Source organism: Malania oleifera, chromosome 13 (genome assembly GCF_029873635.1).
Source record: "Malania oleifera isolate guangnan ecotype guangnan chromosome 13, ASM2987363v1, whole genome shotgun sequence".
NCBI classification, from domain to species: domain Eukaryota; kingdom Viridiplantae; phylum Streptophyta; class Magnoliopsida; order Santalales; family Ximeniaceae; genus Malania; species Malania oleifera.
Window position 1 is genome coordinate 66,462,710 of NC_080429.1, and position 72,089 is coordinate 66,534,798.

Sequence of the window (72,089 nt, forward strand, 5' to 3'; positions counted from 1 at the left end):
GTAGCATATCAACATAACATATAAGCATGTAAGTATAACAACATATCATATAAGCATGGAACATATTATTGCATTGTGCTACAATTTTGCTTAAATTGTTCTCATGTTTCTTAAGTGTTTCTTATTCATATGAACTACTTCTCATTTTGCTCAAATATTTTTCATATTGGTTCATATTTTCTTTCATTTGATTTCATATGAACTCCAAAATTTACTTTTCAAATCTTAATGTTTTTTAACTTAAGCCTTGTACAATTCATTCATTGATTAAGGCCAACAATTTTTATTAGTTTTAATATGATAAGTATCAGTAAGCTTTTTAGAACTCATCTTTTCATTTCGACCAGTTCAATATCCTTGTAGAAGATGTGATTAAGTTTCTTTCATAATTTATAAAAGGAATACCTAACATCTATGGAGTACTTGATTTATGAACTAGACTTTTATCTTGGTACCCATATTTTCTTGGGTCCGTATGGTTTAACAAGAGAAGTTTCTTTTTCTTTCCAAACTTGTTTAACTTTCATATCTTTCCTCTTTAATGGACATTCAAACTTTATATGTCCCTTCTTCTTACATAGGTAGCATATAGTGTGAGTATAGGCATTAGAGGAGGTGCTAGCATAGTTTTTGGAGGCTTTTGTGAAGTACCCCATATAGAGGTTCTTTTTCTTTACATTTTCAACTCCATTGTATCCTATGCCTTCTTTATGCAAAGAAATTCTTTGTGCACCTATCATTCTATCAAAGTTTTCTTTTCCTCTCGTGAAATTGTAAATTATTTTTGCTTGATTTTCAATTTTCTTCTTAAGATCATCAATTTTTGAGTCTAGTATGTTTTTACCCTCTTTTGGTAGTTTTTCTTTGTCATGAGATATTTTGCTGATTTTATTCTCTAGTTTAGAAATATATTGATCTTTCTCATTATTAATGGAGGATTGGGATCTTATATCTTCTAATGCTTGCATCACTTTTTCATTCTTACTTTCTAATCTCTTGATTTTTAAATCATTTTCGTTTTCAGCAAGATTTTTAGATTCTAATTCTTTTATCACAGCTTCATTCTTATTTTTCATGGAAGTATGTCGTTTTGTTACTCTAACTAGAATCTTATGAACTTTGAATAATTCACTTTGTAGTTCTTCATAAGATGTCATACTCTCATCATTGCTAGATTCACTACATGATTCATTAAAAGATTTGGATGAGGAACTTTGTTCTTCATCATCATCCCGTGCCATATAGCAAGCAACCTCTTGGTCACTTGATTCATTATCTAAACTACTAGAACTTAGATTATCCCATATAGTGGCCTTCATTGCATTTTTCTTTTTCTTTTTAGAATCTTTCTTAAGTTTTGGATAATTCGATTATAGGTGTCCAACTTTCTTGCAATTATAACATGTTGGAAGTTCTTTCTTTGTTTTGTTTCTTATAAGTTTCCTCCTCATCTGAATTTGAGTTTTGGATTTTTCTTTTGAGTTTATTCTTCCTTCTTAGTATTCTTACAAGTTTCTTGGATATGAAAGCTAGTTCATCTTCTTCATCTTTACTACTAGAGTTTTTGTTTGATGCTTTAAATGCAATCAATAGATTCATGGGGCTTAGTTTTTCCACTCCTTTTATTTATGGCCATTTAATAGGTGAGAAGGGATCCTATGAGTTCATCTAAGGATGTATTTTTAAGATTTCTTCCTTCCGTTATTGTAGTAGCCTTAGGTTCCCAAATTGGTGGAAGTCCTCTAAGTATTTTTATAATCATTTCATAAGTGGAGTACGTTTTTCCGAAAGCATTGAGGGAGTTTATAATATGTGTAAACGTTGTATACATATTTGTTATAGTTTCATCCAGATTCATTTTGAAAGCCTCATACACGCTTGTGAGCATATCTCTAACATCTATAGTTCCTTCGTAGGTTACTTCTAGTTTATCCCAAATTTCCTTTGTTTTTTTACATGCCATAACTCTATTGAATTCATAAATATCAAGTGCACAATATAGGGTGTTTATTGCACTAAAGTTAACTTGCAGCATTTTATGATCTGAATCATTCATCTCTTTTTCATCTTTAGGGACTTCTTTTTCCATCCACAAGTTTGGTAGGGATTAGGTTACCATGTGTAACAACCTTCAAAGCTTTCCAATCCATTGTTTGAAGATAGATTCACATGTGTTGTTTCAAAAACGTATAGCTGAGTCCACAAAAAAATGGGTGGCCTAGTTAAGGATTGACCCTCTCCAAAGGGAGCTACTCCTATATGTGCCATCTAGATCTTTATATAACTACTTGTTAGGATTTGTTATAACCTGGATCTCATACCAATTGAAGGTCAAGGTGTAGTCCCAAGAGGGGGGGGGGTGAATTGGGTTTAAAAATTTTCTTTTAAATCTTTTAATTAAATCTTAAACTCTTTTAATTCTTTCAATGAATTCTTTACTTTTTTGTTGATTTAGCAATCACACAAAAACTTAGTTCTTTTTATTTAATCCTCAACCACACAATTAAACAAAAACTTAATTAACCAATCAATCAACCAAACCAATCAACCACAATATATTCAACCAAGATATAAGATTCAACTCTTATACAAATTTTAACTTTTACAGCCCTATGTATGCTTGTAATCCATGTAGAGAATGAAATTTGATTCAAAGCAAACCATGAATCAATTTCTCGATTAACTCAGAAATTAAATAAACTTCTAGTTAATTTGACTTTGGGTGTTAACCAATCAACGTAATCCCATTGAGGTTTCTGCAAAGATATTGATCAACCAACGTACTCTCTTTCGGTTTCCGTAAGACCAAAAACAAATTAATCTTCAGCTTATTTAATTTCCAATCCACGTAGTTTTTATGATTAAGAAACTTAAATCATCCACGCAATTAATGAATGCTGAAAATTAAAGAGAGTAAGGGAAAGAGAAGGAGACCGAGGTTTTTATGGGGTTTGGCTTATCCCCAGCCTACGTCCTCACCTTAGGCAAACCACCTAAGGATTTCACTATACTTGTTCCTTTCTAGGCATAGAAAAACCATTACAAGCGAATCCCACACTGAAAAACTCCTTCACTAGGCTAGAGCAAAGCCTCTCCAAGTGATATACCATGCTTAGGCACTCCTTCAATAGGCTAGAGCAATCACCTCTCAAAGTGATACCCCATGCTTGGGCAACGATCAAACAACCTGGAATCGTCAAAAACACTACAAGAATACAAGATAATCATAGCATACAAGAACACTCTCTCAAAGTGTAGATTAGTACAATTTCAGCACTATATACTTCAAAATTTAAATATCAAGACGAAATAAGATTAAACTCAAGTATAGAATTCACCAAGATTCCTTCTTAGGATAAGGATCAACAGTAAAAAAGGATTAGGATGGATCAGCACTTTAGTATTCTTCAGCAAAACAGATGAGCAAGGGAGAGCTTTTGAAGAGATTTTAACTTGAAGGCTTGAATGCTGATTATAATGTTTGGTTCTCTAATTGATTGGGTTAAAGGAGTATTTATAGAGTTTTTGGAGTGTGTTTCCTTGTTGCCCTGGTTGCTTGGCATGTCCCCCAACATTTAAATTTGGAAACCTAATTTTTTCAAATTTTTCCATTGAAGTTCGAATTTCAAATCTTCGTGGGTCAGTTGGCTGAGTCACTCAATTGGACCTATTTTTGTATAGATCAGTCGGCTGGCTAGTTAGTTGAGACCATTCTGTCTGTCCAAAAATTAAAAGATTTAATTGTCAATTAGCTGACAAAACACAGTTTAATATGACCAGTTTGCTGGAATGTCAGTCGACGGACGAAACACAGTTCAATATGGTCAGTTGGTTGAAAAAACACAGTTCAAAATGGTCAGTTGGCTGGAAAGTCAATTGGCTAAGAAAACGCAGTTCATTCTGGTCATTCGGCTGGATAGACCATTGTTTCCAAAAATTTCAATTTTTAAGACTTTGAACCCTTGTTATTTGAAAAACTCAAATGTAGCTTCTATAAATCATTTTCTGGGGTTTTCAAAAATTGGCCTCGAAGTCTATATTTCATCCTAAAGAGCTTCAACATATTTCAAGAGATATTCAAATATGAAGTACTTATATAAATACTTCTTAAGACTTTGACATTATAAACACCTAAGTCTTCATGCTTGCTTTGGCTCCATTTTGTCTTCAAGCTTTAGTATACTTTAAGCTTTCTCTTTAATATCCATGCTCTCACAATCTTCAAGATTTAATAGACCATCCAAGAATCCATGCCTTTAAGCTTCGTTTGATCATATTTCTTTAGATTTTAAGCTTTCAATGGATCCTTGTGAACACTTGACCTTGCTTTCTCATAGTTGAGTCGTGAAATGTCATCACTTAACCAAATATGTTAAGCTCCTCTTGTTTGTTATATTCAAAACAAGATTTTAAGCCTTGTAAGACCAACATAAATAATAGGGTTTGGAAGAAATTAGACAAAGGAAAGAGTAGGGAGAAGATGAGGGAGGAGCCCAATGTTGAACCACGTGATCCTCCTTCCTCCAATCCGGTAACTGATACCGAGACACCTACACCCTTCAATGATGGAGCACTTCCCCATTATGTCCCTGCAGTGCCATACCCTGCAACCCTTCATATACCGTCAAATTCTAAGAAGGAAACCAATACTAAGTTCATTATGGACACATTCAGGCAAGTCAAGGTCAATATTTCTCTCTTAAATGCGATCAAGCAAGTGCCTGTGTATGCCAAGTTCCTTAAGGACTTGTGCACCCAAAAGCATAAGTCTAGGGTGCACATGAACAAACAAGTCAGGCTGACTGAGCATGTGAGCTAAATTTTTTTAGGTCACATTCCTCCAAAACTTAAAGACCTTGGTGCTACCACCATCTCATGTGTAATCGGTGATTACACTATTGATAGGGCTCTTTTAGATTTGGGTGTGAGTGTGAGCTTACTTCCATACTCAATGTATAAGCAATTAAACTTAGGAGAGCTTAAGCCCACCTTAATCACATTGAGCTTTGCTGACAGATCTGTAAAAAGGCCATGGGGTGTTGTCGAGGATGCCTAAGCAAAGGTCGAAGAGTTTTATTACCCTGTTGACTTCGTTGTCTTAGATATGGAACCTACCGACCCAACCAAAGATTCAATCCACGTCTTATTAGGAATACCATTCTTAGCTATGGCTAATGCAGACATTTAGTATAGGACTGGGAACATGGATGTATTCTTTGCCAATATGGAGCTTCGACTAAATGTGTTTCACACTTCCCAACATCCACCTGATGACTTCCAATTTATGGATGTTGACCTGATCGACAAAAATGTTAAGGAAGTTGTCCCCTTGATTCTTTGGAAGGATCCCCTTGAGAATATACTTCAGCTTGATAGCCCCTCCATATCTAGCTTGGAGGACCCGTATGAGTAGATCTTTGCCGTTAATGACTTAGTCTCCAGTGTAGAGGGAAGACTTTGGGTAAGTAAGAAGTGGTTTAATGGGGGCATGGTGAAAGAAACTCCCCTTTTCGAACCTAGGTGAGTTCGAAATTAGCATTCATTGTGTCTGGCTATAGATGGTAAACTTAGAACTTCCAGGAGCAATCCAATTGCATTTCTTATTTTCCTTTCTTTTTTGAGTCCATCAGTTGTACATTCTAGAGTAGGTAGAGTCTAGGGTTCACAGAATAGGTCATAGGTTAGTTAAGGTGCGACTAGGGTGTGAACATCACTCATAGGGGCGACCCGGTTGAAGCACTGTAAGTCTATTGACCTTTCCAAGTCCAAAGAAGCTCAACTAAAGCGCAACGAGTGCTACCACTAGCGTGACCTAGTCAAGCACTTGAATTTGTGAGCTTCCAAATTCTCAAGGAGCTCGACTAGGGCGCGACCAGCACTCCACTCTAGTGTGACCTAGTCGAAAAATTGCTTTTTTTTTTTTTATTTAGCTTGGGGTGCAATGAGGGTGTGACTAGAAAAAAGCTGGTGCGACCTGGTTGAAACTATAAAATCATTTAAAACTCCCTTCTTTTCAGTGAAGCCCTAACTCTCCCAAATCCTTTCCCTCTTTGCACCCCTTATCGTACCCATTTCCCCTCGATCGCCCAAGTCTCCTCCACCATTCCAGATCTGTGCCAACCCTCCTGTGACTATGTGATGACCATCCCTAGCCTCTTTACTCCATTTCTTGTGCACCTAGGGTTTGTCCCTTCACCTCCCCTGTGCATGAGGTATTTTCTCCTCCCCTCGTTGTGACCGTAGTCCTTCCTTTTCTCCATTAGCCATCTTCCACTGTCTTTATATACCTCACCACCTTCCCGACCACCTATATCCATTATTCTTTGGCAATGCCACGACAATCAAAGTCTCATGGTGCTGCCCAGCAACCCCGATCATCACGAGCTGCTGCAAACGAAAGAGAGTCAACAACAAGCTGAGGGATGAGTCATCTTTCGGATCAGATCAGAGTCTCACTTCTCAGCCGACAATGAGGGGTCAGGTAGCTCAGTACAAGCAAGCATAGCCTAGAAGGTGGAAGAGGTCACCGATTATCACCTCAAGATGATGTACACATTCTGTCTTAAGGAGACCTGTGCCCATCCGCACAAGCGGTGCTGCGTTGAGATCCTTCAGAAAAGAATGCTCAACCATTATATGACCCCACCGATGATGACATGTCATCCATAATTGGTGTAAGAGTTCTATGCCCATATGTAGCACAACCCAACCATAGGTGTTTGGCTGACTGTAGTGCATGGCATCACATTCGAGCTGACGCTCGCCTTGATTGATCGGGTGTGGTCCCATGAGGAGGCAGATTATACACCGTGGGTGGCCCTCGACTCTTAGGATTTCCACCACATCATCAGTCATTTGTTTCACAACCTATATTACAATGGTGGCCTTATGTAGAGGGGGACATGCATGACAAGGAATCACTTGCCCAACTATTTGCTTCTCTTATACCTCATCTTGTAGTGCAATATCTACGCATTCGACCATCACTTGGAGCGATGCGGTATTCATCTCTAGGTGTTGTATTTTGTAAATCAAGGCACAGTGGTGGATGTCTTGAGGTTGATCTTTGATGAGATAATCACCTTATATGAGTGGCATTTGAAGAACCCTCGCTTGAAGAAGTCACTATCGCTGCCCATGAGAAGCTAGACAATCAGGGAGGCCAAAAGGCCCCTCATTCATTATGCTCAGCAGATAATAGGCATGTTAATGAAGAGGAAGATCAATCTAGGTGAGCCAGACGCACATATACAGATTGACAAGTTCACCATAGAGAAAACATGGGGCCAGAGCTTGAGTTTGGTGGCCACAACTAACCTGAAGGTGAACAGGTAGGCTCCGTTTGAGGGTGTTCCAGGGTTTGAGTTTGAGGTACCACAGTTCTATCCTGAGCTCGATGAGCCTGTACATCCTCTAGTGCCACCCCTACATCGAGCTCTGAAGAAGAAGAAGAGGGCTTCTACTTAGCCCTCCACCTCAGCTGCGCCACCTTTAGAGCCATCACTTCTAGCGACGACACCTCCCTCGCCAACATCCCCCACTGTGCCTCAGGCAAGGGATGACCTAAGCCATCTAGCCAAGATTTTGAGGATTTTAGATCAGAGGTGTAGCACGAGTTGGCGGAGACTAGGATGATGATCACTCAAGGATTTTGTCCAATTGTATAGGCACCCTAAGTCTACTTCCTGAGTTCATTAGAGGCATTTAGTTCCCTAGGATTTGCAGCTCCCTCATTGTCACCTATACTCATTGTGGTGACTATCAGTCCCTCCGAGCTTGTGGAATCTCCATGAGTGTCCTCTCCACTTGCCCAACCTTCACTAGCTCTACGAGCTCCTACTCCTTCGTCCCCTCCACCACAACTCAGCCATCAGTTTCCCACATCGCATATTACCCCACCGGTAAGTCTGACAGTGATGATTGATATTGAGATGAGCAGTGAGGATGAGCCGACGCTCCCTATGGAGGAGGCCTTTATGCTAGCATCTACTTCTGTGGGCAAGGAAAAATCCCCTACCAGTTCATTAGTACCTATGGATATGCCACCCACTAGAGAGCCATCCATAAAGCCAGCTGATACTCTGGAAACTATGATTACAACCACAGTGTCTCCAAAGGACACGCTTGCCCAGTCAGATCCTTCCTTCGCGATGGCCTTCATCTTATCGATAGATATCTCTGTGACTCCAACATCGCTCGAGTCACCAGCTATGTTGGGCAGTTTTTTCTTATGACGATGCTATTGCTTCACACACACCATCAGATGTGGCTTGCCGGTCTAATATGAGCACCCCATCTGAAGCTTTTTGACGATCTGGGGGGTTGGAATTCTGATTATGACATGGGTGGTTCTACTGAGGAGGAGTAGTGCTGGCTGTACATGATCTTTTGATATAAGCTTTCCTTTGTACTTGTATTGTGCTTGTGCACACAATTGTTTCTTTTTTTTTCTTTTACTTGTATTTTTTGTTTCTTTTATATCACCATCACTTAAGTGATGATATTTCAGGATTCAAGTATTGGAACATAAGATCAAATGCTCACAAGGATCATTCAAATCTTATGTTCCAAAGAAAGATGATCAAATGAAACTTAAAGAGTCAAGGCATAGATTCAAAGATGAATTAATAAAGCTTGAAGATCATGAGAGCATGATTGTTAAAGATCTTATCTAATAAAGCTTGAAGATCATGAGAGCATGGATGTTACAAAAGGACTTGCCAAAAAGCTTAAAGTATATTGAAGCATGATGGAGCCAAGGAAAGACAAAGCAAGAGAGCTCAAAGAAAGAAAAGCGCGAAGACTTAAGAGCTTAGAATGTCAAATGTCCTAAGAAGTCTTTATGCAAGTATTTCGTATTTAAATATCTTTGTGAAATATTTTTGAAGCTCTTCTAGGATTAATTATAGACTTAGATACCTTATTTCAAACCTTGGAAAATTTTTTATGAATACTCAAAGCAAAAGAGCAAAGAAACTTTTGAAAACTAAAGTGGAAAACTGGATTTTAGTCTGCCCTGTCGTCTGAGGTGTACCCTCAGAAAGCTGAAGGTGTACTTCAAAAGCCTGGAGTTTTAATTTAGAAGTTTGAAGAATTTCCTCAGAAGACTGAAGATTTAGTTTAGTCATCTGAAGATTTATCTGTTGAAACACAAAACAGACAGAACACCCTCAAAAGACTGAACCTTCAATTCAATCGTCTGAGCTAGGACTTCAGAAGACTGAACCCTTAGTTCAGCCGTCAGACCCTATGTCTAGACTATATTTTTTACTGCTTAAAGGAACTTCAGAAGACTAAACTTGATAGTTCAGTCATATGAACACTGTTAATGGCTAGAAATTTTAAATGTTTTAAATTTCAAATAAAGGTTGCTTGCGCCCCAAATTTTCTAAAAACTTGGAAGATAATCCAAGTTAACTTGGGCATCAAGAAAACACTTTTCTAAGCCTATAAATACATGATTTTGCAAATCAAATAAAAAACCAAGAACAAAAGAATTGAAAAATCTATTTTAGCTAAAAGCTATCTTGCTGCTCTCTCTTGCTCACTCATTGCAATTTCTGATTTGCTGAATTTGTGAGCTTCTGATCCATCCTACTCTGAGTTCCTACTACTAATATTCATTTAGAGAAGGAATTGGAAAATTCTTACTTGAGCTTCAATTGTATTTCATATTGATATTTGAATATTGAAGTGCACAGTATTTTGAATTTGTACTAATCTGCTATTTGTGAGAGTGTTCTTGTATGCAGCACTTGTTTCTTGTTTCTTGACGATTTGAGCAAGTGTGGGGTATCACTTGGAGAGGCAATGCTCTAGCCTATTGAAGGAGTGACCGAGTGTGGGGTATCGCTTAGAGAGGCGCAACTCTAGCCTACTTAAGGAGAGTTTGAGCGTGGGGTATCGCTTGTAAAAGGTTTGTTCTGCTCAGAAAGGAACAACATAGTGGAATCCTTAGGTGGTTTGCCTAAGGCAAGAACGTAGGCTAGGGATAAGCCGATTCTCATAAAAACCTTGGTCTCCTTCTCTTTCCTTTACTCTCTTTAATTTTCAGTATATATAAACTGCATGGATGATTTAAATCTCTTGATCGTAAAAACTACATGGATTGGATTTTAAATAAGTTGAAGATTAATTTGTTTTTGGGCTTGCGGAATTTGAAAGGGAGTACGTTGGTTGATTAATAATTTGCAGAAACCATAAGCGAGTACGTTGATTAATTCAACACCCAGGACTCATTAACTAAAAGTTTATTTAAAGTCTAAGCTTTTGGAAAAGAGTGTTGATTGTGCAGAAAATTGAGAAATGAAATCCATTAACTAGAGGGCTTACATAAATTCTAAGAAAGCAAAAATTCTCAAAAGCTGAAATTCCGTAAGTGCAACAAATTGTGGTTGATTTGGTATTTCTGATTGGATTAATTTGAGTTATTAAATTGATTGATTGTTTGTTTTAGTTTTGATTTACTGGAGTTGTGTTGTGATTGGTTTGTGGATTGATTAAAGTAGTCAAAAACTTGTTGTGTGTTTGATAACTTAACAAGAGGTCAAAGAATTCAAAAAAAAGAATTAAAATAAATTTTAATAATCCAATTCGCCCCCCCTCTTGGGACAACTCCTAACTTTCAATTCATATTAGAGCAAGGTTATAACAAATCCTAATAAGTAGTTATATAAAGATCTATATGGCACACCTAAGAGTAGCTCCCTTTGGAGAGGGTCAGTCCTTAGCTAGGCCTCCCATCTTTTGTAATTTAAATTATACATTTTGGAAACAAAGGATGAGAATTTATCTTCAAACAATGGATTGGAAGGCTTGGAAGGTTGTTACACATGGTGACCTAATTCCTACTAAAACCATAGGTAGAAAAGAAGTACCCAAAGAAGAAAAAGACATGACCGACAACGACCACAGGATGTTGCAAGTAAACTCAAGTGCTAAGAATGCATTATATTGTGCTCTTGATATAAATGAGTTTCATAGGGTCGTGACATGTAAATCTACCAAAGAGATTTGGGACAAATTAGAAGTTAATTATGAAGGTACTATAGATATTAGAGATAATAGAATAGATATGCTCACAAGCGAGTATGAAGCTTTCAAGATGAACCTGGATGAATCTATAACAAATATGTATACAAGGTTCACACATATTATAAGCTACCTCAATGCTTTAGGAAAATCATATTCAACCTATGAGATTATCTGGAAAATACTTAGAGGACTTCCTCCTATATGGGAACCTAAAGTTACAGCAATAACGGAAGGAAGAAATCTCAAAAATACATCCCTAGATGAACTCAGAGGATCCCTTCTTACATATGAAATGTCTATGAATGAAAGAAGTGGAAAAACTAAAGCCCAAGAATTCATAGCCTTCAAAGCTTCAAAAGAAAACTCTAGTAGTGAAGATGAAGAAGATGAACTACCCTTCATATCCAAGAAACTTGCAAGAATACTAAGAAGGAAAAATAAATTCAAAAGAAAAAACCAAAACTCAAGTTCAGATGAGGAAGAAACTAAGAAGAAAGAAACAAAGAAATAACTACCTACATGCTATAATTGCAAGAAAGCTGAACACCTAAAATCAGATTGTCCAAAACTTAAAAAAGATTCTAAATAAAAAAAATAAAAAATAAAAAGGCAATAAAGGCCATTACATGGGATAATCTAAGTTCTATTTGTTCAGAAAGTGAATCAAGTGACCAAGAGGTTGCTTATACTTGCTATATGGCTTGTGACGATGAGGAAAGATCCTCATCCAAATCCTTTAATAGTTCTTGTGAAGATTTAGTGGAAGATTCCGATGATGAAAGTATGCCCTCTTATGAAGAACTTCAAAATGATCTATTCAAGGTGCATAAAATTCTAGTTAATGTGACTAAAAGATACACATCATTAAAAAACAAGAATGAAGGAGTTATGAAAGAGCTGGAATGTTTAAAACTTGTTGAAAATGAAAAAGATTTAAAAATCCAAAGACTGGAGAGACCTTAGGGTTTGGTTGACCGACACCGAATTTTTCGGTGTCATCAAAAGGACCCAGAAATGACCCTAGGACACTCACCTTTGCATTCATAAATATTAGGCACTTGAATAGGGTGAAAGTGTATTGAGTCAAGACCGAAATGCCCACTTTGTGCACTTTCGGTCGACCGACCTTGGCAGTTCATTATGCCCCGATCGACCGAAATGGGTCTAGGTCAACCAATTAACCATAGTTCGGTCGACCGAGCCATGACAGGTCATTTGACCCTAGTCGAACGAACCTCCCAGGAGTGAATAGTTTGACTACCTAGTCGACTGAGTACAAAATGAACTCCAACGTTCTGGTCGACCGAGAGTGTTCGGGAGAAATCCCAACTGTCTAGTCGACCGAATCACTCAGTTCAAATCAGCCTAGTCGATTGAACCTCGGTAAAACTGAAAAATCACCTCGGACATGAACTTCTGGTCGATTGAGTCCCAAGTTCAAAAATAGGCCAATCGACCGAGCCATATGAACTTCAGTCGACCAAAAGTGTTATGGCCGGCTGGGTCTCTCGGGTTGCCCTGAATTTTTTATCACTGTTAAATATTTTAAACGGGGTAAATTGTATTAAAATGGTTTAAAACTTTCTTAATAATACTCAAGAGGTCCCTAATGGTCATAACTTTTCCCATGCTATATATATGTGATCATTTGTGCAAATTAGCATGGGATTAGCAATATTGAGTAAGAGAAATCCTTTGAAATTCCCAAAATCTATAATACTCATTTTTTAGCCTCCTACACTTATTCTTACCAGATCATACTACTCGAACATCCTTGTAAGTGTGATTTAAGTGTGGTTATTCCATAAGGTTTTCTCTCTCAAGTTTATGCTTGATTGATATTATTTTGATTGAGAGCAAGACCTTAAGTGCTTTTAGGAGACTTTATTAATAAGTCTTTCCTAAGAAGACTTCGTTGGAGCTTTTGAGTATTGCATCATCATTGCAATATCTTGAGAAGCTTGTATTTGATTTTGGTTGCAAAAATTCTTTTCAAATCACTTTCAAATATCTAGCGTGTTTTTATCTTGATAAATCTTTGAAGAGATATTTGTTTATGTGATAAAAATCCTTTTTGCAATATTCATTGATTTATATCATTTTGTTGAGTACAAAGATTAAACTCTTTTTGCAAACCAAATATATACATTACTTGAGCATCACACGATTGAGAAAATCTATTGATTGAAATATATATATTGTTTAGCTAATATCTTTGTTTGGGCATTTAGATGAAACATCTAATAAAATAAAGAACATACTGATTTGCACTCTCACGTACTGATTACATCGATAGCAAATATTTATTTGAGAGTTGACATATTGTAAACCACACTGAGCTTACATATTATATCATTGGGTGATGTTTGTGAATGTGCGTAACTGGGTACATATCTGCTTTACTTAAAAGCATAATCACTGTACCATTGTATTGTATTTAAAATTTGTTGTATTTCCAGGCACGGGCCTGAAGAGGGAGACTAGCCCTATGAATAGTCCCGGATTGGCTTAGACCCAGTTAGGAAAGCTAGGTGCACCATCCTATTAAGGTGTAGGTTAAGGTCAGCCCCGCTAATTGACCTGATTGTTAAGGTTGAGGTCAGCCCTGTGCTAATTGATCTGGTTGTAATTGGTGCCGCTCCACCCTTAAGTGAGCCTTTAATGGAATCCTCAGGTTTGTGAGCTAGAGGCGGGGATATAGACACAGTTGGACGAACCCCAATAATATATCGTGTATCTGTTTACATTTCCGCACTTTATATTTACCGCATGTATATGTGGTATGAATGATGTGCATGATTTAAATTCCGCATATTTTATTTATTAGCACATTTGGAATTGTGTACAAAGACCCTAGGTTACCAAATCATATTGACTTCTAACTTGACCTAGGAGAAAAAGTTTAATTTTCCAATTCACCCCCCCCCTCTTGGGAATACACCAATTCTAATAGACATATAAAGTTTGAATGTCCATTAAGGAGTAAAGATGTGAAATTTAAACAAGTTTCGAGAACATCTCTTGTTAAACCATCTGGACCCAAGAAATATGGGTACCAAGATGAAAGACCAAGTTCATAAACAAATAACTCTATGAATTAAGTCATTCCCCTTTAAAAAATTAAGAAAGCTACTTAATCCAAAACAAGGACAGTGAACTAGTTGAAGAGCATATGAATTAATCACATAATTTCATAAGTAGCCTCAAATAAAGAGAACATTAATTAAACATAATTTTAAAGAACAAGGATGCTATATAGGCAATGCCAAAAAGATGCTTAAAGCTTAATTTGATACAGCATAGTAGGAAAGTAATTTAGAAAGGTTTCAGGATAAGTATAGAAAGATTTTTGAAAATTTACAGACCTCAGACGACTGAGCTTGTAAGCTCAGATGACTGAACACTGTAGCACTGAAGGTTCAGATGAGTGAACCTTAGATTTCAGTCTTCTCAAGTGATATTGTCTGTTCAGTTTCCTGATTCTGAAAATCTTCAGAAGACTTAACTAAAATAGTAGTCTTCTAAGGTCAAGGGAACTATATATTTAATACTTTAAAACCTTAACTTTAGAAATGTAAAACCTCAAATATGAATTTAAGAGCTTATTGATAACTATAACATTGAAACAAATACAAAAAAAAAAGGGCATTGTTGGCCAAAATCATAGGATGAATAGTACAAGGCTTAACAAGCAATATGAAATGAAATCAAAAGAAAGAAAACATGAAACAAAATTAAGCTTGTTGAATGATAACTTTGATTAAGAAAAGATACTTGAGCAAAATGAGAGGTAGTTAAGCTGAATGAAAAATATTTAAGAAACATAAGAAACAATTTGAACAATGCACAATGCAATAATGTATGACATGCTTATATGCTACATGCTAAATGCTGATGTTTTTGTGATATGCATATGTGATGAGATACTAATATGAACTATATACTGATATGCTATGCTAAAATGCTGACATGTATGGTTTTTATATTGCCAAAGACCTAATATTGACTTGACTTTTTTGGCTCACTATACATTGAAAATTTGAGCATGAAATTATTGAGCATGATTAAGAAGCTTATGATATGATATTTGTATTGGTATCTATGAAATGCCTTGGTATCTATGAGTACTTGAGAATGACAGCATATTGGTATCCATGAATATACTTGATCATGACAATATATTTTCGTCTATGAGCATGTTATGATCTTGATATGATATGAATTATGAGTATGAGATTAATTCTTAACCATATCATTTTACATGCTAAATAATGAATCACTTTATATATCTCTTGCATTATTGACTAATGGATAAACATAAGCATGTTATGACATAGATGATATTGAAATGATATTGGTATTATTCTTAATATTGGCATCCATAAGTGTTTGCATGAAGTAAATTACTGATTGAAGAATGGCATGATAATTTAAAAGCACAATTGGTATCTTCATGAATACATAGTTTTCAATTGGTAATCTTGACATCCTCATGAATACATAGTCTATAATTCACAATACATAGTATTCTAACATTATTGAATATAAGATACTGTTAATTCAGGGGGAGTTAGACTTGATAAATAACAATGATCTATGATTGATGGAAATCATTGAAAATTATGATGCATGATTTGTTGTATTTTCTCATGCTACTTTTGAGCTTGTTGTAAATTTTTCATGCATGATGAATACAAACTTGTATGGTTGCTCAATGCATTAGCATTTATGCATTTCTCTTGATATATTACTCTTTTTGGTTGATGTCAAAAAGGGGAGAAATTTTGGGCAAAAATTGAGCATTATAGATTAATATATTGGTATTTGATCGTGAATGATATGAATGATGTAATTTTGATATATGAGCATTATATTGAAATAAATATTGAACTTGATCTTGATATTATTAGATGATGCTTATTGTAGGGGAGGGCCTTTTTAAGGCTTACTCAATTTTTTGCTCCTTGTTTGTCATCATCAAAAAGAGGGAGATTGTTGGCTTTACAAGGCTTAAAATCTTGTTTTGATGAAAACAAAGAAGAGCAACTTGACATATTTTGTTAAGTGATGATATTTCAGGATTCAAGTAAGGGAACACAAGGTCAAATTCTCATAAGGATCATTCAAAGCTTATGTTCCAAAGAAAGATGATCAAATGAAGCTTAAAGAGTCAAGGCATAGATTCAAAGATGAATTAATATAGCTTGAAGATCATGAGAGCATGAATGTTAAAGATCTAATCTAATAAAACTTGAAGATCATGAGAGCATAGATGTTACAAAAGTACTTGCTGAAAAGCTTAAAGTATATTGAAGCAAGATGGAGCCAAAGAAAGACAAAGCAAGAGAGTTCAAAGAAAGAAAAACGCGAAGATTTTAGTCTGCCCAGTCGTCTGAGGTGTACACGCAAAAGACTGAAGGTGCATTTCAAAAGTTTGGAGTTTTACTTTAGACGTCTGAAGAATTTCCTCAAAAGATTGAAGATTAAGTTCAGTCGTCTAAAGATTTATCTATTGAAACACAGAACAGGCAAAACACCCTTAGAAGACTGAACCTTCAGTTCAGTTGTCTGAGTTGGGACTTCAGAAGATTGAACAGTTAGTTTAGTCATCTGACCCTGTGTCCAGACTATATTTTTCAATTTTTTAAGGAACTTTAGAAGACTGAACCTAATAGTTCAGTCATCTGAACACTGTTAATGGCTTGAAATTTTAAACGTTTTAAATTTCAAATAAAGGTTGCTTGTGCCCCAAATTTTCTAAAAACTTTTCTAAGCCAAGTAAACTTGGGAATCAAGAAAACACTTTTTTAAGCCTATAAATACATGATTTTGCAAATCAAATAAGAAAACAAGAACAAAAGAATAGAAAATTTTGTTTTAGCTAAAAGCTATCTCGGTGCTCTTTCTTGCTCACTCATTGCAAAATTTGATTTGCTGAATTTCTGAGTTTGTGATCCATCCTATTTTGAGTTCCTATTGCTAATATTCATTTTGAGATAGAATTGGTGAATTCTTACTTGAGCTTCAATTGTATTTCATATTGATATTTGAATACTGAAGTGCATAGTGTTTTGAATTTGTACTAATCTGCTATTTGTGAGAGTGCTCTTGTATGCAACACTTGTTTCTTGTTTCTTGACAATTCTAGGTAGTTGGATCGTTGACCGAGTATGGGGTATCACTTGGAGAGGCACTGCTCTAGCCTATTAAAGGAGTGACTGAGCATGGGGTATCGCTTGGAGAGGTGCAGCAGCCTACTTAAGGAGTGTTTATGCGTGGGGTATCGCTAAAAGGTTTGTTCCGCCCGGAAAGGAACGACATAGTGGAATTTTTAGGTGGTTTGCCTAAGGCGAGGATGTAGGCTGGGGATAAGCCGAACCTCGTAAAAACCTTGGTCTCCTTCTCTTTCCCTTACTTTCTTTAATTTTCAGTATATATAAACTGCGTGGATGATTTAAATTTCTTAATCATAAAAACTGCATGGATTGGCTTTTAAATAAGATGAAGATTAATTTGTTTTTGGGCTTGCGAAAACTGAAAGGGAGTACATTGGTTGATCAATAATTTGAGAAAATAATAAGGGAGTACATTGATTAATTCAACACCCAAGACTCATTAACTAAAAGTTTATTTAAAGTCTAAGCTTTTGGAAAGAGTGTTGATTGTGTAGTACATTGATAAATCAAATCCATTAACCATAGGGCTTACATAAATTCATAGGGCTGCTAACAAAGCAAAAATTCTTAAAAGTTGAAATTCCACAAAAGCTACAAATTGTGGTTGATTGGGTATTTTCTGATTGGATTAATTTGAGTTATTAAATTGATTGATTGTTTGTTTGAGTTTTGATTTACTTGAGTTGTGTTGTGATTAGTTTATGGATTGATTAAAGTAATTAAGAACCTGCTATGTGTTTAATAACTTAACAAGAAGTCAAAGAATTCATAAAAAGAATTAAAAGAAATTTTATTAATCCAATTCACCCCGTCTCTTGGGACAACTCCTTAACTTTCAATTGGTTCTTAGAAGTATGTAAGATGCTTAACCATGCATTTTTTTCCTCACATACGAGAGTGACCTCACCTTCTTGAGCTTTTTTAGAGTATATCGGTGAAGCTGAGTCAAGATAACCGTTCTATAGGTGTTTGAGGGTAACTTGAGTGCAATGAATCATTCACTTTACACATGCCTTGTTATTATGCTTTTTTATGCTTGGATTTATATGATGATATTAACTTTGAATTTTAATTGCTTGTTGATTCTCTATGGGTTATTTTCTTGATGGCTATACACTGTTGAGACATGTGTGAGTGATTTGCTCCAAAGTTGTCTTTGTAATAGAGTTTTTTTATGGAGGAGCCTGATTGTAGTGATGTTATATTCCTGTGTGTGAAATGACATGATTGTGTTACTTATTGATCCTACTTAATGTCCACTAAGGTTGGTGTTTGTGGGTATCACCCACGAAGCCCTCACAAGACTATAACTCATCCAATAGGGTCACCTAGGGGTTTAAAGCTTTGTTGCATATGGTAATTGCAATAATGTTTCCCATTAAAGAGGAGGTAGATAGGAATTTGGTTATATTTTATAGTTTTCTTAGTTTTGCTTTGCTCAAGGACTAGCAAAGTGTAAGTTGGGGGTTGTGATGTGTCCTTAAAATGCACTATTTTAGGCCCCCATTTACCTATGTTTTGTTCTAATTTATCTTGTATTTACCCTCTCTTATCATAATTTGTAGTTATGCATGGTTTGTTCATTTTTCAAGAAAATGAAGTTAAAACCGAGGAGTTAAGCAATGTAAGAAGCCAAGGAAGTAATTGGGAAGCACAAGGCTTAGCCAGGTGCTCAACCAAGTCCTCAAAGCCTTAGTTCATCAAAGCAAACAAGACCTTGCTTAACCATGCAGTGTGACCAACAAACACAAGGGGCGACCAGGTCACAAAAGTAAGACTCTAGAGTGTAGATTGAAGTGGAGATGCTGAGAGATTCGACCAAGGGTGTGACTAGAAGGCCCCTGTGGTGCAATCGAGGAAGCCTACAGATTGAACCATAGAATTCCAAAGAGTGTCGACCAGGGGAAGTCTAGGGTGTGACCTAGTCGACTTTGTTTGAATCTAGAACTTGTTTCGTGAGATTTTTGCAAAAAATTTCTTGATTTGAATTCAAATGCTTGTAAACCCTTTTGGGGATAAAATCAAACTTCGAATAGGTGATTAGGGTTCCCCTTTAGTCCCTCTTTGGTTAGCCACAGACCTAGAGTGTCTTTGAGTGCTATTTAGATTAGGTTTTACAGCTTTCTTTCAGTTCCATGTCTGGTCCATATTTAGATTCTTCAAAGGCCTATGACAACCTTTGAGTTCTGAGTGCTACCGCATAGATTAGTTGGTTCTCGATTGTAATCCCGATCACTAGTGATAGGCCTTCGAGCTTTAATTAATATCGTTTTTAATACTTGTCTCTTTACTCTACTTTGATTTCAATTCTGCAATTTAAATATCATGACTTTACTTTCTAGCATATTTAATCCTCTGATTGTGATGAAATCATAGGGGATAGGATAGCATAGCTAGGGATTTTGTCACTTATACATAATAGACTACGATTCCTATAAAGGGTTCCATGTTCTCTGGATAGAGTATACCCTGATTCTCGATCGTGCTCCAGACGATTGATGCACCTTTGCTACCCTATGCTACTCGAATGGTTCACATGACTACCTAACCTAGTACAGATAGCCGACCGGATATAGTTATTGCGAACGACAGCCTAAGCTGGATTCATAATTTGAGACTTGCTTTCTAGGAGTAGCTTTAATTACAATTTACTTTCATCGCTTGTGTAGTTTAGAAAACAACTCAAAAATCTTATCTTTTTCCTTTTATGCAAAGTATAGTAAACTAGGCTAAAATTGGTATACAACTGCACTAAGTCCCTGAAGATCGACACCCAACTCACTCCTTATTCTACTAAACTTGGGTTTAGTTTGGTTATAAATATCATTTTTAGTAGTTAAGGATACAAGTCGTGGCGAGCCTACCACTAAGTCTTCATGTCCATTGCTTCAATAACTTGTCCAATCTTTGATTATTTCTTCAATATTCTTCATGTTTATCATGACTTGTAGCTTTAAGTCTAAGCTTCATTCAAACTTCTTCTAGTAGAATCACTTGACTTCATAAATCACTTGAGTCCTGAAACTTAACATAAAAACACATTTAGTAAGATTTGTTATCATCAAAATGAGATTAAGCCTTTTTTAGGTAAACACATACCTTATATTTTCTTCCTTCATTTATTTTATTTAGTTATTTATTGCAGAAAAGTTGTTAGAAATTCCAAAAAAAATCAAATGAAGCTATAAAAATCCCAAAAAAATCTAGAAAAATGCAAAAACAAATTTGTTAGCTTTGGTGCATTCCAAAGAGGGGGGGGGGGGTGATGAATTGGGTATTTAAAAATTTGTCCCTAGGTCAACCAATCTAGCAGCAGCATTACACAAACCTAGGGTCTTTCTTTTTAATTATAAACTCAATCAACACATATACTACATATAATGAATCAAACATACAATATATATGTGCTGAAAGTAAAAGTGTGGAAAATAAATTTGGGGAAATATAAAGAACATACACGATATGTTATCGGGGTTCAGCAAACTGTGCCTATGTCCTCACCTCTAGCTCGCAAGTTCGAGGATTCCACTAAAGCTCACTTAACAGGTGGAGCAACACCGATTACAACCAGGTCAATTAGCACAGGGCTGACCTCAACCTTTACAAACTCTCCTTGCAGGGTGGAGAAGGCCCTAACAATCCTTACACACTGGATTGCTGCCCCCTCAGGCTACCCCTGGAAAATACCATATTTTTCACTTCATAACTGGTATAGTGATTATGCTTCTCAAGTAAAGCAGATATGTACCCAATATAATCTATCACATGCACATTTCACCCCCTAATGAGTGAAATATATACACTTGCATATTTAATTCTCTGATTGTGATGAAATAATAGGGGATAGGATAACATAGCTAGGAATTTTTTCACTTGTACATAATAGACTACGATTCCTATAGAGGGTTCCATGTTCTCTGGATAGAGTATACCTCGGTTCTCGATCGTGCTTCGGACGATTGATGCACCTTTGCTACCCTATGCCACTTGAATGGTTCTCATGACTACCTAACCTAGTACAGATAGTTGACCAAATATAGTTATTGCGAATGACCGCCTAAACTGGATTCATAATTTGAGTCTTGATTTCTAGGAGTAGCTTTAATTACAATTTACTTTCATTGCTTGTGTAGTTTAGAAAACAACTCAAAAATCTTATCTTTTTCCTTTTATGCAAAGTATAGTAAACTAGGCTAAAATTGGTAAACAACTGCACTAAGTCCCTGAAGATCGACACCCAACTCACTCCTTGTTCTACTGAACTTGGGTTTAGTTAGGTTATAAATATTATTTTTAGTAGTTAAGGATCCAAGCCGTGGCGAGCCTACCACTAAGTCTTCATGTCCATTGCTTCAATAACTTGTCCAATCTTTGATTATTTCTTCAATATTCTTCATGTTTATCATGACTCATAGCTTTAAGTCTAAGCTTCATTCAAACTTCTTCAAGTAGAATCACTTGACTTCATAAATCACTTGAGCCCTGAAACTTAACTTAAAAACACATTTAGTAACCTTGATTTGTTATCATCAAAATGAGATTAAGCCTTGCTAGGCAAACACACCTTATATTCTCTTCCTTCATTCATTTTATTTAGTTATTTATTGCAGAAAAGATGTTAGAAATTCCAAAAAAATCAAATGAAGCTATAAAAATCCCAAAAAAAAAATCTAGAAAAATGCAAGAAAAAATTTGTTAGCTTTGGTGTATTCCCAAGAGAGGAGGTGAATTGGGTATTTAAAAATTTGTCCGTAGGTCAACTAATCTAGCAGTAGCATTACATAAACCTAGGGTCTTTCTATTTAATTATATACCCAATCAAAACATGTATTACATATAATGAATAAAACATACAATATACATGTGCTAAAAATAAAAATGTGGAAAATAAATTTGTGGAAATATAAAGAACACGAATGATATGTTATCGGGGTTTGGAAAACTGTGCCTATGTCCCCGCCTCTAGCTCGCAAGCCCGAGGATTCCACTAAAGCTTACTTAATGGGTGGAGCAACACCGATTACAACCAGGTCAATTAGCACAAGGCTGACCTTAACCTTTACAAACTCTCTTTGCAGGGCAGATAAGGCCCTAACAATCCTTATGGGCTGGATTACCACCCCCTCAGGCCACGCCTTGAATACAACCATATTTTTCACAGCATAACTGGTACAGTGATTATGCTTCTCAAGTAAAGCATATATGTACCCAATATAATCTATCACATGCACATCAACAGTATAGGTAACGTAAGCTCAATGATGTGAATATATGTGCAAATAACACTCAGCGAGATATGATCACAATAATGTTCAAGAGTGTTCTAAACAAGTTGTATCTTTGAAACAAGTTAATATCAAATCTTAATGTTCAATCAGAGTTTCAAAGATGCTTAATCAAATATTCAAACTAACTCAAAATATTTTCTTTCAATGTAATGAGCTCAAGAGTAGTTTGAAAAATATTATAGCTTGTAGAAAATATTTTTGCACAAAAAAAATCAAAGCTAAGGGAATCTTGCAATGACAATGCAAAGAACCCTAAGCTTGTCAGTTTATCCCAACTAAAGATTTATATATAATATTGAAATCTGTAGGATAAACTTAACTAAACTCCCTAAAAATGAATCACACAATCAAACAAGAATAGTGGGAGTATTAGTAGTATCTAATAAATACAAGAACAATCAATAAACTCTCACAATATCAAGATGTATCAAGGAAATGAATATTTGAGAGTATTTTGGGAAAAATGAGATTTTGAGATAAAGAGGATTTTTGCTAATGATTTTTGCTAATCTCATTTTAATCTTCACAAATGAACTCATATTTATAGACAAGGTAAAAAATATAACCGTTTGGGACCTATTGTGAATTCTTAGAGAATTCCAAAAACACTTAAGAGTCATTTATCCATTTTAACCTATAACCTCGGGCAAAATAAATTTAACCTAAGAAGGTTCGGGTGGTTAAGCCGAGGTTTAGTCGCTTGAACAGACTCAATTTCAAAAATGTTTTAAAATGTTTCAGCAACCCGAAAATCAACTTGGTAGCCCGAACTAAAGTCAATAGCATTTTTTCGTAGGTTCATGTGCCCGGTTCCAAGTTTGGTTAACTGAACTAGCGAATTCGGTCGCCCGAGCCCATTTTGAACGTGATCGTTCAGGCACCTAAGTAGTTGAAAAGGAACCCGACACAAGTTCTAATACCCGACGGAGATACGCTCAATATAGGTTTGGGTGCTGAAACATGAAGTCAAAATGTTGACTTGTTCTATCGCCCAAGTCGTTTTACACGGCTTGGGTTCAGTCGCCTGAACCCACTCAACATTTTCAATTAAGTCCATATTTTTGTCTTATTTAATTCCCCTGATATAATGAGTAATGTTGGGGATTATTTTACGTATAAGTGATGGGACCTAGGGTCTTTGAGGACACCAAAAAAATGCGGCGTCAGTCAAATGAAGGTCGACCAAAAGGTGCCCTAATGATATTCGGTACCCTATGGTTAGTCTATGGTCATGTTGAGCTTACAAAACCTACATGCATGACATGTAGAGATTATTACAGACCGATATAAATTATTACAGACCCAAATAATATAAATTACAACAAGAAATAATCTTCAGGGTTTTCAGGCTTTACTTCGTGTGTCATCAATTGATTTGCTAATATAAACCTGCACACAAACTTGAAAGCTATCAAATACTAGAGTATTTGTCATTATCAAAATCGGGTGTGACCTATAAGGTCAACATTCTCCCCATTTTTAATGATGACAAATAGACCATGCAAAAAGTGGGTATAGCCTTGAAAAGCTCCTCCTCACAATATGCATAATATTAAAGATTTATCAATGCAAACAATTTTTACTACCCAATTTTTGCCTCTCATCATCATCTCCTCCTTTTGGAAACCGCAAAAAGGGTTATGAAATAAATAGCCATAGGCATTGGGTATGATGCATTAATATACAAGATAAGTTTGGGAAATTTTAGAAATTTCAGCAGCATGCCGTTTAAAAATAGGACATTTTCCTAAAAATGCCTATATAGAAATAACTTGTTTGGAGTTTTAAAATTAATAGTTTATTCACAACTACTTAACCCAAACAATCCAATATGATCAAGACATAAAATATAAAGATAATTATCAATTAAATAATATATATGAAAAACATGAATTTCAAATCACAACCAAATTCATAAAGTCTAAAGCAATGATAGGTTTAACAATTAAGCACAAAAACTATATAACTGGTCATTTAAAATTTAAATGACATGAAAACATAATTAGACCATAAATATGCACAAACCATTTCAATTGAAATATATCATAAGACTCGTGGAAGATATGAGTTTAAAACACACGGCATATGATAACAGGTAGAAGGTTTGAGCATAAAACAGCCTAACTAGTTCGTATGCATTTTTATGTGAGTTACCAAACCAGTTATGCAATTTAAAAACATATAGTATATAATAATAATAATAATAATAATAATAATAATAATAATAATAATAATAATAATAATAATAATAATAATAATAATAAGGCAAGTCATAAAGAGTTTAGTTTTGAAATTTGATCTTGCCAAAAGTACATGTAAATAAATATAATAATAATAATAATAATAAATATCCCCCTTATAATGTTTGCAAAATGGTGCTGGGGGTGCTTGCAAAATAATAATAATAATAATAATAATAATTTTAAAGCACTTGCAAACAGAATTTTTCTGGTTTGTCAATGAAACACATGCTAAAATATAACGAGAAAAACACAACCACAATGATCCTAAAGATGTCAGACAATTTAAAGCAAAGATCATATGAAAAAATCAAATGATTGTGGTAAATCAACATATTTTAAATTATGATTTTCAATAATGACTTTTCATTCAGGCACATACCACACTTAATTCAACACGGATCTAAGCTAAAAGATATTGGTGAGCATAACACGATAAGAATTTAGTTTAAGATGCTCCCCCTTTCAAATTGAATCCAAGCTTAGATGAAATAAACTGCTTAGACTTAATAAGGATTAATTTCTTTAAGAATGCCAAGAAGTATAAGCAGACAATTTTTTTAAGTCGTTTAAAACGAATACACTAGATTAAGATTTGTTCATTTTACCATTCGACCAGTATAATCATCCCTATAGATCACACATGCATCATAAAACATACCCTAAGACATGAAATAAAGCACATAACCAAGAACAATCCATATCAAAACATAGAGCTTTAAAAGCGGGATATGATGTTCGGGGTTCTTAGAAGAGCCTCAATATTCAAAAATCAAAGCATGATGCATATAAGTTCTTTATACTCTTTTTCTAGGGATGGAGCGATGCTCCTTAAATACCTGATGATTATGTGAGGATAAAATTTAATTTTCATTGAGTTTTCACTCATCCTTTTTAAAAGATAATCATCTTTGTGCATGGATTTGGTTTAGGAAAATTCTACTGAAATTTTGGTAGCATGCCAACTATAAATTGAACATTTTCCAAATTTTTATGCACCAAGACCTAATAGATTTAAGTAATCAATTCAAAATAATTCAGTTTGAGCACGCGCGAACCTATATCCACTACCAGCATGCAATACTCATCAACTGCATCCGCTATACAGGTGGCATTCTAGACTAAGCATGCAATTAGGTAGCAAGCAACAACTTATAAAATATAATCTATCCAACAAAGAATATAAATGGTAGAGAGTAGAGGATAGATTTGAGTTCAATACAATGATGCCATTCATTAAGGCATATAAACTATGATCATGAGAGCATTTAATATAAATAGTCATAAAAGAGAGATGCTCCTCCTGAGTTATGTACTTATTCCTTTTATCCCTTCTCTTAGTTTCTAATTACTTAGCCAAGTGTTTTAGATTTTTCATGATTATATCTTGGCGGTGAATGCTTTAGGCTTATCAGACCAAAAAGTCATAATGAATATTTGTTAAGATGATAAGCCAATGTCTGCCTCTTTTCTTATGAATTTCAATGCATATGAGAGGCACAAGCTGAAATGACTCTCGATTTAAAAAAAAAAACATGCATAGGTCTACTTGAATTTCATACATTCATCTAGATTGAGACCAAGGCGATTATATCAGCTATTCAACTCATCTCTAAGTATATAAAGCTCTAAAGGATATGACTTAATGATTTGAGAGCTTGTGAAGGGAAGATAAATAAATACTCTTTGAAATTTTAAATCACTAATGGGTACAAAAGAGTATTTAGGATAGAAAGGACATTTTTCAAACTATTTCTGTGATGGTAATCATGTCTAGGCTTGGGCAAAGAGCATATAGGAGATGTGAATGTTGTGAACAATGCTCTTTATAGAATGCAAAGTATCCTATAAATATGATCACAATTTAAAGAAAGGATACGACATACAGGATAGGTGATTCTTTATCGAATGTGATCATGGTGTGTAAAGAGTTTATATGGAGGAGATAGGCGAACCAAGATTAGAGGAATTTTAATGTTTAAGGTTCAAAGGGATAATTCAAGTTTAACTAAATGAAAAGCTTAAATAAATTAATGGATGACCTCTAATTTGATTAACAAAAAAAAAATTTAAATAAGCACTCATAGAATAGGGATATTTGAAAATTAGTGCTTATGATCTGAGTGATGACTTAGATTTTGATTTAGGCTTTTCATATTCAAAAATGAGTTTAGGGTATAATGATATATTATATAAGATGGATCCCTAAAACTCAATCTTGTGCTATGGACAACAGTGGCTTAACTTAAGGTGTTATACTTAAGCATGAGTTAAGCATTTGAAATTAATTACCTAGCAAAGATGCCATGTCTGTTTGGAAGTGGATGTAGATACTAGGTTTATATATTTTAACCCCAAACCACTCCCCAAGCCTATAGTCATCACAACCCCTAAACCTAGAAATTAAGGGAATATTAAAATATTTATACAGTTTCTATTGGAATCTGATCTTCCTTAGACACTATAGGGTTTGCTTTCATGATTACCCACATCATTTCTTTTTCTAACCCTATGGCACTTCTGGATGAGAAAATAAATCGGTTGTGCCCTTGTCTTTTATAATGTAACTAGGTTTTGTAAATATGTGAAAGGATATGCTTACAATTCTTATGATTACTTGTTGAGGCATGATAGTGGGAACTATATGATAATCCTAAATCCTTTTTGAAAATATATTTTTTTTAATCTCTAAGGATTTATTATGATTATTCTTCTCATTTATAACTTTGAGTGTAGCTCTAGAATTATCATCAATTTCTTCTTCTAAGCAGATAATTTTTAAGATCTTCTTAATCTTTCTTTTTTTCTAAGATGACATAATAATCTTTTATTTTTCCTAAACGCTTTGCCATGCTTTTATTTTCCTTTTCAAAATAGATTTCTGCTTAGATAACTTCGCTAGAAATTTATTCATTTTCAATAAAAAATTATCTAGCTTTTGATGTGAAGGCATGCTTTCATTCATCACTTCAGCACATGATTCAATATAAGATATATCATAGTTGTTATATAAATCATTGCATGCAATTTCAACAGGACTATCACAAAGAGTATGAGATGATTCAACATACGATACTGGAATATTTTTCATGAGAATCATTGCATACATTATTAATAGTATTATCAACAGATGATACAACATATGACACGACATAGCATTCAGCACAAGAATCATCAATCGAGCTAGAGTAAGAATCATATACCTCATCACTGATTACTAGCTCATGATTTACCTCCTTTTCCTAGGTCTTTCCATATTTTTTTTCCAGCTCAACCTAGATCTCCTGTGCACTACCACATGCCATAATCTCATGTAGAATATCAGTATCTAAAGCACAGTACAGTAGATCCATGGCATATAAATTTGCATGCATAAAATTAATATCATTTTCTACTAGCATACAGATTCCCTTTTCAATCACCTGCTAGGCCCTCGAATTCATAGATTTTACAAATATGCTCACTTTAATTTTCTGGTGGGTGTAGTTTACACCACAAAACAATGGAGGACTGGAAGATGACTGTCCCTCACCGAATGGAGATACACCAATGTAATCCATCTCAATCTTTTAGCAAAAATATTTTGAGTTAGTTTGAATATTTGACTAAACATCTTTGAAACTCTAATTGAACATTAAGATTTGATATTAACTTGTTTGAAAGATATAGCTTGTTTAGAACACTCTTGAACATTATTGTGAGCCATCTCATATTTCGGGCACCCGAACCTAAAATTAGCTCAAGAGTAGTTTGAAAAATATTATAGCTTGTAGAAAATATTTTTGCACAACAAAATCGAAGTTAAAGGAATCTTGCAATGACAATTCAAAGATCCCTAAGCTTATCAGTTTATCCCAACACAAGATTTATAATATTGAAATCTGTGGGATAAACGTAACTAAACTCCCTAAAAATGAATCACACAATCAAACAAGAATAGTGGGAGTATTAGTAGTATCTAATAAACACAAGAACAATCAATAAACTCTCACAATATCAAGATGTATCAAGGGAATGAATATTTTAGAATATTTTGGGAAAAATGAGATTTTGAGATAGATAGGATTTTTACTAATGATTTATGCTAATCCTATTTTAATCTTCACAAATGAACCCATATTTATAGACAAGGTAAAAAATATAACCGTTTGGGACCTATTGAGAATTCTTAGAAAAGTTCAAAAACACTTAAGAGTCATTTATCCATTTTAAGCTATATTAACCTCGGGTAAAATAAATTTAACCTGAGAAGGTTTAGGTGGCTAAACTGAGGTTCGGTCGCCTGAACAGACCCATTTTCAAAAAATGTTTTAAAATGTTTCGGCAGCCCAAAAATCAGCTCAGTAGGCCGAACCAAAGTCAGTAGCATTTGTTCGTAGGTTTGGGTTCCCGGTTCCAAGTTCGGTTAACCGAACCAGCCAATTCGGTCACCTGAGCCCATTTTGAACGTGATCATTTAGGTTCCCAAGTTGTTGAAAAGGAACCTGACACAGGTTCAGGTACCCGAGGGAGATACGCTCAATATAGGTTCGGGTGCCCGAAATATGAAGTTAACATGTTGACTTGTTCGGTCGCCTGAGCCGTTTTACACGGCTTGGGTTCGGTCACCTGAACCCACTCAACCTTTTCATTTAAGTCCATATTTTTGCCTTATTTAATTCCCCTGATATAATGAGTAATGTTGGGGACTATTTTACATGTAAGTGCTGGGACCTAGGGTCTTTATGTGGTCTTTGAGGACACTAAAAAAATGTGGCAATGACATTCGCTACCCTATGGTCAGTCTATGGTCATGTTGAGTTTAAAAAACCTACATGCATGACATATAGAGATTATTATAGAACGATATAAATTATTACATACCCAAATAATATAAATTACAACAAGAAATAAACTTTAGGGTCTTCAGGCTTTACTTCGTGTGCCATCAATTGATTTTCTAATATAATCCTGCACACAAACTCGAAAGCTATCAAATACTAGAGTATTTGTCATTATCAAAACCGGGTGTGACCTATAAGAGCAACAAATTTTAAACTAGAGAAGTATAAAAAAAATGTTCTTAGATTAAGCCTTGTTTGGCAAACACAAACCTTATATTTTCTTCTTTCATTTATTTTATTTAGTTATTTATCACAAAAAAGATGTTAGAAATTCCAAAAAAATCAAATGAAGCTATAAAAATCCCAAAAAAAAAATCTAGAAAAATGCAGGAAAAATTTTAAACTAGAGAAGTATAAAAAAAAAAATTCTTAGATATCTTTTTTAGGGTTTGATTTCATGCAATTTGGTTTCTTTTTTTGGTACTTGCATTTTATGCCTTCTCGTCCGCTTTTATGTGGCCAATTATGATGTCCTAGTTTTCTCTCTTATTTTCAAATTACCAAAATCAAAGCTTCCTAAAAAAATCATACTTCAAATTTTCATTAACATTTAAAGCCAAAATCACATCTCACTTACCTTTTGAACTTCAATCTAGAATATTTTTCAAAACTACATTCAACCTTTTCTTTTCATTTTTAAATGTCGAATTCAAGTTTTAAAAATCAAAATTTTCATTTTCATTTGGAATTCAAAGGTCTTGTTATTTTCCATTTCTTATCTTTTCCTTTCTAAATGAAATAAGCCTATGTATATTGAAAGCATCAGGTTGTCCCTTCTATCTCGAATCACGCCACCATTGGTATTTGATTTGGGCGATCAAGTGGAATATACATCTTTCATCTTATTTTTGAGTCATTTCCTTTAAAATATTTAGGCTAAAAAAGGAAGTTTTGTGGGCTACCCCTTCCATCTGGAAACCACACCATTGTTAGTATTTGGTTTGGGCACACAAGGGACCATTCCATCCCTCTATTGTTTTCTTTTCCATTTTAATTTAGCTTCCTAGGACAAACATTTGGTCAATGATGAAAACATTCTTAGAACAGATGTTGTAAGGTGCCTAAAACGTTACTTATGCATAACTAGAGTCCCAAACCCATCTTTTGTTATGTAGGTCATTAGGTTTTCTTCGTTTTCTCCTTTCCTCAAAAGATGAAGTGGTAACTCCACTTTGTCACATTCTTATCCCTCCATTCCATCCTCACCAAATTGCACATGGATGGAAATCGATGTTGATGGAAAAAATCAAGGGACCAAAGGAACAATAAAATGAACATGTTGTTAAAATGTGCCAAGAACAATAATATAAATTTCCATAAAAGCATAAGAACAATAATAATTTCATTTTACTATAGTAATTGGTGATATTGAATAATATTAATTTTTCTTTATGTAAACTAAGCATTAATAACATTGGCAGTTGATTGATTGGAGTGCTTAAGTTAAGTAGGGTAATATATTAATTTTTTTGGAAGCTCACATTAAAATGCTTTGAGACTGTATGTATTTAATGGACATAATAAGTGTATTTTAATGTGCATTTAATAATTATAAAATTAAAGTTAATATTCAACCCAAAGGAAGAAAGAACTGAAATAATTAAATTGCTAAAACTAATTTTTGAGAGTTGGAAAGTAGTGCTCTATTAATGGCCAAAACATATTTTTGTTTTTTTTAATATTTAAAACATTAAAAAGTTGAAATTTTTTGTTTCTTTTCAATTAATGGAAGCACAGAGAAACACGTCATGGTGGACTTTTTCTAGCTATGTGAAAGGTAGTCATCAAACTGGGTGTGTCAAATATCAATTGATTAAGGTCTCCCCTTACTCCCCCACCCTCTATAAATAGAGTTTCAAGGCCACCTAGGGTTTCTCATCAGTCATGGGGAATCCTAAGCATATCCATAGACATGTATTGGGATGGATGTGAAGAGAGTCTTTTTTTTTCTCTTCCTATTTTAAAATCACCTAGCTTTCATGATTATATGGTAGTGTTTTGATCAATTTAGGGTTTTAGGTGAGAGGAAGGATACTAAGAAGGTTTGGTGATAAATGAAGATAGTTTGAGGGGAATGTTGCCTGGTTCGAGACATTCATTAAGCAATATTTGTGAATGTGTCGGACCAGGCTTCATCCCTCCCAAACATGCTCATGCCATCGCTAGCATATTTGCAGCTTACGCCATAAAAAATATTGAGTTATGCTCTCTCTCTCTCTCTCTCTCTCTCTCTCTCTCTCTCTCTCTCTCTCTCTTTTCGAGTATTTGCTCTCTCTTTATCTCTCTTTCTCTAAGCACACATGCTTACACTCACAAGACTGATTCTTAGGACCTGTGTTTAATAACCCCTAATAAATAAGCATTATCAGTCCCATAGTTTTGTTTTATAATGCTTACATACTGTTACTACTTGTTGAAGGCGTGTTTTCTTTTCTTATTAGAATGGTTCCATAATTTGTGAAAGTGTTATTGCTTTTTTTTTTTCTTAATTTTTTGTGTGATTATTTCAAGTGGAGAGGATAGAAGGATGCTAGCTGGTAGTTAGACTTAGCAAGTCCTTGTGTCTATTTATCAACAAATTGTTTTTTCTAGTTTTAATTTGTGGACAACGTGTTTTCCCTTTTCTCCATCTTTTATTTTTCGCAAATCCTAGTTTTTTTTTCCATGCATTTTTAATCCCTATCATTATACTTCCTAATTATTGAAGTATATAATAATGTTTATTTTGGTTGGTTATAGGGAAAAATAATTTTTTATTCAATTATAAAAATAATACTATATTTTTTTCCAAAAGTGGTAAAAAATAGGTCTCTCAACCCTAATTTTTAAATATTTTAAGGATAATGGCACCTTGCCTCTAGTTCTCTCCTCAATCTTGAATAGGATGAAAACAAGAAAATAAGTAAAATAGAGAAAGAAAAATCATTAATGAAACTCACTAAGACTAGTATAAATTTCTGAGTCGATAACATGTTATTTTGTTTTTTTTTTTTTTGTAGGAGCTTAACTTTCAAAATAGTTATAATAATAGTAAAAAAAAACAACAACAATAGTAAGTTTAGTTGAGAAGTGAGTGACATTTCTTATTGGTGGTAAAATGGTACTCAAACATCTCACCAACAACTAGTTTGATGGTTGGTGGTAATGGAATTTCATCATACAATTATGAAATGTTGCATCAAAATTATAGGTGGCATGCCCAAGACAATGACAGTTGTGGCATAGACAAAAAATTTTGCAATAATTTAATTGGTTAAACATATAATTGTTGGCTGGTTATATTAAAAATGCCATGTTAAATATATGTTATGTTGGGCCTAATAAATAAATAGATAACAAGCTTCATTAAGAAAAAAAATAAATGAGTCTTGGACTTATAACAAGATTGGCTAGCCTATTGGCCTATTAGCTTAACCTCTATACACAAGGACACACAACAAAACATGGGAGCTCTTGGAATTAATCCACCGTAATCTTGACCTATAAAAGCCTTAAATCCTAATTCAATAGTCCCAACAAAGTACCTAAGTATCCTCTTAACTACTAACAAATGAGACTTCTTAAGTGCAGCCTGAAATTTAGTACACATACACACACTAAACATAATATTAGGTCTGCTAGCTATAAGATACAAGAGACTATCAATCATGCCACGATAAATTTTGACATCAACATGAATGCCTTGCTCATCGTTGTCAGGTTTAGTGGAAGAGCTCATAGGAGTTCCTAGAATTTTACCGTCTTCCATATTAAATTTCTCGAGCAAGTCCTAACATATTTTGATTGGCATATGAAAGTCTCATGTTTGGCTTGTTTAATATTGATTCCTAGGAAGAAGCTTAGTTCACTCATCATGCTCATTTCAAATTCGTTTTGCATGCATTTGGCAAACTCATTACACAATTCATCATTTGTAGCTCCAAAGATAATATCATCAACATATATCTGTACAAGGAGCATATGATCATTTTTAGATTTAATGAAAACTGTAGTGTAAATTTTATGCCTCTGGTAAATCCATTTTCTAGAAGAAAACCACGAAGCCTCTCATACCAAGCTTTAAGAGCTTGTTTCAATCCATAAAAGGCTTTAGACAACCGATATACGTGATTAGGATATTTATGATTTTCAAAACCTAGTGGTTGTTCTATGTAGACTTCCTTATTTATATAGCCATTCAAAAAGGCACTTTTGACATCCATTTGATATAATTTAAAATTTTTAAAAGCGGCATATGCAAGTAACATGCGAATCGCTTCCATCCTAGCCACAAGAGCATATGTTTCCTCAAAGTTTATTCCTTCGTCCTGATTATACCCCTAGGCTACTAACCTACTTTTGTTTCTAGTCACTACATTTTCACTCTTTTTGATTCTATAAACCCATTTGGTTCCAATAATAGTGTGATCATCAGGCCTAGGAACTAGGGTCCAAACTTTATTTCTTTCAAATTGATTTAGCTCTTCCTGCAAAGATAGTACCCATGATTCATCCTCTATGGCTTCCTTAATATTTTTAGGTTCTTACTGAGATAAGAATGCAAAATGACTAACCAAGTTTCTTAAGGAAGAACGTGTGACAACACCATGTGAGGGTTCACCTATGATTTGATCTAAAGTGTGATATACTTCCTTGAGCTTCAATTTGAATATTCATATTGTTATTTACTTTGAAGTATATAGTTATGAATTGTTGTACTAATCAGCTCTTTTAGGAGCAAATTCTCTGTACACAAATATTTGATTTGTATCTTGTAGATTGACGATTCCAAGGGTTGTTTGGATCGTTGGCTAAGCAAGGGGATATTGCTTAGAGAGGCGGGCTCTAGCCTATGTAAGGAGTGACTGGACGAGGGGATATCGTTTGGAGAAGGCGGGCTCTAGCCTTAACCAAGGAGTATGGTAAAGGTTTGTTCCACCCGTCAACAGAACAGGTTTAGTGAATCCTTTGGTGGTTTTGCCAAAGGCGAGGATGTAAGCTATGTTGAAGCCGAACCTCGTAAAAATCCCCGTCTTACCCTCTCTTTCCCTATTCTTTATTTTCAGTTCATATACAACTGCGTGGATGTTTAAAATATCTAAATTATACATACTACGTTTATTTGGAAATCAAGTAAACTTAAAGTCCAATTTTGATTTGGGTTGCGAAAACCGAATGGGAGTACATTGGTTACACCATATCTTGCGGAAACCATACGGGAGTACGTTACTTGGTTAACATCCCAGAGATAAATTTACCAAGAGTTTATTTGAGTTCTAAATATTTGGAAAGAGTGATTGAATTCATCTATACAGGGCTTTACATCAGCAAGCATAAAATCGCATTCACTACAGGGCTTGGTTCAAATTTGGCTAATATCCATTTTGAGTTTTTATATTACATAAGTGCTGTGTATTGGCTTGGTTGTTTGCTTTCTAATTATATATGATTGGTTTGGTTGAATGATTGGATGTTTGTATGGTTAAGGATTAAATAAAGAAACTAAGTTCTTGAGTGCTTAGGAAATTAAACAAACAAGTCACGATTTGGTTAAATGAAATAAAATAAGTTTAAGAATTTTAAAAAGGAATTAAAAAAAACTTTTAGAATCCAATTCACCCCCCCTCTTGGGAAGCTATTCCTAATTTCATAAAGGATGGCTTCTAATAAATTTACAGTCTCTAGGTAGTTCCTGAACCTCATTTTCAACTTTATTATTTTTAATGGATTTGTCATTAATCTCTGAATTCTTATCTATATTATTTTCAATGGAGAGCATCTCTAATCCTTTTATAATTTCAGTATCATCTTCATCATCTCTTTTGGAAAAAGGATTAGACTCATCAAAGACAACATGGATGGATTCAATAATAGATAATGTTCTTTTATTAAATACTCTGTAAGCCTTGTTGTGAAGTGAATAACCTAGAAAAATTCCTTCATCATATTTTGAGTCAAACTTTTCTAGGTGCTTATTATCCCTATGTACGAAGCATTTATAGCCAAAGACATGAAAACAAGAGATGTTTGGTCTATGGCCATTCCATAATTCATAGGGAGTTTTATTTAGAGAGGGCCTGATTAATATTTTGTTCATTACGTAACAGGCAGTGCTCACTGCATCGGCCCAGAAATATTTGGATAATTTGTGTTCATTAAGGATTGTTCTATCCATTTCTTGCAAGGACCTATTCTTTCTTTCAATAACACCGTTTTCTGTGGTAAGAAATAGTACCCGTGTGAACCTAGAATAGTCATCCACAATCACAAATGCATATAATTTTCCTCCAAGACTTAGAGTTTGATTAGGACCAAATAAGTCTATGTGCAGCATTTCAAGTGGTCTAGTAGTAGATATGATTTTCTTCTTCTTAAAACTTGACCTCATTTTCTTACCCATTTGACATGCATCACAAATTTTATTTTTCACAAAATGTGTTTTTGGTAAGCCTTTAACTAAGTCATTTTTCACAAGTTTTGACAGAAGATCCATGCTAGCATGCCATAGATGCCTATGCCACAACCAACTTGCTTCATTTATAGCAGAAAAACATGCTACAGGTTGTGAAGCTAAGTTATCAAAACAAGTGATGTAACATTTTTGTGATGATTAGTAGTAAAAAGAATTTTGTTATCAGATTTGTTTTCAACAATGCATTTGTCATTTTAAAAGGACACTATAACCTTTATCACACAATTGACTTATACTCAGTACGTTATGTTTTAAACCATCAACTAATAAGACATTATCAATAACTAGGGAAGGTTCCTTACCAACCTTACCTACTCTGATGATTTTGCCCTTTGTGTTGTCCCCGAAGATCATGAACCCTCCTTCCTTTGGAACAATGGACGCAAACTTGGCCTTATCGCCAATCATATGTTGTGAACAGCCGCTGTCCATGTATTACTTGTCCTTGGTTGAGGACAACCTCAGACACACCTACAAAATCATTTAAGTAACTGATATTGGTTTGAAGATAGGAGTTTCTTCCACCATTTCCTTATTAAACCACTTCTCACTTACCCAAAGTTGTCCCTTTAAGCTTGAGACTGGGTCATAAATGGCAATGATCTTCTTATATTGGTCTTTTAGGCCAGATATGGAGGGGTTATTAGGCTGAAGTACATCCTCTAGAGGGTCCCTTCACAAAATCAAGGGAGCCACTTCCTCAACACGTTCATCAATTATGTCAACATGGATAGCTTGGACAACATCGAGTGGATGTTGGGAAGTGTGAAGTACATTTAGCTAGAGTTGTATGTTTCCAAAAAACACATCTATGATCCCAATCCTACATTGAAAGTACACATTAGTTGTAGCTAAGAATGGTTGTCCTAATAGGATAGGATTCGGATCCTTGGTTGGGCCAAAAGGTTCCATATCCAAGACAACAAAGTCAATAGAATAATAGAACTCTTCGACTTTGACCAAGACATCCTCTATCACACCCTGAGGCTTTTTCACTGATCCGTCAGCAAAGCTCAATATGACGGGGGTGGACTTCTACTATTTTAAATTGAACTATTGGTAGACTGAGTACAGAAGTAGGTTCACACTTGCTCCCAAATCTAAAAGAGCCTTATCAATGGTGTAATCACCGATTACACCGGAGATGGTGGTAGCTCTGATTTTGGAGGAATGTGACCTAAAATAATTGAGATCACATGCTCATTCAACCTAACTTATTTGTTCATGTGCATCCTTGACTTATGCTTTTGTGTGCACAAGTCCTTAAGGAACTTGGCATACACAGGTACTTAAAATCTCAGGGTCTATAGGCACTAACTCAGGATCCAAAGAGCGCAAACCCAACATATACACATGCAAAACACAATCAAGACTTCAGAGTATCAAATAAAAATAAAATTAAAAAAAAAACAAAGAAAAACAAAGCTCGCAGTACTTAAAACTAGAAATTGGCTTACTACCGTAACAGAGTCTCCAGCAACGACACAAAAATTTAGTTGGCTCGCCAAGGCTGGGTCTTTAAATACCAAAGATAAAATTTATAACTGAACTAATCCCAAGTTTAGTAGAACAATGAGTAAATTGTGTATCGATCCTCAGGGACTCTAGTGTAGTTATTTACCACTTCTAGTGTAATTTACTACACTTTGTGTAAAAAGGAAAAATGTGAGATTTTGAAATTGTTTTTCTATCAATTACGAAAGTAGGAAAACTATATTAACACTAATCCTAGAAAGCAAATCTCATATTACGAATCAAGCTTAGGTTGTCATTTGCAATAGCTATGTTCGGTTAGCTATTCGTATTAGGCTAAACAGTTAAGTGAACCATTCGAGTGGCATAGGGTAACGAAGGTGCACCAATCTTCTGGTGTATGATCAGGAACCAGGGTATACCCTATCCAATGATCATGAGAACACCTATACATGAGTCATAGCTTATTATGTATAAGTGACCGAATCCTGAGCTATGCTATCCTTTATCCTAGGGTCTCATCACAATAAGAAAGATAAAAGTGCATGGAAATTAAATACATGGAATTTAAAGTGCAGGTATTTAAATCAAAGTAGTACAAGAACATGTATTGAAAAATGGCCTTAATTGTAACTCAATAGCCCGTCACTAGCAATTGAGAATACAACCAAGAGCCAGCTAATCTATGCGGCAGCACCTAGAACTTGAAGGTTGTCACAGGATTTCAAAGAATCCAAGCATGAACCAGTACAAGGAATTGAAATGAAATCAGTAAATCTACTTAAAGTAGCACCTAACGACTCTCTTTATCTGTCACTAACCAAAGAGGGGCCAAAGGGGAACACTAAGCATATAGATGAAGCTAGGTTTTATAACCAAAAGGGTTTACAATGATTCAAATTCAAATCAGGAAAGTTTTCTAGAAAATATCGTGAAGCAGTTACTTGGGCTCGCGTTTGTCGACTAGGTCACACCCACATTTTCCCTATTTGAACCATGGTTAAGACTCTTAGGAATTATAGGGTTCAGGCTTTCTCGAACTAGTTGCGCCTATAGGTACTCTTAGTCGAGCTACTGGTCGAGACCCTCGGGATCTCTAGCTCAGTTAATCTCAGGTTCTTGACTTGGTCACTCCTCGGGGTCTCCTAGTCAAGTTGTTGGTTGAACCTTGCAACATCTTATTTTCAATCTGAGCCTTGGAGTCTTCCTTTCATAACTTGGTCACCCCTTGTGTTAGCTGGTCGCACCACATAATCGAACAAGGCCTTTTGTGCTTTAATGAATTAAGGCTTTGGGGCTTTGTTAAGCATGTGATTGACTCTTTTTCTTCTCAATTACTCCCTTGGCTTCTTATATTGCTTAACTCCTCAGTTTTAACCTGATTTTCCTAAAACATGAACAAACCTTGCATAACACCGAACTATGATAAGAAAGGGTAAATACATGATAAATGAGGACAAGACATAGGTAAATGAGGGCCTAAAATAATGCATTTTAGGGACACATCACATTGCATGTGGAGTCCCCTCGTACATATATAATTTAGAATTGCATATATTGTTAATTCAGGTGTAATCCCAAGAGGGGGTGAATTGGGTTTATTTAACTTCTCTAAGATTATTTACCACTTAATTCCTATTTATATATTTAACAAATTAATTGTAGGGATTTGAAATTAATTCAAATTATTATCCAAATAAATTCAATTTTACCCAATTAATTATCCAGTGCATGTGCGGTTATTCAACATACACACATGCGAGATAGATAATGAAATGCGTTGCGAAAATTAAAATGAGTAAGGGAAGAGAGAAGGAAAACACAATTTTTATAAGGTTCAGCCAACCCGGCCTACGTCCTCGCCTTAAGCAACCCACTCAAGGATTCCACTAAATCCCTACTCCTTTAACCGAGACGGAGCTTCCCTTACATCCGCTTCTTACAAAAGGCACACCTTGCTCCTCACCCGGTTCACAACCCGATCCGTGATTACAATATAGAATTTCAAATCTGCAAAACAACTCAATGTTGCTTCTAACAAAGTTAGTGAGTATAATGGAAAGTCTAACTCATATCCATATGATAAAACTTGAAGCTCAATATGTATGTAATGATGTAATCGTTCTATGAATGATATGCTTCACAAAATTTTCTTTTGATCAAATCTCCCAAAATAATTATATAAGTAAGTGCTTTGGAGAAGTTAGGGTTTTAAATAATCTTTGGTTTAAAAGAATATGACTATTTCACTTCAAATATTGAATCCAACCAAATGAGCTCAATACAAATATGTAATTCAGTTTTTCTCCAAAAATCTAGATCGATAAGTTTTATTCCAAATATCCAAAACACAATATGATCTTTGTATATGTATATGTATACATATATATATATATATATATATGATATGTGTTCCAAAGATCAAAAACCTAATATAATATTTTTCAGAAAATATCCCTCAATAATTTATATAGTTATGAGCTCTAAGGATATTTAATCTAGTGGTTTTGTAATATCGAAAATATCGAGTCTTTAAATGAATACACACTTGAATCAAAAATATTTAACCATTGGTAAAACTTATCTCAAGTAGTGATCTTTTCAAAACAATCTATATGTATATAAGTACACTCACGATCAATCTCTTAAATAATATTCAATGATAGATTTTGGGATGAAAAAACTCTTTGAGAATAAGTAGTAACAAACAGATCGATTTACCAAACCTCAATAACAAGTTGAATGCACAACAATCGCTAGAATGCTCTTTCAAAGATCAATGTAGCCTTAACTCAGAATTGACATATAAGCTTTGAAACCCCAAGTAAGAATTCAAAAGTGTGTTCAATGCACTCCCAAGTTGTGCTAAAAGTTCAATACACTCAATCTTATGCCAAAAGTTGGGGCACTAGGGTTTAGAGGTTGATTATATAGGAAACCTTGGCCTTAGGATAAGTCCTAACTGTTGGATCAACTTGATTAAAAAATAACTCGTAATTTTTTTTACTAAATATTAAATTTTTAATCTTCTCGCAGGTTCAGACGATTGAGGATTAGAGTTCAGACGACTAAAGTTCCTAAGGTTCAGACTTCTGAAGTTGCGAGTTCAGATGAATGAAGTCAAGGTTCTGTCTTCTGATGTGTTTCTGTCTGTTTCTGTGTTTCTCAAATAAATCTTCAGATGACTGAACTTAATCTTTGGTTTTTTGAATAAATTCTTCAGACAAATGAGCTTAAACTTCACTCTCCTGAAGTTGGATCTTCAGATCACTGAGCATAGACTTCGGTCTTCTAAAGTTGATACTTTAGACTTCTAGGTAGGGACTTCGGTCTTCTGAACATTATACTTTCTTGTTTTTTTTATTTTAGTTTCAAAAATCTATTTTGCTCTCTTTCTTTGCTCTTTTATAAAATATTTTCTAGGGTTTTAAAAATGTCTTTAAGTCCATAAATATCCCCTAAAAATTTGCATGAGATGCATGAGTCCTAAGGTCAGTCTAGGGTATATTTTGAGCTTCAAATTAAATCATGTGAAATATGTAAATACATTCAATTCTAAATACTCATTCCCATGACAATCTTGAACTTGCCGCTTGCATCTTCATTATTCAACTCTTTTAGTTCCATGGATTGTGCCAAGATGTATATACTTTAGTCTTCATGGCTTCCTTGACTTTCTAGCCTTCCGTGCATGCTAAATATTGTTCCTATTCACAATCTTAATGCATAGATCAAATACCAAGTGAGTTGTTATTATTGAAATAGGATTAGACTCATAGAGTCAACAATCTCCCCTTTTTGATGATGACAAATACACGAGAAAAAATATAAAATGGGTTACGCCTAACAAGGCTCCCCCTCAAATAATGCACAAACAAATATGCAACAATATGAAATATGCTCATACACAATTAATTTTGCAACCTATTTTTGCTATAACCTGATAATCTTCTCCCCCTTTTGACATCAACAAAAAGGTGTATAACAAAACATGAGCAGACATAACCTTATATTCTTCTCCCCCTTTAAATCTTAAGGTCAACCGTTAGATTTTTAAAAATTGTAATGTGAAATGTGTCTCTTTGTGTTAAATCACTTTACCTCTCCCCCTTGTTAATGCAGAAAGTTGTGTTGTTGATTTAAATTGCATTGTGAACATACATAGTGTGACAAATTTCATAGACATGGATAAGCAAAAACAATCACTAAAGTTTAAAGATTATGTGAGAATTAACATGTGTAAGTTAATATGCTCTCATCATGATATGAGTTTAATACCAAATGTGAACAAATGTGATACCAAATGGGAACAAATGAGCCAAATTTGAAATTTTTAACCAATTGTGAATATTAAGTGATGTTGCTCCCCCTGAATTATGTCATCTAATATAATTTTAGGCAACCTCTCGACTATGCATCAAGCCTAATTCACGCCTAATTAGGATAATCCTATCCTCCACAAGTGGTTTCGTGAATATGTATGCCCATTGTTCATCTGTGCATACAAACTCAAGTGTCACATCTCCTTTTTGCACATGATCAGGAAGAAAATGATGTCTTATTTCTATATATTTTGTTCGTGAATATAATATAGGATTCTTTGATACGTTTATTGCAATCGTATTGTCACATCTTATAGGAATTGTGCCATAGCTTAATCCAAAATCCGTTAGTTGTTGCTTCATGTATAGTGTTTTAGCACAACAACTTCCCGCTGCTATGTATTCTGCCTCAACTATGGAAAGAGCAACTAAATTTTGCTTCTTGGAAAACCAAGAGACTAACAAATGTTCTAAGAAATGACATGTACCACTCGTACTCTTCCTATCCACTTTGCTACCAGTGAAATTAGTATCCGAATAGCTGATAATCTCAATAGATGTATACTTAGGATACCATAACCCAAGTTCCATGGTTCCTATCAGGTATCTAAGTATTCATATGACAGCTAACAAATGTGACTCTTTTGGTGCAGCTTGAAATCTTGCGCACAAACATACACTGAACATTATGTCAGGCTTGCTGGAAGTCAGATATAGTAAGCTACTGATCATTCCATGATAGAGCTTGACATCTACTAGCATACCTTGTTCATCTTTGTCTAATTTCAAAGAAGAACTCATATGTGTCCTTAGTATTTTTATATCTTCCATATTAAAATTTTTTAGGAGATCTCTAATGTACTTCGATTGATTTATAAAAATTCCATGTTTCGCTTATTTGATCTGAAGTCCTAGGAAGAAATTTAGTTCACCCATCATGCTCATCTCAAATTCATTTTGCATAGTGTTTGCAAACTCATTGCACAAGTCTTTATTTGTAGCTCCAAATATGATATCATCTACGTATACTTGAACTAGGAGCATGTCATCTTTCTTAGACTTTATGAAAAGTGTTGTGTCTATCCTCCCTCTGATAAATCCATTGTCCAGTAGAAAGCTGCTTAGCCTCTCATACCAAGCTCTAGGAGCTTGCTTTAAACTGTACAAGGCTTTTGTTAGTCTATAAACGTGATCTGGATTCTTATGGTTTTCAAATTCTAGGGGTTGTTCTACATCTACCTCTTCACTTATGTAGCCATTTAAAAATACACTTTTGACATCCATTTGATATAGCTTGAAATCCTTAAAAGCAGCATAGGCTTAAAGCATTCGAATGACTTCCATTCTAGCTACACGTGCAAAGGTTTCTTCAAAATTTATTCCTTCTTCCTGGTTATATCCCCGAGCTACTAGTTTTTCCTTATTTCTAACAACTATCCCATGTTCATCTTTCTTGTTCTTATATATCCATTTTGTTCCAATAATTATCTTATCCTCAGGTCTAGGAACTAATGTCCATACTTTGTTTCTCTTAAACTGGTTTAACTCTTATTACTTGGACATCACCCACGATTCATCCTTAATTGCTTCACACACATTCCTAGGTTCTTCTTGAGATAAAAAGGCAAAATGATTAATCATATTCCTAAGCGAGGATCGTGTGGCTATTGCATGTAATGGTTCACCTATTATTTGATCAATAGGATGAATCTTTATGTACTTCCATTCTCTAGGTAGTTCATTAACCTCATTTTCAATTTTATTAGTTTCAGAAGATGGTTCCTTAATTTTACTTCTCTTTTCTGAATCATTTTTAATGGATAATTTTTCAAATTCCTTATTTATCTCAATTTCATCTTCATCGGTCCTTTTAGACAAGGGATTTGACTCATTAAATACTACATGAATGGATTCTATAATGGTTAATGTTCGTTTATTATATACTCTGTAAGCTTTACTATCTAAGGCATACCCTAGGAAGATACCTTCATTTGATTTCACATCAAACTTTCCTAAATGTTCATTGTCTCTAAGCACTAAACATTTATAGTCAAATACATTAAAATATGACATGTTTGGTCTATGGCCATTCCATAATTCGTAAGGAGTCTTATTTAGAGATGGTCTAATCATAACTCCATTTAGAACATAGCAGGTGGTATTTACTGCCTCAGCCCATAAGTACTTAGGTAGTTTGTGTTCATTAAGCATAGTTTCTGACCATTTCTTGTATAGTTCTATTCTTCCTTTCAACGACACCATTCTGCTAGGGTGTTCTAGGAGTTGAAAAATTATGAGCTATTCCTAATGAATTGCAGTAGTCTTCCATGCTTTGATTTTTAAATTCTCTACCCCTATCACTTCGGATATTAGTAACAATATAACCCTTTTCATTTTGAATTTTATTACGCAGATTTATGAATTCTTCACTTACTTCATCCTTTTGACCTAAAAATAGTACCCATGTATATCTTGAATAATCATCAACTATGACGAATGCGTATGATTTTCTTCCTGAACTTTGAATTGGGTTTGGACTAAATAAATCTAAGTGTAGCATATGAAGTGGCCCAATAGTAGAGATTACTTTCTTCTTCTTCAAGCTTGTTCTTGCTTGTTTTCCTAGTTGGCATGCATCACGAATTTTATCTTTCATGAATTTAGTCTTAGGCAATCCCTTAACTAATTCTTCCTTAACAAGTTTAGATATTAAAACTATGTTTGCATGTCCTAGTCTCCTATGCCAAATCCAACTAATCTCATTTATAGTAGGAAAATAAGTAACATGTGGAGAAGCAAGGTTGTCAAGGCTAGTGGTGTATACATTTTCATGACGATCAGTAGTAAACACTATTTTGTTTTCAGATTTATTCTCTACAGTGCATTTGTCATGTTCAAATGAGACTTTATAACCTTTGTCACATAGTTGACTTATACTCAATAAGTTATGTTTCAATCCATCAACTAATAACACATTATCAATGACAAGTGAAGGTTCCTTACCAACCTTACCAAGTCCAATGATTTTACCTTTCGAGCTATCCCCAAATGTAACGAATCCTTCATCTTTGGATATGATAGATGCGAATTTAGCTTTATCTTATGTCATATGTTGTGAGCATCCACTATCCTTATACCACTTGTCCTTCGAGGAGGACAATCTCAAGCACATCTGCAGGACATAATCAGATAACTACTTTTGGTACCCAGATTTTCTTGGGTCCATGGGGGTTAGTACTAGATTCTCCTTTGAATTTCCAGGCTTTCTTAATTTTGACATCTTTATTTTTGAAAGGGCAGCCAAATTTTATGTGACCCAAACTTTTACATTTAAAACATGTAATATTTCTATGATAGTCTTTAGTTGGAACATATGATTTTGACTCTTATACAAAATATCCCATGTAGAGATGTCTCTATTTTAGATTCTCCTTCTCATTAAAACCAAGACCTTCCTTCTCTAGGGAATTTCGTTGAGCTCCAAGGAGTTTTTCAAAATTATTTTGACCTTCTGTAAATTTACAAATAATATTAGATTTGTCTTTCAAATTCTTTTCTAACTCCTTAATTTTCAAATCCTTGTCTTTCATAAGAGATGCATGAGATTCATTTTGACTTTCAACTAACTTTGAAAATTCGTTGAATTTTAATTTCAAACCATAATTTTTCTTATTCATTTTTTCAAGCATTTTAAGGGCATACAAATATTCCTAATGCAATTCATCATAAGAAAGCATGTTATTTTCATTTTTTGAATCACTTGAATAATAAAATGAAGCAGAACAAAAGGATTGTATCTCGTGGTCATCATGAGCCATCAGACATAGATTCGCAATCTCGTCATCACTGGATTCAAATTCTGAACTATTGGTACTATGAGTGTCCCAGCCCACCTTTAGAGTCTTCTTCTTCTTCTTCTTCTTCTTCTTCTTCTTCTTCTTCTTAGACACTTTCTTCAGCTGGGGACAATCCGGCTTGATGTATCCAAATTCTTTACAGTTATAAAACATGAGAGGATCATATTTTTGTTTTCTTCTGCTTGACTCTCCCTTTTCTATTTTTGAGCCCTTGAATTTTCTAGTGTATTTCTTGTTCTTTCTCATAAACTCTCCAAATTTCTTAGTGATGAGTGCCATATTTTTATCCGATTATGAATCACTTCCCTCACTGGAGTAGTGAGATAATGCCTTAAGTCAGTTAGCTTTCTTTGCTTTAATTTGCTCATTCTTCCACTCATTTATTGCAAGCTCATATGTGATGAGCGATCCAATTAGTTCATCAACAAACATCTCCTTGAGATTTCTGCCTTCTGCTATTGTAGCAGCTTTAGCTCCCAAAACTGGTGGTAGTCCCCTGAGTATTTTCCTGATCAACTCATAAGTAGGGTAATATTTACCAAGAGCATTCAAAGAATTCACGATGTGTGTGAATCTAGTGTAAATAGATTGAATAGATTCATCAGCAGTCATTTTAAATGCTTCATACTCACTAGTGAGCATGTTTATCCTACTATCTTTTACTTCCTTAGTACCTTCATATGTAATTTCTAATTTTTCCCAAATCTCTTTAGCAGAGTTACATACCATTACCCTATTAAACTCATTTACATTTAGTGCACAAAATAACATATTTAGTGTAGTAGCATTTATTTGCACTGATTTCCAGTCCTCTTCAGTATACTTATCTTCAATTTTAGGTACATTAACCTTATCAACTAATTTCATAGGGATCATCGTTTCCTTTGGAAGCAATTTTCCACACTTTCCAATCTACATTTAACAGATATATACTAATCCTTCTTTTCTAGTAGGTGTAATTTACACCACAGAAAATAGGTGGTCTAATGGACGAGTGTCCCTCACCAAATGCAGTTGCACCGATGTGTGCCATGTGATTTTTTTACAAAATGAATAGTTAAGTTTATGTAAACTTGCTCTGATACCAAATGTTAATTCCGGTGTAATCCCAAAAGGGGCAGTGAATTGGGTTTATTTAACTTCTTTAAGATTATTTACAACTTAATCCCTATTTATATATTTAACAAATTAATTGCAGGGATTTGAAATTGATTCAAATTATTATCTAAATAAACTTGATTTTACCCAATTAATTATCCAGTGCGTGTGGGGTTATTTAACGTACACACATGTGAGATAGATAATGAAATGCATTGCAGAAATTAAAAGGAGTAAGGGAAGAGAGAAGGAAAACACAATTTTTACGATGTTTAGCCAACCCGGCCTACGTCCTCGCCTTGAGCAACCCACTCAAGGATTCCACTAAATCCCTACTCTTTTAATCAGAAAGGAGCTTCCCTTACATCCACTGCTTACAAGAGGCACAACTTCCTCCTTACTCGGTTCACAACCCGATCCGTGATTACAATATAGAATTTCAAATCTGCAAAACAACTTAATGTTGCTTCTAACAAAGCTAGTGAGTACAATGGAAAACTTAACACATATCCATATGATAAAACTCTCAGTATGATGTAATGATGTAATCGTTATATGAATGATATGCTTCGCAAAATTTTCCTTTGACCAAATCTCCCAAAATAATTATATAAGTTCTTTAGAGAAGTTAGGGTTTTAAATAATCTTTGGTTAAAGAGAATATGACTATTCCACTTCAAATATTGAATCCAACTAAATGAGCTCAATACAAATATGTAATTCAGTTTTTCTCCAAAAATTTAGATCGATAAGTTTTATTCCAAATATCCAAAACACAATATGATCTTTGTATATGTATATGTATACATATATATATATATATATATATATATATGATATGTGTTCCAAAGATCAAAAACCTAATATAATATTTTTCAGAAAATATCCCTCAATAATATATATAGTTATGAGCTCTAAGGATATTTAATCTGGTGGTTTTGTAATATCGAAAATATCGAGTCTTTAAATGAATACACACTTGAATCAAAAATATTTAACCATTGGCAAAACTTATCTCAAGTAGTGATCTTTTCAAAACAATCTATATGTATATAAGTACACTCACGATCAATCTCTCAAATAATATTCAATGATAGATTTTGGGATGAAAAAACTCTTTGAGAATAAGTAGTAACAAATAGATCGATTTACCAAACCTCAATACCAAGTTGAATGCACAATAATCGCTAGAATTCCCTTTTGAAGATCAATGTAGCCTTAGCTCAGATTTGACGTATAAACTTTGAAATCCCAAGCAAGAATTCAGCAGTGTGTTCAATGCTCTCCCAAGTTGTGCTAAATGTTCAATACACTCAATCTTATGCCAGAATTTGGGGCACTAGGGTTTAAAGGTTGATTATATAGGCAACCTTGGCCTTGGGATAAGTCCTAACTGTTGGATCAACTTGATTAATAAATAACTCGGGTGTTCTCTTGCTAAAGATTAAATTTTTAATCTTCCCATAGGTTCAGACGACTGGGGATTAGAGCTCAGATGACTGAAGTTCCTTAAAACTTCAAAAAATTGAACTGGACACAGGGTCTGACGTCTGAAGTTGGGTTTCAGACTTCTGAAGTTTCACGTTCAAACGACTGAAGTCAAGGTTCAGTCTTCTGATGTGCTTCTGCCTGTTTCTGTGTTTCTCTAATAAATCTTCATACAACTGAACTTAATCTTCGGTCTTCTAAAGAAATTCTTCAGACGAATGAGCTTAAACTTCACTCTTTAGAAGTTAGATCTTCAAATGACTGAGCATAGACTTCATTCCTCTGAAGTTGATACTTCAGACTTCTGGGTAGGGACTTCGATTTTCTAAATAGTACACTTTCTTGGTTTTTTCATTTTAGTTTCAAAAATCTATTTTGCTCTCTTTCTTTGCTCTTTTATAAAATATTTTCCAAGGTTTTAAGAAAAGTATCTAAGTCCATAAATATCCCCTAAACATTTGCATGAGATGCATGAGTCCTAAGGTTAGTCTAGGGTATATTTTGAACTTCGAATTAAATCATATGAAATATGTAAATACATTCAGTTCTAAATACTTATTCCCATGACAATCTTGAACTTGCCACTTGCATCTTCATTCTTCAACTCTTTTAGTTCCATGGATTGTGCTAAGATGTATATACTTCAATCTTCATGGCTTCCATGACTTTCTAGCCTTCCGTGCATGCTAAATTTTATTCCTGTTCACAATCTCAATGTAAAGATCAAATTCCAAGTGATTTGTCATTATTGAAATAGGATTGGACTCATAGAGTCAACATATATTAATATAGGTACAAAAAATAAATAGTAAAATACATTTAAACAATAAAAAAGATCATATTTTGTTTATGCTTTTATTCATTATATGCATGTGTTCATTGCAGCATAGACTCGTTCAAGAATTATTACCATGCATACATGTCTTATCGTAAATGTAAGACAAATCAATTAATATTCAATTTATTATTAGTCATACTATCTTGATTAATAATCAATGGAACATGTTAATTATTTTTTTCATTTACGATTAGTGTTGTTTGTATTTCAACCATTCTTGAATTGACTAATGTGTGGACATTTTAGGAATTTGTATTTACATTGTTGCCATCATTCATGTTTTTTTCATTCTTTTTACGTATTTCGAGAGCGTCTCCAATTGTGTTCTTTGGGTTCATAGTGGGGTGTCGTGACAAATTTTTAATGAAAAAAGTAACATGTTCACTTCCCCCATCTCGTGTACTTGGAGAACCATGGGGAGATACTGCCAAAATTTATAATGAGTATGATTAAGGAATTTGAGCAACTGACTATAATGTAAATGCATTATTCCTTAATGGGATAGGATCTCTACCCTTTATACAAAAGGTGGTTGGTTTTAGAATTCACAGTGCATGCCTCATGAACATTACGAAATATAATCAAAATCATTTACTTGAATATGTTATAGGCTAATTAATGAACATGGATAAGAGTTAGATAAAGGCTTGGGGTAGTTTTATGCTAGAACACATAAAAGCGGTTCATGATTTCATAGAGTTCGTGCATCCTCGTGTTGACAAATCCAATAGAATAAGGTTTCCTTTGAAGAAATTCCAAAACCTAACATTTCGACACATTAATTTGGTTGGAAAACATTTACTAGACTATGTAATGGACAATAGCTAGGTAAGATGGGTGTTTCACGGTGAAGATTACAAAATTCAAAGCGATGGTGATGAAGATGAAAATGAGGGGGCCAATATTGGAGGTGGTGATACATGTTCGGATGGGTTAATCGAAATGTTAGGTGACTTGCAAAAGGGGAATGTAGTGTACACAGAGGATGGCAATGTGCCGTATATTGGTCTTGAATCTAGTTTAGTAGGTAGCATACCTTGCGATGCAAATCAATTAAATCAACTTGATAAACCATTTGCTAATCTTGTGAGGGATACAAGGGTGTTGATAGCTTCGCCAAGGCTTGGGTCCTTAACCACCAAAGATAAAATTTATAGAACCCTAACTTCTCCCAAATTCGGTAAAATAGTGAGTAAGTCGAGTGTCGATCCTTAGGGACTCAATGCACCAAAATCAATCTAATTTACTATGCAAGAAACAATCAAAAAAGGTTGAATGTTGGATTTTGCTCTTTAGAGCTACGAAAGCAAATTAACTAAGGTTGAAGTCTTTATGGAAAAGTAATTCCCCAATTATAAATCCACCCTAAGCCGTTAATTTGCAATAACTAAGGTTCAATCAATTAGCTGTAATGGGGCTTCAAAAGTTCATCCTAATATGAATGCATAGAATTAACCTTAAATAAATACAAGTAATCCGCTTGAGTAGTATAGTGTATCCAGGTTCACACCAATCGTTCAAAGCACAATTGGGAGAACTGGGTATACCCTATATAGCAAACACGGATTCCTTTCCATTAATCCCATTGCATGAACATAGATTAGGCTTGGTCCCTAAGCACTTTGATTATGAAAATTAATTCAGAAAATTTTAAATAGCATCATGCAACCAAACCCTATTATGAACAATCAACTAAGCCCTAGCTTTGCAAATCTAACTTAGGGTTTCATCAAAATTGGAGAATATGAGAAATTAGCTAGTCATTATGCAAACAATCAAACACAAAGACAAGATAATAAACAATAATGTAAACATGCCTTTCATTCAAAATCAGAATCTTCACACAAAACAAATGAAAACTACTTTTAAAACTTTTGCAATCCTAAAAATTAAATTCAATACGCGGCTTGACAGCTTGATAGCCTCCAAAACCCACCCCCATTATCTTCTAGAAGTTTAATTTTACACCCATTAGGGCTTATACACGCTCAAATTCAAATCAGGAAACAATCAGCAACAAAATCGTGACTAGATCTCCAAATCAACTGGCGTCAGCCTAGTCGCATTGCCAAGGTCTCCCAATCACACCCTGGTCGATACATTCTAGAATGCCTTCAATTATTTCTATGTTCAGTCAATGGCATTATCGACCAGGTCATGCTTCGAAGGTCTGTTGGTCGTGCCCTAGTTGAAGGTCTCTGTGAACCTGCTATTTCCTAACACTTTGGAATCTTCTAGTTCAATCTGGTCGCCCTTTACCTAGTTGAGCTGTGATTTTCACTTGGTCAATCCTTGTGCTTCCAAATTGTTGCATTAGCTCCTTGCACTATGTAACTCTTCAATTTAAACATCACATATACCACGTGTAACTCTGAACAATGGTAATTATGGAGTAAATAGAAACATCACATAGGTAAATGGGGGACCGAATAAGCATATTTAGGAACATATCACAATCCCAAACTTACACTTTGCTAGTCCTCGAGCAAAGAAAACTAAGAAAAACCTACAAAAGAGAAATAAATTCCTAACTACCTCCTCTTTCACGAAAAATAAGATTACATTTACCTCATGCAATAATGCTTTAAACCCCTAGGCGGCCCTAGTGGACGAGTTGTAGTCTCATGAGGGTTTTTAGGAAAATTCCCAAAAACTCCTATCCCAATGAATAGCAATCAAGCTCAAGCAAGTAACACAGACATACCCTTTCAAATTCGAACATATAACACCATCACAAACATGCCCCTTTACCAATACCTCCGCTATAATGACAACTCAAAGAAAATCACCCATACATACCTCAATAAGATATAGCCATTTAGATATCATAAATCTCAAATAATCAATCAACAATTCATATCCAGAGTTAATTCCATCATATAAATATTAGCATAAACAAGCATAATTAGAAGGCAAGTGTAAATTGAATGAATCATTTCACTTGGATAATCCTCATACACTATACTTGCAAAAACACTCATGAAAATGGGGTTACTCCCGTATGTGAGGAAAAACATGCATGATCAAACATCTTACATGCATCGAAGAAACAACAAAGAAAATTGAGCGAACTAGTCTCAAAGAGAACGGAATCCAACCTAATATCGAGGTGTCGGGTCCTTCACCCTAACGCTTTCTCACCTATTCGCCACTTCCTACCAAGATCACCTTAGATTGATAATTTATAAACCACACATAAATCCATTCATAGGCATCAGAACACCCGAAGAAATTTGATACTTGCAAGAATGTTGTGTACATAACCATTCTCCTTTCATCAAATTTCCATTATTCAATTTGTTTTTGGAGCAGGAATCGATATATTTTCTCATCATTTTCTTCTTTTCTTTCATTTCTACTCATCAGTTTCGTTTTCTTCTCTCTCTCTCTCTCTCTCTCTCTCTCTCTCTCTCTCTCTCTCTCTCTCTCTCTTTTTCATTGCTAGCAGGGACAAATAATACAACTTTTTAATTTCATCGTGATACCGATAGAGAAGCAAGCTCGGAAAGAAAGTTCATGAATTATTTTCATCTCCAAGGTTGGCTTAATATTCACATCTTGAGTAGGCTACAAGACCTAGGTTTATATCTCCCCATTGGACATCACCTCTAGGCTAGCAAGTGCAAATATAGATACTAGCTTTAAAAGAGTATCCTGAGAAGAATGGTTGGGTTTTGTAAACTCAGAGTTCATGTAAATAACTCCAAAAAAAAAAAAAAAAACAAAGGCTAAAAAATCTTCACAAAGGTGTCTTAGTCACCATAATTGTTCTCTCAGTGCTCACAAGGAAATCTAAGCGAAATGAATCATGTGTAATTGTGACTAAGCCTTGTAATATACCATGTAAATACAAAAACTTATATAACGTCATTAAAACTTATGAACTCACAATTAATTCTCATCGAGTTTCCCAAAATTAATACTGACTACACCTCATTAAAGTATGCATGAACAATTCACTTCTTTGTTAGCAGTCATAATAAAGCCATTAAAAGATATGTTGGCCTTACAAGGTTTAAAATCTTGTTTTGATGATAAAAAATAAGATGAACCTAACATATTTGGTTAAGTGATGTTATTTCAGGACTCAAGTATGTGAATATAAAGTCAAATGCTCATAAGGATCATTCAAAGCCTATACTTCAAAGAAAGATGATCAAATGAAGCTTAAAGAGTCAAAACATGGATTCAAAGATGATCTAATAAAGCTTGAAGATTATGAGAACATGGATGTTAAAGAGGACTTGCTCAAAACTTAAAGTATATTAAAGCTTGAAGACAAGATGAAGCTAAAGAAAGACAAAGCAAGAGAGCTCAAAGAAAGACAAGCATGAAGACTTAAGTGTTTAGAATGTCAAAACGTCATAAGAAGTCTTTATGTAAGTACTTTGTATTTAAACATTCATATTTAAATATCTTATGGAAATATGATGAAAGCTCTTCTAGGGTTAATTATGGACTTAGAGACCTGATTTCCAAACCTAGAAAATGTTTTATAAAAAATCAAAGCAAGAGAGCACAAATGATTTTAAAAACTAAAATGAAAATTTTGAAGTTGGTCTGCCCAGATGATTGAGGTGTACCCTCAGAAGTCTGAAGATGCAACCTCAGATGACTGAAGGTTTACTTTAGAAGTCTGAAGAATTAGTTTAGTCAACTAAAGATTTATTTGTTGAAACAAAGAACAGGCAGAATACCCTCAAAACCCTCAGTTTAGTTCTCTGAACTAGGACTTCAGAAGACTGATCCTGAAGTTTAGTTGTTTAACCCTGTGTCCAAACTATATTTTTCAATGCTTTAAGGAACATCAGGAGACTGAACTTGATTGTTCAGTCATATGAACACTGTTAACGGTAAAAAGTTTTAAATGTTTTGAAACTCAAATAATGGTTGCTTTTGCCCCAAATTTTCTAAAAACTTGGAAGATACTCCAAGTAAACTTAGGTAACACGAAATCACTTTTAGAAGCCTATAAATAGATTGTTTTGAAAATCAAATTACATACAATTAGAAAGAAAGAATTGAAAAATCTAAGGAAAGCTATCTTGCAATCAAAGCTGTCTCTTGCTCAACACTTTGTGCAACTGAATTGCTGAATTTCTAAAATGCCGATCATCACACTACTAAGTTCTGAGTTGCCAATTCTTATCTAGAAGGAACTTGGTGAATTCTTTCTTGAGCTTCATTGTATTTCATATTGATATTTTATTGAAGTACATAGTGATTGAATTTGTACTAATCTGCTCTATGTGAGAGTGTTATTGTATACAACTTTTGTTTCTTGTTTCTTGATGATTCCAGGTTGTTGGATCGTTGACCAAGTGTGAGGTATCGCTTGGAGAGATTTTGCTCTAGCCTATTGAAGGAGTGACCAAGTGTGGGGTATCACTTGGAGAGGCGTTGCTCTATCCTACTTAAGGAGTGTTTGAGTGTGGGGTATCGCTTGTAAAAGGTTTGTTCCGCTCGGAAACGAACGGTATAGTGGAATCCTTTGGTGGTATTGGCCAAAGGCGAGGACGTAAGCTGGGGATAAGCCGAACCTCGTAAAAACTCTTGTCTCTCTCTCTTTCCCTTACTATTTAAATTCCAACATACTTAAAAACTGCGTGGATGTTTTAAATTTCATGATCATAAATACTACGTAATTTGGAAATTAAATAAACTGAAATTTAATTTTTTTTTGGGATTGCGGAAATCGAAAGGGAGTACGTTGGTTGATCAATAATTTGCATAAACCATAAGGAAGTACGTTGATTGATTCAATACCCAAGACATATTAACTGAAAGTTTATTCAAAGTCTAAATTCTTGAAAAAAGTGTTGGATTATATATTGAGCATAATATTAAAAAATTAAATCCATTAATATAGGCCTTGAATTAAATCCATTAATACAAGGCTTTTTATCAGCAAGCATACATTCTCAATCTTTACCTTGAGTGTTGAATCTTGCAGAGCATTCATATTCAAAACCTACCATTGAATCAATCTTGATAGTGCTGCAGTTTATACGTTAACTTGTGCTTGGTAAATTGATTGGTTGATTGGTTGACTAAGTTTAGTTTAATTGTATGGTTGTAGATTGAATAAGAAACTAAGTTCTTTGCTAAGTGTTTGATAATTTAACAAAAGGCCAAAGAATTCATAAAAAGAAATTTTAATAATCCAATTCACCCCCCCTATTGGGACAACTCCTTAACTTTCAAGATACAACATGAATTTGTAACAAGAATACTATAAAACTATGTAAAGGAAATAGGTTGTGTTAACATGAGTTACCGTATATAGTATTCTTTGGAATTTCAAATTATTGTCATGTATGTGCCATATATTCAATGTGTAGTGCTTTCCTAACCCGACAAACCCCAACTTAAGACTTCAATATCCCCACTGAAGTAAAGATAAACGACACTAGGAAGGTAGGGGAGGGAAGCATTACACAATAAAGAGAGAAAAACAAGTGTACCTGCACATGAAGATGCCCAATATAAAACCAGAATATAGTAAAGAAATATTGGTACACAGGGCAAAAAGACAAAAATAAAGTCACCATGAACTTGCATAGCCGTCAAGCAAGTACATCCTATTATGAAATACAAGGAAAGCCAAAGTACAACTAGAATGATAGTAATCGTGACAATAAGCAAGCAGGAAATATAAAAACAACAGTTTAATATAGAACAACACAAATACAATGAATGAGAAGACAGGGGGTCACAACGCAGTCAAAACTCATCCTTGGTAGACTCACCAGTTCCATCATCACAGTCGTCAATCCCTTAATCCCCAGAATCATCAGAATTCGCACTATCAATGGCCACACCATCCTCAAACTGGCCATCATATGAGACATCGGATGATTCCGCTGCCAAGTCGCTCACAGTGCAGCTAAGAGGGGTAGGTGGTAGTGGAGTTGGTGTGGGCCGCAGAATAGAGCGGTGGAGGGGAGGTGCAAGGGTGTGCAATGGAGTAGTTGTAACGACAGCAGTAGGCACAAGGATAGATGTTGTTGACACTGATATTGCAAGGGGCACCAGTGGGCACGCTGCGGCATCAATTAGAATAATCAGCATGGTTGTGAGAGACTCTATCGTACAAGGGTCGGGGATGACACTCACCACCTTAGGATGCTCAATGGCCACAACCAGGGCATTTGAAGAAGAAATCCACCTCAGTGGGCTGCGTAAAATCAAAGGTGACTCAGCCCCTCACGTTGAAGTGGCAGCCGGTGTGGCAGCTCCCTTATGAAGAACTGTCGTATTGCTCACACTGGATATGTCAAGATCACCCATAATAGGGCTCGTAAAGAGGTAGTCCGTGGAACTAGAGATGAAGGGGTTGTAAAATATGTGGTCCCTCGGCTAGTTAGAAAAGCTCAGGGCTCAGTCATCACACCTGGGGTTTGCGGATCTACGAAATCCAAAAAGGCAAAAGTCTCGGCCACTCGTGGGAAATGGATGCGGAGAAAATTAGTGAGAACTCAAAAGCCCAGTCTCTTCTCGGCTTGGGACTCTGAAAGCTCTTGCTGCACGTTTGAAGTAAAGCACTGGAAATCCTAATGGAGCTAACCCAAGCTATCCCTTGCTAGGGTACAGTAGTGGAGGCTGACCCCAACCTAATCCTTTCGGGCTAGATCAAGCCCCCTCAGGCCACACCTGGAATACAACCAATGATATAAAATTTACATACAAATAAATGCTTCTTACACAAGTTGATATGTACTACAATACGCACAATATAATCAATGCACCTCAAGAATATATGAACTATAAGCTCAGTGTTCTATGTGTGCAATCAACACTTAGTATAGTGATTATCTCAAGTCAAGCACATAAGTGTTTATACAAGCTAATCCTTGAAACTAAGCAATGATAAACTCTTAATATTAGTTTATGGTTTTAAAGATTCAAACTAATAGAAATCTAGAATATCTCCAAAATAATTTTCTCAATAACAATACATAATGAGATATTCAAATTTGAGCTTGTAAAATATTTTTTGCACACCAAAAATTATAAGCCCCAATGAGTCTTGCAATGAAAATGCAATAACCCACTTAGCTATAAGATTTTTCCCACACAAAGATTTATCAAATAAAATCGGGGGCAAAATCAAGCTAAACTCTCAATATGAAAATCACAAGCAAAGCAAGTGAGGGTTTCTTAGCAATTTAAAAGATGATTAATTAAATACTGATAAAGTAAGATTTCTTAAAGGAATGAAGGTATTTAAGTGTTATGGACTTAGTAGGAGAAAATAGGATTTGAAAGTTTTCAGAGAATTTTGGCTTAATCCTATTTGTTAATCTTGCCTTAATTTTGCAAATGAAGAGATATATATAGGCATAGGCAAAATTATGACCAATGGGAACCCCAAGGGCATTATTAATTTTTTTCTAAAAACCATTAAGAAAATTAACCCTGTTTACTTAATTTTAACCTCGATAAAATTAATTTAACCTGAAAGATTCGATTGCCCGGTCTGAGATTCGGGTGCCCGAATAGACTCATCTAAAAAATCAATTTATAAAGGTTCGGGTGCCCAAAATCAAAGTCGGTTGGTTAAACCAAAGTTAGTAGCATTCTGTCCGAGGTTTGGGTGCTCGGTCATATGTTTGGTGGCCCCAACTTGCCAATTCGGTTGCCCAAGGGTATTTTAAACGCAAAGGTTCGGGCGCCCGGGTTGGTGAAAAGGTGTTAGGTCTGGGATTCAGTTGCTCGTGGACGATGCGGTCAAATATGTTCAGCACTCGAATCCAAGTCAACATGTTGACTTGTCCACGGTTCGGGCACCCGAGGCATTTTGAACAACACAGGTTCGGTCGCCTGACCTCTCTCAAGATTTTCAATTAAGTCCAATTTTTTGCTTTAATTAATTCCCCTGAATTTGTAAGTGATATGGCAACTATTTGTGCATTTGTTTAGGGACCTAAGGTATTTTCTAAGGCCTTAGGAGAACCTTCTCGAGGAGTAACTACTAGATCATCATTGAAAAACTTATGTAATCACTATGTGTTCTTATCACAAGAAGAACCTAAAAACATAGAATAAGTTTTAAGTGAAGATTCTTGGATAATAGCTATGTAAGAAGAGTTGAATCAGTTGGAAATAAATAGTGTATGTGTTGACTTTATGATTCCAATCCGGTTTTGATAATGACAAATCACTTGGTATTCGATCTGTGCATTGAGATTGTGAACAGGAACAATATTTAGCATGCACAGAAGGATATAAAGTCATGAAAGCCATGAAGACTAAAGTATATATATCTTGGCAAAATCCTTGGAACTAAAAGAGTTGAAGAATGAAGATGCAAGTGGTAAGTTCAAGATCGTCATGGGAATGGGTTTTTAAAATTGAATGTATTTACATATTTCATATGATTTAATTTGTGGCTCAAAATATACCCTAGACTGACCTTAGGACTCATGCATCTCCTGAACATCTTTAGGGGATATTTATGAACTTAAAGAGTTTTTTTTTTTTAAAACCCCGAAAAATATTTTATGAAAGAGCAAAGAAAAGGAGCAAAAACAGATTTTTGAAAATAAAAAGGAAAATCCAAAACATGTTCAGTTCAGAAGACCGAACTCTCTAACCAGTCATCTGAAGATTCAACTTCAGAAGATCGAAGTTAAGCTTAGTCGTCTGAAGAATTTCTTCAGAAGATTGAAGATTAAGTTCAGTCATATGAAGAATTATTGGAGAAACACAGAAATATGCAAAAGCACACCAGAAGACTGAACCCTAACTTCAATCATTTGAACCTGCAACATCAGAAGTATGATCCCAAACTTTAGACATTTGACCTTGTGTCCAAGTTAATTTTTTGAAACTCTAAGGAACTTCAGTCGTATAAGCTCTAATCCTCTGTCGTTTGAACTTATAGGAAGATTAAAATTTTGATTTTTAATGAGAGAACACGGAGTTATTTTCTCAATCAAGTTGATCAAACGGTTAGAAATCATCCTAAGGGCTAGGTCACCTATACAATCAACATCTAAACCTTAGTGCTCCGAAGAGAATGAACCCTTGACATACAATTAAGGATATTGTATGTTTAGCACAACTTGGGAGAACTTTGAACACACTGCTAAAGTTTTTGCTTGGGATTTCAAAGTTTATACATCAAATTTGAGCTAAGGCTATCTTGGTCTTCAAAAGGCAATCAGGCAATCGTTGTGCTTTCATTTTGGATATTGAGGTTTGGTAAATCGATTTGCTTGTTAAGAGTTTGCATATTAGTTGAGAGATTGATCTTGAGGGTGCTTATATTAAATTGTTTTGAAAAAATCACTATTTGAGAAAAGTTTTCGCCATTGGTTAAACAGTTTTGATTCAAGTGTGTATTCAGTTAAACACTCAATATTTTCGATATTACAAAACCACTTGATTAAATATCCTTAGTGTTCATAACTATATATATTATTGAGGAATATTTTCTGAAAAATATTATATTAGGTTTTTTTATCTTTCGAACTCATATCATATATATACACATCTTTGCATATTACAAAATCATATTGTGTTTGGATACTTGGAAGAAAACTTATTGATTTAGATCTTTATAATATTCAAGACAAATTTTTTAAGATCACATTTGGTATTTGTGCATCAAATAAGTTGAACTAGAATCCTAATTTCTCCAAAGCTTTTACTTATATCGTTACTTGGGAGATTTGACCAAAGGGAATTTGTGTTAAAGCATATCAATTCATATAATGATTATATCGTTACATACATACTGAGCTTCAAGTTTCATCATATGGATATGTGTTAGGATTTCAATTGTACTCACTAGTTTTGTTAGAAGCAAATCTTGAGTTGTTTTGCAGATTTGAAATTCTATATTGTAAATCACGGTTCGAGTTGTGAACTCGGTGAGGAGGCAGTTGTGCCTCTTGTAAGTAGCGGGTGTAAGGGAAGCTCCGTACCCGTTAAAGGAGCAGGGAATTAGTGGAATTCTTGAGTGGGTTGCTCAAGGTGAGGACGTAGGTCGAGTTGGCTAAAGCTCGTAAAAACTATATTTGCCTTCTCTCTTCCTTTACTCCTTTTATTTTCCACATCACATTTCATTATGTATATTTGCATGTGTGTATATAGAATAACCCCACAAGCACTTAATTGGGTAAAAGGAATTCATTGATATAATAATTTAAATCAGCCTCAAACTCCTGCAATTAATTAGTTAATTATTGGAATAGGGATTAAGTGGTAAATATTATTAAAGATTTTAAAATACCCAATTCACCCCCCCCCCTCTTGGGATTACACCTGATTTAACATTTGGTATCAGAGCGGGTTTCCACAGACTTAATTGTTCATTTGTAAAAAGATCACATGGCACACATTGGTGTAACTCCATTTGGTGAGGGACACTCGTCCATTACACCACCTATTTTCTATGGTGTAAATTACACCTACTAGAAAAGAAGGATTAGTATATATCTGTTAAATGTAGATTGGAAAGTGTGGAAAATTGTTTCCAAAGGAAACCATGTCCCTATGAAAGTAGTTGATAAGGTTAATGTACCTAAAATTGAAGATGAGTATACTGAAGAGGACTGGAAATCAGTGCAAATAAATGCTACTACAATAAATCTATTATTATGTGCACTAGATGTAAATGAGTTTAATAGGGTAATGGTATGTAACTCTACTAAAGAGATTTGGGAAAAATTAGAAGTTACAGATGAAGGTACTAAGGAAGTAAAAGATAGTATGATAGACATGCTCACCAGTGAGTATGAAGCATTTAAAATGACTGCTGATGAATCTGTTCAATCCATGTACACTAGATTCACACACATCATGAATTCTTTAAATGCTCTTGGTAAATCTTACCCTACTCATGAGTTGTTCAGGAAAATACTCAGGAGACTACCTCCAGTCTGGGAAGCTAAAGCTACTGCAATAGCAGAAGGGAGAAATCTCAAGGAGATGTCGATTGACGAACTAATTGGATCGCTTATCACCTATGAGCTTGCAATAAATGAGAGGAAGAATGAACAAATTGAAGCAAAGAAAACCACAGCACTTAAGGCAATATCTCATTGCTCCAGTGAGGGAAGTGATTCAGAATCGGATGACAACATGGCACTCATCACTAAGAAATTTGGAGAATTCATGAGAAAGAACAAGAAATACACCAAAAAATTCAAGGGGTCAAAAGCAGAAAAGGGAGAGTCTAGCAGAAGGAAGCGAAAAAATGATCCTCCCATGTGTTATAATTGTAGAGAATTTGGACACATCAAGCTGGATTGTCCCTAGCTAAATAAAGGGTCTAAGAAGAAGAAGAAGAAGAAGGCTCTAAATGTTCGTTGGGACAAACACAATACCAATAGTTCAGAATTTGAATCCAGTGATGACGAGATGGCGAATCTATGTCTGATGGCACATGATGACCATGAGGTACAATCCTTTTGTTTTGCTTCATCTTACTATTCAAGTGATTCAGAAAATGAAAATAGCATGCTTTCGTATGATGAATTGCATCACGGATATTTGTACTCCCTTAAAATTCTTGAGAGAATGAATAAGAAAAATACTGGTTTGAAATTAAAATTGAAAGAATTTTCAATGTTAGTTGAATTTCAAAATGACTCTTATGCATCTCTTATGAAAGACAAGGATTTGAAAATTAAGGAGTTAGAAAAGAATTTGAAAGATAAAACTAAGATTATTTGTAAATTTACTAAAGGTCAAAATAATTTTGAAAAACTCCTAGGAGCTCAAAGAAATTCCCTAGAGAAAGAAGGTCGTGGTTTTAATGGAAAGGAGAATCTAAAACAGAAATATCTCTACATGGGATATTTTGTAAGAGAGTCAAAATCATATGTTCCAACTAAAGACTATCATAGAAATATTGCATGTTTTAAATGTAAGAGGTTGGGTCACATAAAATTTGATTGTCTTTTCAAAAATAAAGATATCAAACCTAAGAAAGTCTGGAAAGTCAAAGGAGAATCTAGTACTAACCCCCATGGACCTAAGAAAATCTAGGTACCAAAAGTAGTTATCTGATTATGTCCTGTAGATATGCTTGAGATTGTCCTCCTCGAAGGACAAGTGGTATATGGATAGCACATGCTCACGACACATGACAGGAGATAAAGATAAATTCGCATCTATAATATCCAAAGATGAAGGATTCGTTACATTTTCCGATAATTCTAAAGGTAAAATCATTGGAGTTGGTAAAGTTGGTAAGGAACTTTCACTTGTCATTGATAATGTGTTGTTAGTTGATGGATTAAAACATTACTTATTGAGTATAAGTCAACTATGTGATAAAGGTTATAAAGTCTCATTTGAACATGACAATTGCATTGTAGAGAACAAATCTGAAAATAAAATATTGTTTACTTTTGATCGTCATGAAAATGTATACACCACTAGCCTTGATAACCTTGCTTCTCAACATGTTACTTGTTTTTCTGCTATAAATGAGATTAGTTGGATTTGGCATAGGAGACTAGGATATGCAAACATGGACTTAATATCTAAACTTGTTAAGGAATAATTAGTTAAGGGATTGCTTAAGACTAAATTCGTGAAAGATAAAATCTATAATGCATGCCAACTAGGAAAACAAGCAAGAACGAGCTACACTTAGATTTATTTTTCGTAAATCCAACTCAGAGTTTAGGAGGAAAATCATACGCATTCGTCATAGTTGATGATTATTCATGATACACATGGGTACTATTTTCAGGTCACAAAGATGAAGTGTGTGAACAATTCATAAATCTGCGTAAGAAAATTCAAAATAAAAAGGGTTATACTGTCACTAAAATCCGAAGTGATAGGGGTAGAGAATTTAAAAATTAAAGCATGGAAGACTACTGCAATTCATTAGGAATAGCTCATAATTTTTTTGCTCCTAGAACACCATAGGGAATGGTGTAGTTGAAAGGAAGAATAGGTCTTTACAAAAACTAGTCATGTCACGACCTGCTCATTTTTCCACATATTTTTTTTTTATAATAATATCACTAGCACATTTCCCATATTCCAGTTCAGCAGGTCACAATCGACCTGGACCCATGGGTACCAGGGATATATCAGAACATACAGCAGAAGCCCTAGCAGCAGAAAACATACAATAATGACCATCTCAATACCCTATATCACAATATACCAGAGTTACTATACTCACTGTATTTCCATATATACATCTCAAAAATAAAATCTAGGAACATACCCCACAAAAATCTAACTGTCCCCACCAAAACTTACCCTTCAACAAGGGCAACAACTGCTTTAGATCAGCAGGGCTTTTCCCGCTCTCCTATTTGGGGCTCTTGAAAAGTTTGTAAGATTTAAGGGTGAGACACCTCTCAGTAAGGGAAATAAACAAATACTAGTGTGTGGCAACATGAGTATTCTGTGTTATACATATATATCATATATAACATATTCAATACTGTTTATCAAATATGGGAAAACATATATATAAATCAACACATGGCAGAACATACTGCATTTTCATAACATATCTCATCTCATATCATAAGAATAACATAAAAACATTCCTGGTAGGTTAACTGGTTGTTGTCATGTATTACCCCCACATGACTGGGTTGTGTGGCCTGAAGGCGGGACCTGACAATGGTTGGCCGACCACTGCTAAGTCAAACAATAGTCTGTAGGTCTGATGGGTCTGCCAAACCTAGTCCGTACACCAGGGGTGATAACAACACACTTCTTGAAAATAACTACATTGACAACCAATCTCACACCACTCCGTACAGCGGCGTTAACACAAATATCATGATCATGAAGACCATGGACACATAGCAACGGTACCGTGCAAGTGCTAGCCTAGACCAAGCTAATCAGGTTCTGATATCATATAGCATATACTAAAACTGTGATACATAGATATTTCATTTCATTTATTCTCACATCAATCATATCATTTTGCATATATACGTGTACCATTAAAAATCATCGGCCTATACGCTAGTATTACACATTTTATCATAGCTCGGCCCGTACGCCAGCAAAACATAGCACAGCCCATACGTTGGCAAATCACAGTCACATAGCACAGCCCGTACGCCGGCAAACATAGCACAGCCCATACACTGGCAAATCATATCCACATAGCATGGCCTGTACGCGGGCAAATCATATAAAATCTCAGCTCGTATGCCAGTTTTTCCATCATAAAAAATCCATATCATCCACATTCCCAGAAAATAGTATTTCACAACATTTTTACTCATGCCACACAAATGGATTTTCACATATTCAACGTACGATTATTTTCACAATATTTTACAAATATAAATCATACATATATATTTATTTATTTATTTTTCCTGAAACTAGATGCTATATATACATATACATATACATATACATGCATTTTCTCAAAATGAAACTAGCTTAGTTTATCCCCTTACATGATTCCTGGAAAGCCCCTAATAAAACTGCCTCGCACCCGTAGGGTTCCTAACTCAACACCCTAAAAATGAAAACTCCCAGTATTAAAGTTCTGTATTTTCGTACATACAACATTTTCTATAACTATTACTAAGTCAAATTTGGCTTAAAAGTCTTACCTCAACTTAGGGATGATTCCCTACTTTCCCAATTCAACACCCCTGAAAATTCCCAATATTAAAATTCAGTATTTCTAAGTGTATAACACTTTTTACAACTGTTTCAAATCAAATATTGACTAAAAAGCCTTACCCTGGATTTGGGATGGTTTCCACCTTGCTTTCACCGACGATCCGCTTCGGCAGATTTGGAGAGAACTTCCCCAAGAGCGTCGTGGTGATTTCGGATTGTCGATCCAAAGAAGATCTGGCCCGAAATCAACGAAAGAAAGGGAGAGAACCAAAGGGAAGAGAGAGAGAGAGAGAGAGAAGAGGTAGCTTCATTTGTAAGTTAAAATCTGGATTTTTCTATTTATAGACAGGGGATTTTGTTGACGAGACACGTCACCTCGTCAACGAGTCCTTCATTAAATTCATCGACGAGACCCTGTATATGTCGATGAAATTTAGGCTGCCCCAGAACCTCTCTCAGTATTTTCTTGTTGATGAAGCCCTTTGTTCGTCAACGAATTTTCTTCTGCACTCGTCAACGAGGCCCTGTATTCGTCGACGAGTCCTAGAAATTTCCTTGAAATTATGGTTATCCCCCAAAATGCAATGTCGTCGACGAAGTCTACGGCCTCCTTCTGTTTCTGTTTCTATTTCTCTCCCTCTTATTATTAAAATCATATTATTCTTCTAGTCACTACAGGTCAGAACTATGCTTAAGGAACATAAACTACCTAAGTACTTTTGGGCTGAGGCAGTAAATATCGCGTGCTATGTTCTAAATAGAGTTTTGATTAGACTGTCTCTAAATAAGACTCCGTACGAATTATGAAATGGCCATAGACAAGACATGTCATATTTTCATGTCTTTGGTCGTAAATGTTTTGTGCTTAAAGACAATGAACATTTAGGAAAGTTTGATGTGAAATCATATGAAGGTATCTTCCTAGGGCATGCCTTAAATAGTAAAGCCTATAGAATATATAGAAAACGAACATTGACAATTATAGAATCCACTTATGTAGTGTTCGATGAGTCAAAACCCTTCTATAAAAGGACTAATGAAGATGAAATTGAGATAAATAAGGAATTTGAAAAAATGTCCATTAAAGATGATTCAAAAAAGTAAAATGAAATTAAGGAACCATCCACTGAAACTAATCAAATTGAAAATGAGGTTAATGAACTACCTAGAGAATGGAAGTACATAAAGAATCATCCCATTGAGCAAATAATAGGTGAACCATTACATGGAGTAGCCACTCGATCCTTGCTTAGGATTATGATTAGTCATTTTTCTTTTCTATCTTAAGAAGAACCTGGGAATGTGAGTGAAGCAATTGAGGATGAATCGTGGTTGTTGTCCACGCAAGATGAGTTAAACTAGTTTAATAGAAACAAAGTATGGACATTAGTTCCTTGACCTAATGATAAAATAATTATTGGAACAAAGTGGATATATAAGAATAAGAAAGATGAACATGGGATACTTGTTAAAAATAAGGCAAAACTAGTAGCTCAGGGATATAACCAAGAAGAAGGAATAGATTTTGAAGAAACCTTTGCACCTGTAGCTAGAATGGAAGCCATTCGAATGCTTTTAGGCTATGTTGCTTTTAAAGATTTCAAGTTATATCAAATGGATGTCAAAAGAGCATTTTTAAAAAAACTACATAAGTGAAGAGGTATATGTAGAACAACCCCCGGGCTTTGAAAACCATAAGAATCCAGATCATGTTTATTGACTAATAAAAGCCTTGTATGGTTTAAAGCAAGCTCCTAGAGCTTGGTATGAGAGACTAAGAGGCTTTCTTTTGGACAACTGATTTATCAAAGGGAGGATAGACACAACACTTTCCATAGAGTCTAAGAAAGATGACTTGCTCCTAGTTCAAGTATATGCAGATGATATCATATTTGGAGCTACAAATAAAGACTTGTGCAATGAGTTTTCTAGTACTAGGCAAAATGAATTTGAGTTGAGCATGATGAGTGAACTAAATTTCTTCCTAGGACTTCAAATCAAACAAATGAAACATGGAATCTTTATAAATCAATCAAAGTACATTAGAGATCTGCTCAAAAAGTTTAACATGGAAGATAGAAAAAATGCAAGGAACACCTATGAGCTCTACTTTGAAATTAGACAAAGATGAACAAGGTACACTAGTAGATGTCAAGCTCTATTGTGGAATGATTGGTAGCCTACTATATCTGACAGCCAGTAGACTTGATATAATGTTTAGCGTATGTTTGTGCACAATATTTTTGGCTGCACCATAAATTCACATTTGTTAGTTGTAAAACGAATACTTAGATACCTAATAGGAACCGTAGAACTTGGGTTATGGTATCCTATGTTTACATCTTTTGAGATTATTAGCTATTTAGATGCCGATTTTTCTGGTAGCAAAGTGGATAAGAAGAGCACGAGTGGTACATGTCATTTCTTAAGATATTCATTAGTCTCTTTATTTTCCAAGAAGCAGAATTCAGTAGCTCTTTCCATAGCTGAGGCAGAATACGTATCGGTAGGAAGCTGTTATGCTTAAACACTATACATGAAGCAACGACTGACGGATTTTGGATTAAGACATGACACAATTCCTATAAGATGCGACAATACGAGTGCAATAAACATCTCAAAGAATCCTATATTACATTCACGAACTAAACATATAGAAATAAAACATCATTTTCTTTATGATCATGTGCAAAAAGGAGATGTGACGCTTGAGTTTGTATGCACAAATGAACAATGAGCAGATATATTCACGAAACCACTTGTATAGGATAGGTTTTTCCAAATTAGGCGTGAATTAGGCCTGATGCATAGTCGAGAGGTTGCCTAGAATTATATTAGATGACATAATTCAGGAGGAGCACCGTCACTTAAAATTTACAATTGGTTAAAAAATTTCAAATTCGACTAATTTGTTCTCATTCGGTATCACATTTGTTCACGTTTGGTATTAAAATCATATCATGATAAGAGTTTATTGACTTAAACATGTTAATCATCACATAATCTTTGAAATTTTCCACACTGTGTATGTTCACATTGTAATTTACATTCAACAACACAAATTTCTGCATTAGCAATGGGGAGAAGTAAATTGAATTAACACAGGGAGACACATTTCACAGTACAAATTTTCAAATATGATGGTTGAATAAGTTCAAAACTCTAAGATTTAACAAGAGAGAAGATTATAAGATTATGTCCACTCATGTATTATTATACACCTTTTTGTTGATGTCAAAAGGGGGAGAAAAAACAGGCTATAGAAAATATGGGCAAAAATGGTTGGAAAAACTAATTGTGTATGAACATGAACATATTTCATTTGGCATGAGCATATTTCATTTGTTGAATATTTATGCATTATTTGAGGGGGAGCCTTGTTAGGCGTAACACATTCTATATTTTTTCTCGTGTATTTGTCATCATCAAAAAAGGGGAGATTGTTGACTCTATGAGTCCAATCCTATTTTAATAATGACAAATCATTTGGTATTTGATATATGCATTCAGATTGTGAATAGCAACAATATTTAGCATGCACAGAAGGATAGAAAGTCATGGAAGTCATGAAGACTAAAGTATATACATCTTGGCAAAATCCATGGAACTAAAAGAGTTGAAGAATGAAGATGCAAGTGGCAAGTTCAAGATCGTCTTGGGAATGGGTATTTAGAACTGATTGTATTTACATATTTCATATGATTTAACTTGAGGCTCAAAATATACCCTAGACTAACCTTAGGACTCATGAATCTCATGAACATCTTTAGGGGATATTTATGGACTTAGAGAGTTTTTTTTTTTTAAAAAAACCCGGAAAATATTTTATAAAAGGGCAAAGAAACAGATTTTTGAAAATAAAAAGGAAAATCCAAAAAATGGTCAGTTCAAAAGACCAAACTCCCTGACTAGTCATCTAAAGATTCAACTTCAGAAGACCAAAGTTAAGCTTAGTCGTCTGAAGAATTTCTTCAGAAGACCAAAGATTAAGTTCAGTCAACTTAAGAATTATTGGAGAAACACAGAAATATGCAAAAGCACACCAGAAGACTGAACCCTGACTTCAATCATCTGAACCTGCAACATCAGAAGTCTGAACCCAAACTTCAGACATCTAAACCTGTGTCCAAGTTAATTTTTCGAAGCTCTAAGGAATTTCAGTCCTATAAGCTCTAATCCTCTGTTGTCTGAACTTACAGGAAGATTAAAATTTTGATTTTTAATGAGAGAACACGTGAGTTATTTTCACATTCAAGTTGATCCAACGGTTAGAAATCATCCTAAGGGCTAGGTAACCTATATAATCAACATCTAAACCCTAGTGCCCCGAAGAGAACGAACCCTTGGCATACAATTAAGGATATTGTATGGTTAGCACAACTTGGAAGAACTTTGAACACACTGCTAAAGTTTTTGCTTGGGATTTCAAAGTTTATACGTCAAATTTGAGCTAAGGCTATCTTGGTCTTCAAAAGGCAATCTAACAATTGTTGTGCTTTCATTTTGGTATTGAGGTTTGTTAAATCGAATTGCTTGTTAATATTCACTCTTATAGAGCTTTTCATCTAAATCGATTTGCTTGTTAATATTTATTCTCAAAGAGTTTTTCATCTCAAAATCCATTACTGAATATTAGTTGAGAAATTGATCTTGAGGGTGCTTATATGAAATTGTTTTGAAAAAATCACTATTTGAGAAAAGTTTTCGCCATCGGTTAAACAGTTTTGATTCAAGTCTGTATTCAGTTAAACACTCAATATTTTTGATATTACAAAACCACTTGATTAAATATCCTTAGTGTTCATAACTATATATATTATTGAGGAATATTTTCTTAAAAATATTATATTAGGTTTGTTTATCTTTGGAACTCATATCATATATATACACATCTTTGCATATTACAAAAATCATATTGTGTTTGGATACTTGGAAGAAAACTTATTGATTTAGATCTTTATAATATTCGAGACAAATTTTTTAAGATCACATTTGGTATTTGTGCATCTAATAAGTTGAACTAGAATCCTAATTTCTCCAAAGCTTTTACTTATATCATTACTTGGGAGATATGACAAAAGGGAAATTGTGTTGAAGCATATCAATTCATATAACGATTATATTGTTACATACAGACTGAGCTTCAAGTTTCATCATATGGATATGTGTTAGGATTTCAATTGTACTAACTAGTTTTGTTAGAAGCAAATCTTGAGTTGTTTTGCAGATTTGAAATTCTATATTGTAAATCACGATTCGAGTTGTGAACCGAGTGAGGAGAAAGTTGTGCCTCTTGTGAGCAGTGGAGGTAAGGGAAGCTCCGTCTCGGTTAAAGGAGAAGGGATTTAGTGGAATCCTTGTGTTGGTTGCTCAAGGTGAGGACGTAGGCTAGGTTGGTTGAACCTCGTAAAAACTGTGTTTGCTTTCTCTCTTCCTTTACTCCTTTTATTTTTTGCATCGCATTTCATTATCTATTTGCATTTGTGTATGTTGAATAACCCCACACACTCTTAATTGGGTAAAAAGAATTCATTGATATAATAATTTAAATCAGCCTCAAACGCTTGCAGTGAATTAGTTAAATATAAAAATAGGGATTAAGGGGTAAATAATATTAAATATTTTAAAATACCCAATTCACCCCCCTCTTGGGATTACATCTAAATTAACAATATGGAAATTAGTTCCTATGACCACTCAATAATTAGAATAAGATGGGTATTTAGGAATAAAAAGGATGAAAATGACATAGCAGTAAGAAATAAGGCAAGACTTGTAGGTCAAGGATACAATCAAGAAGAAGGAGTAGACTACGATGATACTTTTGCTCCCATAGCAAGAATGGAAGCTATTAGAATGTTGTTAGCATATGCATCTCCTAAAGAATTCAACCTATATCAAATGGATGTAAAAAGTGCTTTTCTAAATCTTTTCATAAATGAAGAAGTTTATGTGGAAGAGCCTCTTGGTTTTGAGTAGAAAGATAATCCTAATCACGTATTTAGATTAAAAAAAGCATTGTATGGGTTAAAACAAGCTCCTAGAGCTTGGTATGAGATATTGAGGCGATTTCTACTAGAAAACAGTTTTTCAAGAGGAAAGGCGGGTAGCACATTATTCATAAAATCCAAAAATAAAGACATTCTTATCATACAAATTTATGTTGATGATATTATATTTGGTGCTACAAATGATGAATTATGTAAGGAATTTGCAAAGGGTATGCAAGATGAGTTTGAGATGAGTATGATGGGAGGGTTAAATTACTTCCTAGGACTACGAATCAAGCAAGCTGAAAATGGAACATTTATAAATCAATCAAAAATACATAAGAGACATGCTTAAGAAGTTTGACATGGAAGGAAGTAAGCCAATAGGAACTCGCATGAGTACCTCCATAAGCCTTGATAAAGATGAAAAAGGAAAAATAGTAGACATGAAATATTATCAAGGTTTGATAGGAAGTTTGTTATACTTGACAGCTAGTCGACCGAATATAATTTTTAGCGTATGTATGTGCACTCGGTTTCAATCAGCTCCTAAGGAATCTCATCAAATAACCATAAAAAGAATCCTAACTTACCTAATAAGGACAATTGATTTAGGACTATGGTATCCTAAGGACACTGGTTTTGAAATAATTAGTTATTCATCTGCGGATTAGGAGGTTGTAAAATTGATTGGAAAAGTATAAGTGAGACTTGTCACTTTCTAGGATGGTCTCTTATATCTTGGTTCTCCAAGAAATAAAATTTCATAGCCCTATCCACTATTGAAGTTGAGTATGTGGTAGTAGGTAGTTGCTATGCACAAATACTCTACATGAAACAACAATTAAAAGACTTTAATTTAGAGTACTCAGTCATACCAATTAAGTGTGACAATACAAGTACAATAAACATTTCCAAAAATATGATATATATCACAGTCAAGAACTAAGCACATTGATATAAGACATCATTTTCTAAGAGATCATGTGCAAAAAGAGGATATAATACTTGAATTCGTAAATACAAATGATCAATGAGCAGACAATTTTACCAAACCTCTTCCAGAAGATAGGTTTAGATCAATAAGAGGAGAACTCGAACTATTACACAGCAGAGAAGTGGTTTAGGAAGGATATAAGATGAGTAAAAAGGATAAAATTGAATTTTTGGAGAGGTGAGGCGACTGAGCTCAGTGACCTCAATCGATTGAAGTGGTACTGACTTGTGAAAATTGAATTTCATAAAATGTCAGGCGATTGAGCCCGAAACCTCAGGCTCCTGAACTAACAAGACTTTATATATTTTAGCATGAAAACCCTAACTTTTCAGATCCCAATCTACTAACCTTTGTTCCATCACTCACCTGAACCTC

At 34.6% G+C, this 72,089-nt stretch overlaps 1 long non-coding RNA gene across 1 annotated transcript; it reads left to right on the forward strand.

Moving 5' to 3' along the window:
* The first annotated feature begins 31,650 nt into the window (after window positions 1-31,650).
* Window positions 31,651-54,723, forward strand: LOC131146902 (uncharacterized). The gene is made up of 3 exons (XR_009134488.1): window positions 31,651-40,670; window positions 40,769-40,862; window positions 54,450-54,723. It is a non-coding gene; the product is annotated as an uncharacterized LOC131146902 (long non-coding RNA).
* The last annotated feature ends 17,366 nt before the right edge of the window (window positions 54,724-72,089 follow it).